Here is a 72089-nt window from a genome sequence, read left to right on the forward strand (position 1 = left end):
GTGATAATAATACATTTCCTGTACTGTTGACTGATTGTGTTGCATGATATGTTTGTGAAAACTTCAGGCTATGTATGTCTGACATGGTTTAGTGGTAAATCACTTTGTATATGAAGTGCAGGGTCCTGGGTTTGAGCCCTGGACAGGCAGTTTATTTTGTTGCTGAATTGAACAAGGGGCATTGGCTACAGAATGATTAAGGCACTTTTAAGCAGTTGTAAGCGGGTTTGCGCGAGGGTAAGCACTGCCAACCTCTGCTTATGTTTTCTTACAGTCAGTTAGCTTAGAATTTCTCAACCTGTGTATGCATAACGTACCCCCGAGCACACCTGCACAAACCCGCTTACCACTGCTAATAGTGCTTACTGCTGCTTACCCCCACGCTAATTCCTTTAAAAGAAAAGAAAAAGGGGTTGATAGGACAGTGGTGAAAAACGGGGCACAAAGAGGGAAAGACAATAGGGAAAATAGCTAGGCATGTGCAGAAAGGGTATAGGAAAGGTCCATAGCTGCCCATTTCTCATAGAGCAACAGCTGTGCATATACACTATATTTGCAGGTACATTTGGACCCTCAAACCCCTGGGAGAGGGGTGAGGACAAGATATATTCATTGTGATGCCAATTATACCAGCTTACATGTGTCCAGTGGACATGTGTGCAAAATGGACAGCTATGTATGGAGCAAGATTTTTTTGTGGGAACAGATTGCCCCTTTTTTTTCAGGTGAGAGTGGGATGTTGGGGAGGGGTAGTAGGTATATTTGGGGGGTAGGTTGTGTAGGTTAACAGACAAGACACACAAGATGCATACAGGGCCAGTATATGACACATGTGGGGGGTAAACACCTTGGACAGGGAGGAGTGTTTGGAAGTCGCAAGCCCATGAGCCCCCAACTGGAAACAGTGGGACTGAGGTCCCCACCCATGGGCAGTCACCACTGCACCTTCACGGCCCCAAAGGTGGCTGTGCTGGGGGCTGTGTAGGAGGGGCAGGCTCACCCTCTAATAGCGCCACTCAGCCCTCAAGCTGGCGTAGCAGCTCTCGATACTCCAGATCGAGGTCCTTAAGCACCACAGCCCGGACCTGTTGATGGGTGACAGGTTCCCCTTCACGCCCGCTCCGAGGGGGGGGTGAGCCCCATCCCCTGCAGTGGTTCCACCCGAAGGTGGCGCAGGGCCCACGGAGGAGGAGATCCCAGGCTGGGCCCCAGATGTGATGGTGCCCGGTACCATGGCCAGCTGAGGTGGGACAGGTGGGTCCGCTGGGACCGGCCTTCCCATACGAGCTGTGTTGTCACAAGTTTATGACAGATATGGGTTAGTAACAGTCAACAGAATTCAGGATTAGTTATAACAGCATGCATAAGTATTCCCATTAACCTAACACACCAGATTTAACACAGTTGCAGAGCAAGCAGAACACATGCATATATGGAACAACAGTAACCATTACAGCAGCATGCAGGATTCATTGATGGCAACAGGGCACCAGTATGGGTGTATTTTCACATGGCACATGCATAGAAACAAATGTGAATATTTATAAACCATTAGGACATATGTCCCAACAAAAGTTTGGAGTGTACACATACCAGTTGAGGAGTGTCATTGGGTTATTATGCACATATGGCAGGGGTGAGAGAGAGAGTTCAGTTAGCAACTAATATATCCTTGTAGTTTTCACAACATTCTTAGTCACTGCAGTGGTCTTTCCCTTACATGTATTATTACACTACACAATGGCCTTATATTGTACACTGGTATGTTTATAAATTATTATATAAGTGACCTGTATCTTACATACAGGTGTGATAGGCTGCAGGTGTTAATGCAACATATGTTGAGAGTTGCTGTCATACACTTTGGGTGAGGTGCTAGAATGACAGGTTTGTTTCCATATACATTCTCTGACTATGTACACATTTGAATATCAGTTACGTGTCATAGACAGCTGCTACAATTCTTGGAACATCACACTGGATTTTCAGGGGAACAGGGTACCAAGTTGGTGATATGGGCCATTTATCTGGACATGCTGGACAGATTAGAACAGTCGTGGGGTATGATTACGCATACAACTTACATTTTGAACATTCTAGCAAATTCTGTATTGTTGTTGGGTGTAAATATGCATACTGCTTTCTATCTGAACATTGTATCAAAATCTGTACAGTTGTGGGGTATGATTATGCATACAACTTAGTAGCACTCCCAGGATTCAAACCCCTACTGTGTGTGACAAAATATTATAGATGACATCACAGTACACTGTGCTATCAGGGAACTGATGTAAAGCTTTCAACTGTTTTCTAAGTCTCCCTAACTTGTACAATATAATTGACCTCTTGGCACTTCCAACATTGTTATGCAGGACTTCATGCCCATTTTATCTGCATACCATGGTGTGGGTGACACTGCTTAAGATACAACATTACTATTTATAGTATGGAACAAATCGCCAACATATGAGAGAAGAGTAAACAGAAGCACTCCAGGGGTTATACCTTTATTCACAGACTATTACACATTTATTTCTACTGGTACAACACTTTCTAAGGATTTTATATTTATTTGTTATGACAGTACATGCAGACTGATTACTAACCTGCCTCGTGACACAGCCTTTGCAGCCTAGCATCATGGGCTTGCTGGTTCGCAGCCTGCTCATCTGCAGCTGTCAGAGAAATGCAGTGATATTTAGCCATACCTATCCATAGTAAACACAAGCTAGGCAATTATTTACTACTTAGTAGAATGAGTACTTACTCAGTCCTGGGGCACTGGGCATCTGCCGAGACTCCTGGATCCACTGTTCCAGTACATCCCTCCTCTGCCATTTCAGGTCAGCATGGTGGTGCCTGACCAGCTCACCAGTCCGCAGGATACCTGTGGCACTGGTAAGGTCACTGGCAAGACTGTCCCTGGCCTTCATTTTATACTGCAAGCCCTAGTACTGGCCCTGCAGTAGTCTCTGATCATGGTGTTTTACCAGGAGCCATACCATGATTTCTGACTCATGGATTCCCCAGCGCTGCACTCTAAATTGAGTGCCTTCACCCACACCGGCCATTCTACCTGCAGTAGAAAGCTGCAACCAGTTATGAGTAGTATTCCTGCCTGTGGGGTTTAAATACGGCCATTTTCCCACACTTCCCCATGATTGGCAAGTTTTGAATAGGCTAAGCTATGGGCTGACATGCTTACATGAGGTTGGCACTGCTTAAAGAGGTATGCCAATAGGCAGATTGAATTGGCTCACCTACACATTGCTTACACTTACTAACCTGGGGGCTTCTACACTTTATTACAATAACACCTCAAATCTATGCTTACTGCAGTACTCCAGTTCACATATTTATGTTCTGTGGCAGGTTATCCAACATCACACTGTACATAGATTCAGTTCACGTGTTTGGTTTGACTTTCCTGTGGTGAGAATTAGTTTGCTGATACCTCATTCATATCTATTGCTATGATGGCTTTGTGGTTAACTACTGTGACTATAGTGTGCAGGATCCTGAGTTTGAGCTTTGCAGAGGAAGTTTATTTTTTTGCTAGGCAGAACAAGGGCCGTTGGATACAGTGTGATTAAGATACTTTTGAGCAGTTGTAAGCGGGCTTGCACAGGGGGTAAGCACTGCCTACACAGGTGAAGGAATTTAGAGGCTTACTAGGTGTAGGACACTGTAACCGGAAATTAGCAGTGCTTACTTTCACGCAAATCTGCGCACACATGGCCTTATACTCGCTTACTAGTGCTGACATATGCTTACTACTGCTTCTTGTTGCTTAACCTGACTACTGCTTTATGCATAATGATACTGACACCTCACATGTGCATTTCCTGCAGTACTCTAGGTCATATATGTGTGTGTATATATATATATATATATATATATATATATATATATATATATATATGTGTGTGTGTTCTTTCGTGGCAGCTGTACTCCAGTTCATATATATATATATATATATATATGTTATTCTATGGGTTATGCAACATACATATTACTCATACTGTGCTTTGCCATGGGAAATTGTATGTCACAGTTACCTTCCTGTTCTCCCCCTCCTTTCTCACTTACATCCATGGGCTGGTCCCATTAGAATGTGTCCGTCCAACCCCGTCATGCCTCGGCCCATAATGTCTTACCCATCATTCCCTCCACCCCCTCCCTCCTCCACATCAATCATCCTTCCTACAGGTTCCATCCGAATCTCACCACACCGCTACACATTGCCCACTCTCCACTTCTCTCGACCCATCATGTATGTTGTCTCACCCCATGGATCTTCAGGGTTCCCACACATTCAGTCCGTGAACAAAAATATCCTTCTTTGCTTACCTGTAAGGCATGGTATGTTAACCCAAGGACTCTTTTTAGCAGAATTTCTGGGGTCGTCCTGCTAGGGATGAACATGCGTTTGTTTAAGATTAGACTTTGCAGGTTGATACCGTTTCTTCCACTGGTAGTATCCTGCCAGTAGTCTGGGTAGCAGTGCTGTGCAATGCTTAATAGTGCTTAATATTTGATTTGCATGATATTTGCCTTTTGGCATTGATGTCTTCTTCATTACACATTATATATGTGTCTTGTATCCTTGATTCATGTGTACGTATGCTGTATGGGGTCCTGGGAACTTCAACACTTTATTGCAATAACACCTCACATCTGGCCTTACTGCAGTACTCCAGTTCACATATTTATGTTATGTAGCAGGTTATACCACTTCACACTGTACATAGATTCAGTTCACATGTTTGGTTTGATTTTCCTGTGGTGAGAATTAGTTTGCTGATACCTCATACATATCTATTGCTGTGATGGCTTAGTGGTTAACTACTGTGACTATAGTGTACAGGGTCCTTAGTTTTAGCTTTGCAGAGGCAGTTTAGTTTGTTGCTGGGCAGAACATGGGCCGTTGGATCCAGAGTGATTAAAGAACTTTAAAGCAGTTGTAAGCGGATATTTGTGGGTTTGCACGACAGTAAGTACTGCTAACTTCCAGTTACAGTTTCTTACACTCAGTTAGCTTCTACTTTGCTTAATCTGTGCAGGCAATGCTTACCCCCATGCAAATGCGCTTAAACACGCTTACTAGTAGTTATATATGCTTACTACTGCTTATTTGTGCTTAAACCTGCTTACTAGTGCCTTATTCATTATGACACTGACACTTCACATGTGCATTTAATGCAGTACTCCAGTTCACATTTAATTGTTATTTAGTAGGTTATATAGCAAAAAGATGTAAAAATATGTTCATATACAGATTTCACATGGAAAATGGTATGTGCATGCTCTAACCACTACACAATTGCTATGCTGCTTCATTTGCATATATATTCCTTGTTATCCTCTTCAGCCTTTTAAGCTGCTTTAACCGTAGCTAAGTGATGGGCAAACCCGCGCACCTATAGTTAGCTGTACTTGGGGAGTTAAAAAAAATAAATACAAGGGTTTCTTCATTTTATTTCACTGTACTGTTGTTGTTGATCACATGGGGACTATTGGTGGGGATATGCGGACACCTATGAACAGTATCGCTCATTTATGTACACTTTCTTCTGTTCTACTTTGCAGGGGCATGTTTATTCTGAGAGCTCTGCTCTCAGACATGCCTCCTGCACTCATCCATGCTCAGTGTAGGATTTGGAGCTCAGGCAGTGCGTCTTCATTAATATGCATGGCGCGCTGCCATCCTCCTCTTAAACTGCCGCTTACGTGCAGGACTAGTTTAGTCCTGCATGCCAGATTAGTAAATCTGGGAGAAGGACTTCCAAGATGCCTACACACTGAATAATAGCTTAATTCTGGGTCTCCCAGTCTGAAAACAGAAACTTAGCAGAGAAAGCCAGTGAACCTAGATTTCTGGGTACATTTCAGTAACTGACTAGTAAGTGCACTGCCTAGATGCCAGAAAAAAGATATATACAGGACCTGGATGGAAATTACCTACAAAAGGTGAAGAAAAAACACAGACTGGGAAAAGTACTGCAGTTGTTCAGAAAGAAGCAGTGCAAATTCCAGATATGACTTCCAGTACCCTAGAGGAAAGTACAAAGCTTCTGCACACAGACCTGGTTAAATTGAATGAAATACTGATGGAATATATCAACGCAAACAATAAAAAGCTGAAGAAAATGGAAGAAGCTGTGACAAAAGGAGGTACTTACAGCACAGCTACGTGGAATTTTGTAAATAATTATATGTCATTGGTGAATCTTGAAATGATTTATATAAGTTGCTTGTGTTACAAACGTATTTATTTCATGTGTATATCAAACTGCTTTGTACAGATGTTTGTGTTGAAAAGGTATTTGTAAAGTGCTGTGTTTGAAATGCAACCACAGTGTGACTACTGCAATGAATAGAAATGTACATACACTATTGTAACAGTTTAAATGTGTCTGCTTTAACAGAGGAAACTGGAGGGTTAACGTCAGTCCAGCAAACTTTAGAAAAAAATATCTGAAATTAAATCACTTTGTAGGCTAGGCCATAAAGATGCTATCTCACAGGTTCAAGGCAGCCAGAGACATGAATTCTGTACTATGAAGCTTTCTGTATTGTCTTTGGGGTGAATTAATTGTCACTCAGTAAGAGTTGAAGTGTTCAGTTGTTTTACAATCTTCAGACGTTCCACAAATCTGAGCAAAAGCCCTTGTGTGTGTATTTTTACAGGTAGGTGCTAAATACTGCCAGCTGCCAGCAATGGGGGGGGGGGTTGCCTGGGAACTAGAATCAGATGGCAAGAACTGATGTCATTCTGCAAGCTATCCCAGCAGTAATATTTTAGGTATTATTTTGAGAAGTCTTTTAGAGAGACAAAGCATTCTCTATTCTGTCTTGGACCTGACAACAAGAAGAACCATTCACCACATCATCTGCCTTGCTCCATTAGTGAGTTACTAGGGAATAGTATAATTCTCTTAGATTTGGTCAGGAATATAGTGAAGTTTAGTTTAGATATTATTTTTCTTTATTTGTTTGAGACTGTCCTTCAATGTTGTTTTAAATATTTCCTGTGATTCTGAACTCTGATATCACTGGTATATATATTTAGAATTGTCTTGTTCTTTTATTACTTATTATTAAATATATTTAAGCCTTTCATTGTAGAGATATTTAAGTTTTAGGAGTACTTGCATATTTATTTGGTGACATTGTGTGGGCCACTCCTAACAACCTTGCTCTTGGTCAAACTACCATTTGTATAAATATTAATATTACACAGTAAGATTGGACACCCTTTGTTAAGGGCCTTAAAGTAGCTGCCAAGGGGTTCTGATGACAGTGGTAACTACCTTATAGTCTGGGCAAATGGGGGCATAGCTAGTAAACGTGTGTGTGTATGTGTGTGTGTGTGTGTGTGTGTGTGTGTGTGTGTGTGTGTGTGTGTGTGTGTGTGTGTGTGTGTGTGTGTGTGTGTGTGTGTGTGTGTGTGTGTGTGTGTGTGTGTGTGTGTGTGTGTGTGCAAATCAAATCTCAAAGATTGTGTGTGTCATCTACTTGGGCAGGAATACAAAGCACTGGTTGGACAGAGAGAGTGTTGGAGGACTTGGCTTGGAACCCTGGCTAAGGACTCAACTCTACAGCTGTACCAGTGGGGAGTCTTATTGCGGATCTGGAGAAAGAGAGAGGAATTTGTCCTGGACTGACTGTGGTCTCTGTGTGCTCTTAAGGGAAATTGCACTTGATGCAGAAAGCTGCTTCTGGAAATACTGTGTGTGTACCTGTTATCATCCCAGTGAGCATCTCCTACTTTTGCCAGTGGTGAGGATCGAGGCTCCTTGATTACTGGCGCAGAGGTGGGATATCCACATTGCATATTGTTTGGCAGTGGTAGGTCGTCACAGAAGTTTTGAACAGATATTCAGATAAGGTGACAGAACTGCAAAACTCAGAGGTTGAAATAAAGGAAAGACTGGCTGAACATGAGACTGCACAAGAAGAGATGTGTTAAAAATAATAGAATTAGAGGACAGAATACATTGCCAAAAAAGCTGGAAGGAACAGACTATATTCATTTTATGAAAGTACAATTAAGCAACTGGACTGGTATTCCACAACAAGAATTGTTAATTGAAAGGGAACATAATGTGTATGCTCCAAACCTGGCTATGAGAAAATAACCCAGACCTTTAATAGCGAAAAATGCAATATTACCAGCAGAAGGAGTTGATTCTGACAAAATTGTGGCAGAAGGACAAAGTACTAAAAGTGGTAGACAGCAGAGTATCTGTGGAGAATGACTACACATTGCACACCAGGCAGAAGAGGAGTACATTTATTCTACTGTATAGGGCATGCCGAGAAGCAGGCATGAGATTCAAACTGCTGTACCCAGTTATCCTCAAAATATTTTTCCCTGGAGGAACAAAAAGCATTTTTTGATGAAGTACAAGAACAAAAATGAACTGTGAAACAGAAAGAGATTCTACTTCTTGTTCTTCTGGTAATAAATACCACATTGAAACTGTGCCAGTGAAACCTTTTTTGAGTGTTTCAATGGAAAATGATTGAGAGAGAGAGAAAAAAGTACAGAAGTTGACTAAAAGAATCAAGAGTGCACTGGAGATGAAGCAGAGACAGGGTTTGAGAGATAGAGATATGCAAGAATAGAACAAAAGTGTCTGGAAATATTGCACTTTATTGGACTTTGTTAAACTTGTAGGGGACTCTAAAGCATATGCCCTACTTCATGAGATTAACATTTGGAGACTAAAATCAGTAACCTGGAAACTGACAAATGTGGGATTACAAAGCAATAATTATATTTGTGAAACAGGACAGAACAAAAAAATCTGGAAATATTAGACTTGTTTGGACTTTGTTAAACTTGTAAGGGACTCTAAACCATCCATACTTCATATCATTATTGTTCAGAAAAATAATCAGGAGAATTGAAGATGAGGGAGAGAGTTAACTAAGTAAAACTAAAATTTTTCTTAACAGATTTACTTAAGTGGTACATGATTTTCTCTGCATGTTATAAAGTATTTTTTTTCAGTTATTTTTAAGTGTAATTGAGATATTAATGTAAATAGGTGCTTCTGTTTTTTTTTTGCTTCTTTCTACCTTCTTCTCTTTTTTTCCTTGTTTTGTTTTAAGAAATGTAGGCATTGTAATGTAAAAAAAGGAGGGGGGATCTGGTTAAAAGAGCACGACAAAAGAAAAATTAGTGTGTTTTTTCTCATTCTTGCATAGGGGAATGAATGTGTTAGCTTTATATAGTAGCACATTTTGACAGAAAGCAAGTAAATGAAAAAGAATATTATAAGGTCTTTTTTCCTAGTAAACAGTCCTGTATCTGGTTTTCATGTAACTAGCAGACGATCTGATAAAGAGGAATGACTTGGAGAACATTTATTTTTAAAGCATTCAGGTGTTTCCCAGCTGGGAGAACTATAAAGATAAGGCAAAACCAGACAGCATTTAATAAAATCACAGGCTCTACCCCACCTCTTAGCATGGATAAGCTTTCTTTCTGATTGGCTCAAGTCTATGTGTGTGTGGCTGCCAGTTTAGAACTTATGTTCCTATTAAGTGGGTAAAATTTCAATATTTGAAGATGTACATAGTTCTGTGTGTTATTGTTAAGTTAGTAGGTTTTAGGGGGTATTTTGTGTGTCTGTGTGTGTGTGTGTGTGTGTGTGTGTGTGTGTGTGTGTGTGTGTGTGTGTGTGTGTGTGTGTGTGTTATTTGAAGGTTTTCAGTAAAACAAAAAGTTCTGCAAGATGAGACATAGGCTCAGATGAGAAACAGTTGTATAAAAGATTAACCTCCCAGATAGTGCATGCATGTAACACAAAAGCTGGAACTAGACACTTAACAAGAAAGCTGTTGTACATAAAAGGTGGGAATTATAATCCCTCAAGAATATGATTCCTCCTATAATGTCTTTAAACATTAGTGGTCTCACAGATAAATCCAGAAAAAAGAAAGAGTAGTGAACTATATTAAAATTTGTAGAGTGCAAATAGCTATGCTACAGGAGACACAATTGGAAAGAACTGAACATGTGAATTTGATAAAGAAAAGTTTTCAGGATGGTTATTCAGCAGAATACCTCAGGCAAAGGAAGAGAAGAGTACTTATATTAATTGCAAGAGGAGATCCAATAGTAATGAAGAGGAAAAACGAATGTTAGATTTGTAGTACTAAGGGGCTACTGGCAAGGGAGAAGGATTACACTAGCATATATTCATATTCTACCAAAAACTGCTATAATAGAGTTAAAGAAAATTCTGAGAGAAATAATCAGCTTTCAGCAAGAAATATTACTTATAGGTGGGGACTGAAATTTGAGTTGCAACAGTGAAGATGTGTCTGGGGGTCCAAAAAGGGAAATATAACAAAGGATGGTGGATTTTTAAAGAAGTTTATGAAAATATTTGGCATGGAAGATGTGAATTCAGTACTAGGAATTCAGAGTGAATTTACATAGTATTTCCCAAGATAGAAAAACAGGGCTACCTTAGACAGAACTTACATTTCATAAGAACATGTGCATTTAATTGAAGGTATTGATACACACCCAGTAACTATTTCAGATCATGTGCCAATAATAACTAAAATAAAAAGACAGGGTAATGAAATAAAAATGAGACACTGGCTCTTTCCCACTTATCTGTTGAAAAGAGAGGAATTTAAGGAATAGGTAGTGGAAATTATTCAGGAGCTATTAGAGAAGACAAACTTTTTCTGAAAATATAGCTAGGGAGTGGGATAAAATTAAAATTGAATTTAAAAATAGGGTGGAAATAAAAGAAATGGAGATATGGTTAAGCTGTAACAATAATTATTTAGAGAAATTGTAATTATTTAGAGGAATGTTAGTATTGTAAAATAGAGGGAATTTCACAGAACAAGAGGAGCAACTACAGAATGCTAAACAGAAAATAAGGGACTACCTTGATGATATGCATGATGCCATTAGCATCTATTTTTTGATAATATTCATTATACTCCAGCACAATAGCTAAAACCTGGAATACAGTTCCAAAAATATACTTAGCACTAGCAACTCTGCCAAATTCAAACTGCTGCTCAGAGAACACCTAAACAACACCTGGCTCTGCTCTTGCTGCAAACCAGGCCAATCATGCTCCCTGTAAAATCTGCTATCCACTATATGCCCCATTCTCCCCTCTCTTGTCTCAACTTCCCTTACCCCCCCCCCCCATTTCCCTAAGCATTTTCTTTCTTCCCACATCTGGTCTATCTGCCACCTGCCTGCTACTCACTAATTTCCATAAACTATATTTCTCAGACCTCATCATTCATATGTTTGTATTGCTAATTGATCCATACTTTTGTTTTGTCTTGTCTATGTAAGAAATTATCTGCTATTATTTAAATTTTTGTCATTTGTATTACTTATTCTTATAACTGCACCTAAATTAACTGTTGAATTTTTGTCTTAGCCTTTGTAAGAAACTATCATCATCCTCGGTATAAATATTGTTAAATGCATTAATCATCTTGTAACTTCCTCTTGAATTATGTTTGGAGCTTTTCTCCTCAGGCCTCCACTGAAAACAGGCTTTTCAGCCCAGTTGGACTTACCCGGTAAACAAATGCAAATACATAAGTAACTCTAGAGCACAAAAACTTTTAGCACAATGACTCAGACAACTGAATGTAAAAAGGGCTATCACCAAGCTTAGGGAGCCTATTACAAGGAAGACAACTAGGGATCCTGTAGAAGTATTGGAAATATTTTGGAAATTCCCTGAAAGCCTATATAAAGCAGAGAAATATGGAAATCAAGAAAAGGTACACACGGAAATGTTTATGGAGGAATTACATATGCCAAGGCTAGAGGGAGAGGAGGCTCAATTACTAACAGGATAGCAGGAGATGAGATAAAAATGGTCATGTATAACCAATCTACAGGAAAGTCCCCAGTGTTAGATGGTATTCCTGTGGAAGTTTGGAAGCTAGGAAGGAAGAACTGATGAAGATCTGGAAGGTTTTGTTTAACAGTATTTTAAGATGAGAAGTACCAACATCCTGGAAGAAAGTGGTAGTAGCTGCACTACCTAAAGAAGGTAAAGCTCCATTAGATACAGTTTTATACAGGCCCATTTCAATACTAAATCATGATTATAAAGTGTTTATATCTATAACAGTTAAAAGAATGGCAAAAGTGAAGCCAGAATTGACAGAAAGAGATCAATGTGGTTTTGTGGAGGGGAGGCAAACATTTGACAATATAAACAGAACAGTGATGACCCAGAGGGAAGCAGATTGTAAGAAAATACCACTGTTGCTGGTGGGTCTTGATGCAGAGAAAGCATTTGGCAGAGTAAGTTGGGGTTTTATGAGCAGAGCAATGGAAGCATTTGCATTCCCTGATAAAATTATAAGGTTGATTAGGAGGATATATGAAGGATCAGAGGCAAAGTTTAAAGTGGGTGGGGTCCTCTCTGACAATATCTGCTTGAACTGAGGAACCAGGCAGGGGTGTTCTCTCTCCCATTTGTTATTTGCATTATATTTAGAACCAGTGGCAAAGAAAATAAGGGACTCAGAAATTCAAGGATATAATTGGTATGGTAGTCAAGAAGGCTGGCTCTTACAATCTTGTGGAACATATTGAGACAGTTTCAAACATTTCCAGGATAAAAAATTAATGAAGTAAAAACAAATGCAATAGAGGTAAATTATGTACCCACATACAAACTAGTTCATCAGTATCCATATTTATGGGAACATGATAAAATTAAGCAGTTAGGAGTATGGATTAAAACTGATACTGGTGTGGCAGCTAAGGATATGTGGGAAGAGACTAAACAAAAGATAATTCAAAAACTGAGAAAATGGAAGTTCTGTTTTGCGGATATTGATAGTAAGATACAAGCAGATAAAGAGGAGAAGTTGAGGACAGCAATTAATAAAGAGCTGAAGGATTTTATCTGGGAGGGGAAGATGGTAAGACCAAGTGGGATAAGCTTATACTTCCAATAGAAGAGGGCAGATAGGGATTACTTGAGTTGAAGGGGTATTTTCAGAGCAACACAGTTAAGGCTTCTATTCATAGTGGAAAGAGATGATGATGGAAAGGGGGGGGCTGAAGTAACAGGGAGATACTGGGATTTTGGATGCAGATCTTTAAGGAGAACAACAATAAGCATACAGAATATTATATTCGTAAAGTAGCAAAAGGTCTTCTAAAAACTAAGCCAACACGGGAATGGATAAAGAAGATTCTGCTGATAGGGATGACTGCAATTAGTGATACAGACAATAGGCAAGAGGGGACAGGAATGTACTGGAGGAAACTGGCAAGTGAAGCAAGGTACTGGGAGCAAATAACTAGAGAGGGAAAGGTAATAGATTGGGAAGATGCCAAGAACTTATTTGGACTGCAGGCTAAAGATTGTCTTCCATATCAAGGATTGATATCAGAGTATAGCCAAAGAGAAAGAAATAGGGAAATCCTAAATGAAAGACCAGCATTGGTAGATTTTTTTAGTAGAATCTAGAACAGAAGTTACCATTAAGAAAGGAATACGTACATCATATATACTTCATACTTCATGATCCAGCTACTAGAACTTTGTACCAATATTTAAGGTTTAAAGACTCTGCTGCATTAGGCAAGCTTCCCACTCAAGATAGCCAGCAGCCAACAACCCCTCCCCATTTATCTTATTTCTGTTCTTTTTAGCTAACCCTTTTATCCAGCCTACTCTCTCTTTTTTTAATAAGTAGCCTAACCCCCTCTCTCCTGTAGCCTGCCACCCTTGTATGTGAACATTTGCTGCAATTAAGTGACTGGCCACTTGGTGGCACTGTACCATAAGCTTTCTGCATCTCAATTCCTACACTTATTTCTTTACTATAGTTTACTCGATAGTCCACTCTCTTGTCACTACCCGATCCGTTCGCCCTTCGGGCTCACTCCGCTCCCCTACCCTGCCCCCAATTCCCACCCACCCCCAGTGGTCCTACATTTATTCATCCATAGACACACCCCCTACAAACCTACTCCAATCATACTAATCTTATCTTTACCACACCCAGTCTTTATCTCTTAAATCACACCCACTGATACTTTATCTTTCATCCCCTTTGGCAATATACACCACCTACTGCCACATGTCCTAACCTACCTATAAATCCTATCTCAACTTTAAATTCCCACCTCTATATAAATATTACAGTCTCCTCAATTATGCCATACCAATTACAACTATTAATAGAAGTCTCTCTCCTACCTGTTGTAACTACAACCTACCTCTTAACCTCCTATAAACAACCCCTCTACTCTACCCTCCTCTTCCCGTCCAAACACACTTTATCACCTACACTAGCCATATCTCCAAACTTCATTAATTTCACTTGCAAACCCAGCTACTTACTAGCTAAATATCACCGATTAGTACACATCAAATATAGCAACCTAAAAAATAAAAAATTGTTCGACTTCCATTGTAAGCCTCTCCAGTCTAAGCACTTTACATTCCTCCACTCCTTAACAGATAGGGACATTCATCCTAACCCTGGACCAAACTCTACCCATATCACCACAAACTGTAACCTATACAAAACAAGCCCCCTAACATCGAACAAACCCTCCAATTCACTCTCTATAGCTCATCTAAATAAACGTAGTTTCTGCAGTAAAATAGCTCAAGTTCATGCTCTTCTAGATGTCCACCAGTTTGACATTCTTTGTTTATCAGAAACATGGCTTAAACCCACAATAAAAGACAATGAAATTACCCCCCCCCCAGGTTATAGCATCATTCGACTTGACCGCACAATCAAAAAAGGTGGAGGGGTAGCAATTCTCTACAAAGCAGAATTACAAGTTAGCACTGTAAATCTTACCCTACCATTAGATAATAGTGCCGAAATAATTATCTCTAAACTCCAACTTAACACACACAAAGCCATAAACATCATCTGCTCCTATCTTCCCCCAGGAAATAACAATAGTATACTTGAATACATTCTAAACTGGCTTTCTACTAACCTCCCTCAAGAAACCATAGTCCTAGGAGACTTTAATATAGATTGGAATTCATGTAGCAGCACTAACCCCACCACCCTTATTAACCTGTATGGTTTTTCACAAGCTATAAACTCCCCCACCAGAATAAATAAACTTAACAATAAAGAAAGTACCTTGGAATGGATACTCACTTACAGTCCACATCAAACTTATACAACAGGAACCCTTCCAGATGACCTAAGTGACCATTCACGGATATATATTATCAGACATAAAACTAGCCTAACCATCCCTAGCACTATCAGATCAGTCCGCACCAAAAAACGTTTTAACCCCGAGCTGTTCCAAACATAACTTAAACAATGCAATTGGGCACCTCTAAAAACTCTCCCTATAAATAAAGCAGTTAAATACTTTAACACCACTTTCTTAACAATCCTAAACCATCACACCCCAACATGCTCTATTAGAATTAAAACTAAACCAGCCCCTTGGCTCTGAAATAATACTAGAAAACTAATCCTTTGCAGAAACAAATCCTGGGCTAAATGGCGTACTACAAAGAATACTACTGATCACCAAACCTTTAGACAACATAGAAATATTACAAAAAAAGCCATCCTACTAGATAAAAATAACTATTATCTCCAACTACAACAATCCTCCCTCAAGGAACCACAAAAACTTTGGACTAGTATTAACAAACTTCTATACCCAAGTGAAACTATCACCCCTAACCCTCTAGGCTCCAACCCTGACTATCCAATACAAACAGCCAACGCCTTCAACTCTTTCTTCACTGATACTATCCAAAATCTTGCAAACCATCTGTCCCCTGACACCTCTAATCTGCCTACTCCCACTGCCATCCCTCCCCCCATTATTCCATTTAGAACCAGTACCCACATCCTGCATCTGCTCCCTAATCCAAAAGCTAAAACCAACCACTCCCTCAGCTGACAAACTCCCAGCAGAATTCCTGCAAAGAGGAGCTAAAGCTATTGCTTATCCCATCTCCATACTGATAAATAGAACCATAAAGGAAGGTACTATCCCATCTATCTGGAAAATTTCTCATATCATCCCACTACATAAAGATTGACTTTTCCAACTTTCGTCCCATAGCTCTACTCTCCCCACTTGCAAAAATAATGGAGAAGTGTATTCACAAACTACTTAACCACCTTCTCCATCACAATCTACTAGCTAACTGTCAACATGGTTTCCGACCATTCCATAGTACCACCACTGCCTTGTTATCCTTCACTAACTGTATCAACAAAAACTGCAACAATAATATTCTTTCTTCTGCATTCTTTGTTGATTTATCTAAAGCCTTCGACATGGTTAATCACCAACTCCTTCTACACATACTGAAGTCCCTTTCACTTGACCCTCTATCTATGAATTGGTTTACATCTTACCTTGAAAACAGACAACAGGCTGTACTCTGGAAAAATAAACTATCAAATCACCTTCCTATCTCACTAGGTGTTCACAGGGCTCCATACTAGGCCCACTCCTGTTTTACATTTATATCAATGACCTTCATCTAGCCATTCCACTCTCTACCTGCATTCAATATACAGATGACTCTACTATAATCTGTTCAGCCTTATCCCAGGCCGAACTTCAGTCTCTTACACAAAAAGCTTTCAACACTGTAGAACAATGGTTCTCTAACCACTGTCTCCTTCTCAACCCCCAAAAAGCTAAACTTTTACTCTTCACACCTATCCAAAAGTCCACCCCTCTACATATCACTCTCACATCCAACAATGGTACTGTTATTTCTCCTGCCCCTACCCCCAAACTCTTAGGAATTACAATTGACAATAACCTAAACTTTGATACTCACATAAATACCACAATAAAATCAGTTAACAGAAAACTAGGATCCCTCTACAAAATCAAACCTTTTCTTACACCAGCAGCTAGGACCACTATAGCCAGAACCCACTTAATCTCAACCCTATTCTATGCTTCTCCCATATACACCAACCTCTCTAAAAATAACCTCAGCAAACTAGCTATATCATATAATAATATTGCTAGGTTTGCTACAAGCTCTCCTTTCAGAACTCACCACTGTATGAATCTAAAACAGCTAGGCTGGTTGGAATTTCTTAACCAACTTCGATTTCACCAACTTACAATAGCCCATAAAACCCTGTATCAACCCAACAACGCTCCAATACTCTCTACCCTCATTATACCATATAATAACCTCAAGCTTCTACGCTCCTCAAACAAAATGTTGATTAATACTACCAAATCAAAAAACTCAGCAGGCGACTCCTTGTTCTCTAACTCTGTTGGAAAAGTATGGAATTAACTAGCACATGACCTTACATCTCAGACCTCTCTCCCACTTTTTAAAAGGAATCTAAAACTATATCTCAATAACCACTGGTTATGCTCCTGTACCAACCCTGACTAACTTTCATCCTTAACTCTCTTTTACAGACTACATCCACTACAATCCTCCCTACAATGCCTCTATATACTATGTTCTGCATATAAATCTATGTTACTTAAATATTATTATTGTCACTTGGAGTAGTATAATTATGCACATCTTTTGGAAAGAAATATATATTTTTGAGTTTTTAATTCATTTTTGAAACAATTGCTACTTTTTTTTTTTTTGTTACTTTTTTAATTTCTGCATGTTTTCCTGGAGCTTTTCTCCCCGGGCCTCTAATGAAAATGAACATGTATCCAGTTAAACTAGCCCGGTCAACAAATGTAAAATAAAATAAAAATAAATATAAAATATTGCATAATAACTAAAAGAATCAATCAGTGGAGGTTAGAAAGGACTGGGAAGAGAGATTAGATAAACAATTCACAAAGAAACAGTGGGGGGATATATGTATGTCTTCCAAATATGGAACAAAATCTAGAAGATTTGGAATCTTTGCCCGGAAGTTCTTACATAGGTACTTTTATATCCCAAGCATACTTCAAAGAATTTTTCCTCAGGTAGACAGCAAATGTTGGAGGTATATTGGGGCAGAAACAGGTAACTGGGAACATATTTTCTGGGAATGCCATGAGTTGGTAGACTTTAAAGATTCCCTGCAGACTGCTCTGTTGGATATGCAGGGTGAGAAAGTTGGAGTGACTAGGGAAATAATTTTTTTGAGCGATGATACAAACTCAGAATTGCCTAGACATAGTAAGGCATGCTGAGTCTAATTATGGTGGCTGCCAAAAAACAATTACTAGAAAATGGAAATCAAAGTCTAAACCAACTTTACTAGAAGTAGTGAAGATAGTAACAGAGTTAAAACAACTAGAACTGGGATCTTTAGAAAAGGCTAGGAGCAAAATGTATAGGAAAAAGTGGGAACTGTGGGATCAATACATGCAGAAGAGGAATGAGATTTAAAAGAAGGCAGGATTTGAATGAGCTATGTAATGGTTGACTAACAATGACTGTATATGATAAAAGTGGTATATAAAGTTTGCAGCTGCAGTTGTGTTGCACGATTTGGAATGTGTAATGTTTGCAACTGAGATTGTATCTCTATGGTTTATTGTCATTTATATAAAAGTCACATGGCCAATTTGGGCCTTGGGCTGACAACCTGAGCCCATAAAACCCATAACTGCTACAGAAACAGCTAGCGCTGAAAGATGCTCATTGCCAATATTCCACATGGTATGTAAATGGGAAAGAGAGAGAGGGAGCGAACATGGCCTATGTCATACATGATAATTTAATAAAGATGTTTCTTGTATTAACTCATTCACTCCGGAGCAGCTCAGAAAATGCTGCCTGCTTACTTCACCATAGGAACAACAGTGTAGCCTGAGCTCATTTTCAGATAATCCATTTGTAATACCATAAAGAAAACAAATGTTCATAACTCTTTAACCATAAGAGCTAGACTAAAAATGTAAATGCGAAAGTTGTTCAGCAAACACTGACCTTTCCAACAGTGTAAATGTTGATAGTGTGTATGTAAGTCATTATTAAATATTTGCCAAGGAATGCTGACATTGTGCATATTTTTTACCTTTTTGGTACAACAGATTGCAATATCTTAGTGAATGTACCATGTAGACCCATACAATTTGTAATTTGTTTGTATGAATGCCAGCTTTAAAATTATGCCTTAACCATTGCTGTGTGATGGTCTGCTATGGAGATATTCACAGAAATATGATTAATATTATAGTTCTCATAATTGATAAATAAACAAAGCATAATATCTCATCAATTGTAACAGACAGAGACTACATATCAGTGTACAAGTTGTGTGGCTCAATGTCAGCTTCAAAATGATGCATCATTCGTGTTGGCACCATGGTCCCTTGCAAAGATATGGGCATAATAATGAAAATATTGCAAATGTATAATTTTCATAATCCTACAAGTCTAAACAAACTGTGATATATGTATGTACAGCATACAGACACAGTTCTTTTACCATGTTGTAAGGAGTAATACTATCTTCAAAATGAGGTATTACTTGGGACATTGACATGCTCCCTTGCAAAGTTATTTATCAAAATAAGTTAAAAAAATCATAATTTCCATAAGCTAAGTCCTAAACAAACTTTGATATCTGTACATGTGTACAGCATACAGACACAGTTCTTTTACCATGTTGTAACTATTAATACTGTCATTAAAATGAGGTATTACTTAGCACATTGACATGCTCCCTTACAAAGTTATTTACCAAAATATGAAATAAATTCATAATTTCCATAACCCAGGTCCTAAACAAACTGTAATATTTGTACATGTGTACAGCATACAGACACAGTTATTTTATCATGTTGTAAGGACTAACACTGTCTTCAGAATGAGGTATCACTTGCACAGTCACATGCTCCCTAGCAAAGTTATTTACCGAAATATGAAAAAAAGCATAATTTCCATAACCTAAGTCCTAAATAAACTGTGATATCTGTACATGTGTACACCATACAGACACAGTTCTTTTATCGTGTTGTAAGGACAAACGCTGTCTTTAAAGTGAGGTTTCACTTGGCACAATTACATGCTCCCTAGCAATGTTATTTACCGAAATATGAAAAAAAGCATAATTTCCATAACCTAAGTCCTAAACAAACTGTTATCTCTGTACACGTGTACAGTATACAGACACAGTTCTTTTATCATGTTGTAAGGATTAACACTGTCTTCATAATGAGGTATCACTTGGCACAATTACATGTTCCATAGCAAAGTTATTTTCCAAAATATGAAAAAAATCATAATTTCCATAACTGACATCCTAAACAAAATATGATAGCTGTACATTTGTCCAGCATATAGACACAGTTCTTTTTCCATCCTGTAACTACTAATACTGCCATCAAAATGATGCATTACTTAGCCTGCTGACATGTTCCCTGATAAAGTTATTTAGCAAAATATGAAAAAAATATAATAATTCTCATAACCATGGTCCCAAACAAATGGTGATATCTGGACATGTGAATGGCATATAGATACAGTTCTTTTTATATCTTGCAAGTACTAATACTGTCTTCAAAATGAGCTACTACTTAGCATGCTGCCATGTATCCTGACAACCACATATGAAACAATATCATAGTTCTCAAAACCGAAGTCTTAAACAAAATGTGATATCTGTACATTTGCTCAGCATACAGACACAGTTCTTTTTCCATCCTGTAACTACTAATACTGCCTTCAAAATGAGGTATTACTTACCCTGATGTTCCCCGACAACTTTATTAAGCAAAATAGGAAAATAAATCATAACTCTCATAACCATAATCGTAACCAAACTGTGATATGTGTACACCATACAAAGTTCTTTTTCCATCTTGTAAGTACTAAAACTGTCTTCAAGATGGCAAGTTCCAGACTTTTACAACTAAATATGAAAAATATCTGCAGCACTCAAAAACATATGGAGTGTCCCACACCTGTGCTTGCAATGTGATGACTTTTACTAATGTGAATAACAGTGACAGCTGCCAATGATTTTACCTTGACAAGTGCTAATGACTCAGTGTTATACTGTAACTGCACAAATAATGTGATAATCACCTGTATGTCTTGACTGCAAGATTCTGCATGCTCTTACAAAGCTGATAATTGCTCCACATATATTTTTGAGCAAACATTCATTACATTCATGGTGCAAAGATTCTGTAAGACTGAGTCATTACTATCTGTCAGGAAATGCCAGGAGGAGTGCTGCAAACGTTTTATAACAGTTATGTATTTCTTAACCCTTCCTGTCATCTAAATTCTACATGACTGATAAAAGCAAAAAAGAAATGATTGCAGGATGGTTATTCACATATTCTCTTGTACATGGTAGCACTCTTCTCAAACAGTTGTTCTTACTCAGCATGTTCACCAGCTCTCTACCACAGTTATTTGCCCAACTCAGAAAAATATCATAATTTACATAAAACAATTCATAATCAAATGGTTATCTGGACAGCATACAGATAGTTATTTTACAATCTGAAAAATGAAGTGTTACTCAGCATGTGCACAAGTTCCCTAGCAGTTCTTTTCCTGTGTTGTAAGTAGTGAGAACGGTGTTCATAAAATATAAATATAACAATAGAGTTTTACTTAGCATACTGGTTCTACTTGGTCATGGCTGTTTTCCATTCATTCTCACTAGCTGCATGTTACCAATTTATCATGCATAGCTGTCATCACGCCATTGTGCAGGTCAGTCAAGAAAAATGCAATGCCATCCTCAGTTAGGTGAATGCCATCGCTTCTGAAAAGGTGACCCTGTGCATCAAGCCATGCATGAACCCATTCTGTAAACATCTGGCCTTGTGCACTACCCATTGACTGCTGTTTTCCATATCTGGCGAGGAATTATGTTTGGCCTGGACCACCCCATTCAATTTTTGTGTTGCACATGTTTACATCTGGTGGACATGGCACTAAAGCTTTTGTTCCGTTGTGCTGTCTCCTGCTTGTGCCAGTGGAATATCATCATCTATGTCATAATTTTCATCTTCACTCTGGCTTGCTTTATGTCATGGTTCAAGGTTCAGTTCCATTTTGGACCTACTGCTACCACTTTCAGAATCAGTATCCTCACCCAAGTAAATGTTGGTTGACTTCTGAGCAGATGGCATCTTCACTGAGGGGTGTGATGCCTTACACGTGAATGCAGAGCTGAAAAACACAAAAATTAAACATTCCCCACAATGACCCCTTCAATAGTATGTCCAAGTATACACAAGCACTAAAATGAAACATTTGCCTCATGACCCACAACTGAAGACCAGAAGTGATGTTGGGATTCTAAAGCTAGAATCACCGCCATAATTTCCCTGATATTTATGCGGGCCTGCCCTTTTTGACCATACACTCTGCACTGGTCTGAAAAATCTGATTCTAGAAGTTGATAGGTAGGGAGTTGGAGGGTAGGTAGTTGAGGAAGAATGAGAAAAAATGGACAACCCAGATGGAATATTATGGCAAGTAGATAACTTCTTTATCTGACGTTGTCAATTTTCATTCTATCCTCAACCTGTAGGAAACAGTCCCCAGCTACCTTAGACCCTGGTAGCTCATGGAAGGATGTTCCTCAACAGAACTGAACCAAAAGATGCTCTTCTCCTGGAGGCCAGATCCAATTTTTAATGAGTAACAAAGGTATGGTGGGTAGCCCAAGTTGCGGCTGCACATATGTCATCCATGGACACTATAGAATGAAAAACTGCAGAGGTTGCCTTGGCTCTAGTTGAATGGGCTCACAATGGTTTAGATAATTTAATGCATACATACACATATACAACTGCTGAGTAGAAGCACAAACAGAAATAACAGAGTCAGAACAATCTAAATTATGTAGATGATCCATGTAAGACTTACGCCAAGCTTAGAAATTCATTTCATCTCACCTAACCATCCCTGTGGTGAGAATAAGACACAGAAGTGATGAAGCCAGAAATATTGCCCAAAATAACTTGTTGAGCAAGGCCAAAAACCAACAATAAATATATCTCACTAATCCTCTCATTCCACCCAAACATGTTTTGACTACATGCTGTTTCTTGACCTGAATGTTGTACGATACGCTTGTCTATAAATTAATATTTTTATCATATCCTTGTATCTGAAAATGTTTTTTTCATGTCTTGTAAACATGTATTATGTGATCCTATTCACCTGGGCTGTGCCTGCAAATGGTCCATTGAGATCAATGCAGTAGCCCAGTAAACATAAAGTCAATAAATAAGTGAAGTGGACCAATGTATTGTCCAATTATGAAAAGGCTTTTCACTGACACAGTAATGAATTATTTTCCCCAGTAACCCCGTAAGTAGTTTGTGTTGTGTATGCGCAAACACCAAAATGACACAATCAACTATTTTGCCCAGTGGTCACTTCAGCAGTCTAACCATGTATGCACAAGCACTTCCCAGATACACAATGAAGTATTTCCCCAAGCAACATCTTTATTAGTATGTCCAGGTATACACATGCACGAACATGAGACATTCACCTAAGCAACCCCTTCAGTAAAATATTGAGGTATGCACAATCACCAAAATGAGACATTTCACCAAACAACCCTTCAGTAATATTTCCTAGAACGTGCAACCACCAAAATGAAGCCTTCACCCAAGTGACCCCTTCAATAAAATGCTGATGTATGCACAAGTACCAGAATGAAATATTTCATCAAATGACCCTTCAGTAACATTTCCTGGTATGCACATGCACCAAAATGAAACATTAACCCAAAATATAGGTGCAGAACCTTTGGATATATTTATCGACACTGTTACTGTTATCCAGCATTGTAGCATTATGACAGAGTGGTACAACATGAAGAAATAGGGGCTCTGGATGAAACACTGATGCATCTGCCACATACAGAAAACCCATACCAGGTTACTGACTTTCTGAATAAATTCAAAATGAATGCATACATGCAATTATGTATCTGCAGAAATAAAGTAATCAACACAAACTTTGAAACAGGGTTTGCCCCCGCACCATTTCATTCATTGTCTCTGAGAAGTTAGCCGAAGGTAAAACTATAGCAGAGCACTTTTCTAGTCCCTTAGGGCAGCAGGTATGCAGCACAAGATAATGCAAAAGGACACATGTAGACTAAATCTTCTTTTGAGTTGTCATCTGATTTCAAATACACATGAATATCAAACTCCAATATAAAAAGCAGTATGTATAGCTTTGCTGTCAATAATACTACTCTAAAAGCCATGGACAAAGGCTCATTCCTTTAAAGCTTTTGATTTACCAGATTAAACATTGCTTCTGTATGAACTCTACACTACTGGCCTACGGAAGACTAAACTGAGTTGTTTCACTAGCTACATAAATTAGAACTGTAATGATGCATTTATTTAGATTAATCAGTGCCTCCTTCGGAAGAAATACCACAAAGAACAAAAGGAAATTGTTATGAAACAGCCTTTTATCCCGGTCAAAGGTCATATTGTGAGCTTTTTAATTTTGTTAGCTTCAGTTACACTACACCTTGCTAGATGAATACAAGTGCCTCTTGTATGTCCTAGTTATAATAAACATTAAAGCTGCAAATTAAAATGTCTTATTTTCAAACAGGTTGCTTGGCTATCACAGCACTCTAATTTGCATGCAGCACATTATTACGAAGCAAAAGGACTAAAGGAAATGCTAATGTACCATTGCCAGGTGACCATTTTAACAGTAAAGATGTACAACAGGAAACTGTTACTATCAAAAACAGCTCAAACATATTATACATATATATTACACATACATTTTTGATATAACTATCACATCACATTTGTCCCACACTCTGCATAAATACATTTGCTTTGCCATCTTTCATCTTGGTAGTGTGTATTTCTTTCTTTTTATCAAGGTGATTCTGTGTGTTTGTTGTACACCATTTTGTACAGCAATTAGCCTTGTGTAGCCTCATTCCCCAAATGTACTCTTTCTGGTCAAAACATATTCCTGTATTAGCTTGCTTATGCAAGAACTAAGGCATTCTGGGAAAAATATAATTTAACAAAACATACTCCTTAACAAAACTATTGTAAATGAGCCAGGAAATTTAATTTAAATTGTAGCACACATCTCTGCATAGATTGATATAGTGTGTGCCATAGTGTGCTTTCCCTTAGTTTTATCTCTAGTAAACAGATTGAAGCTTGAGCTAGAATAAATCAATTAGTGGAAGCATCCAGTCAGTCAAGCAAACAATAAAAACATTTTCGGGGGCCAGCTACTCCTACATCCCCAGACTGAGGGGCTTTGTACCAATACTCTTTTTGGGGTCTATATTAAAATCTCGAAGTCTGACAATATCGAATATGATATTGTCGACACGAGAATACCGAAAGCGCACTACATCAAACGTTTAAACGGAAAATCTCCGTAGGGGGAGATGTCCGTTTACTTCAATGTAGTGCATTCTTGGAGTTGGTATATTTAAGAAGGGGGGGGGGGGCTTGCCCCCTGCCTACACACTATTTCGTTTTTTTTTTTAATTTAGTATTTTTTTTTTTGGTTTTGATGGTTTAAGACTTCGATCACTAAAGTTCGATCTTTAGTGATTCGAAGTTTTAAACCTTTGAGATTATAATATAGACCCCCCCCTTTTTGTACCATACACACACTGATGAGTAGACAAATTCATACTTCTCAAATGTCCAGCATTTTGCAGTATGTATAGATTTCTGTCCCATATTTTTGGTCTGTAACATTTGTTTACCGGGAAAGTCAGACATGGAGCAAGTCAACTTACGGCACAGCCATGGGAAGAAATGTTACAGAAGCATACTCATAGTGTGTGGGTCTGTTAGTGGGCCTTCAGATTGGGAAAAACTGAGTTACCACTGACGTGTAGCATGCTATCTTGGTGGCAGAAAACTGGTAGTAGCACAGTTACGTGGGAAACATCAACCCAAGCATGATGCCATCTAGAGATACATAAACTAAAGGTACTACTCTGCAAAACATAAATTTTGTTTTCTGCCCGAGGATGGCACTTACCCCATTTACCATTCTGGGCATGCAGGCTCATTGACACTCTGGCTTAAAAAGTAGAATCATTTCACAACCTGATGACTTTAAAAAGCATATTTGGAATATAATTAATCAAATGACTATATATATAAAACAGCTCAGAGGACCACGTGATCACCAGCGATTGCAACTCCCAGGACCAACCACAATTACGAGAACTGGGTTAAGCGAGACATGTTTTGTAGAAATGTGAGAATATGCAGAACAATACATACCCATGGTCACTGAAAGGGACAAAGCTTCACTTTTTGCCAAAATAAAAACTTGACTGTTCCTACTAGAACACCGAAACCAAAGCAAAGCAAACAAACAAAAACAATCATAGTAAAAGATCTAGCAGCCTGCCACCTCCACCAACCCGGATCCATCTATACCACTGGAATCTCTTCTCTTAGTGCCCTCAAGGCACCCCCACTCTGTGCGCACCCCGCCTCACTCTTATGCTCGCAAGCTCTGACTGATGAAGTTAGTGTGCAGGCAATTTTCCAAGTTATAGAAGGGAACTCAAACAAGGCCTTTTAGCACATACACATCTATGTAATAAACCCCGACAAGTTTTCCTACTTAAAGCAGTTAACCACATGGATGATTTGAGCGTGAACACAAACAACACTCTGCTATCAAGTACAAAGCTAAAGGTGCAAGTATTAAGGCACAAACATCTTAGCCAGTTCTGTAGTACGACATGAAAGCCTTGCAGATTTTAGCCGACCATAACCCTTCTAAGGGCAACTGATTACTAAAAAAAAAAAAAAAAAGAGGAGAGTAAAGACTCCATTGCAAGCCGATTTTGTTGGAAAGCTCAAATATGAATACCACGTAACTCCATGCTGAAATTTAAGCTGACAAAGTAACTGACAATGTTCAGTTACTTTTTCAGCTTAATTTTCAACAGTGGAGCTAAAATAAGACAGCAAAGTTAATCATGCTGGTAGAAGGCAGTCGAGTGTAACAACATGTAATTACTATGCTCGGAGTTAAGCACAGTAGTCGGAGTTAATGAGTTAAAAAAAGACAAAAAAACCCCAAGATGATGTTCTCACATACTTTATTTTTTCAGGCAATTGCTTAAGTTGACCAGCTTATTTACATTAGTTGGTTCAAGGGATGCTGTTTTTTTTTTTATATTGACAACATATCCAGACACCAAAAACAAGCATTCACCAGTAGTGGCTGGAGGCAATAAATATTTTCTGGCTAACTTAGCAAGGACTGGGTAACTGCCCTTGTGTAGCTTCCACCACTACAATGGATTGGCTACAATGCCAATTTGTTTTTCACGTCTGTATCGCTCAACAACTGCTTTCACAGAGGAGGAGAGAGGCATCAGTGGCTCATCTTCAGAGTCCGATGAAAGTTCATGCATTCGCATTCTCCTTGTGGATGGTTCTTCCAGTTGGTGATTACCATGTTGATCAGAATATTCCTCAAGAATTGCTAGCTCTTGACAAACCTTGTGTCTTTTTTCCTTTTGCAATCATTTAAGATTTTTTGAAATGTGGGTCCAGTGCAGTTACAATTTCTATCCACTAAAGGTTGAAGTCCAGTTTGCGTTGTTCCAGATCCATCAAAAATGCTTTTTGAAACGTATGATGCTAGCAGGGTCATCATCAAATACTACCATTTTGACTTCAAGGTGGCAGAGGGCTGGAAGTATCATTGAACAGGAAACATAGTGCTCACCAGACAGTATTTCTGTAGCATAGCAACAGGGATTGAGAACCTTTTGTACCAGATACAGTTTCTCTCACTCTGTCTCCATTAGCAGAGTAAGCCTGTGTTTGTGGTCTGGCTGCACTACAGTTTTCAGCACATCTTTGTTGTTTAGAAGTCATGTGATCATCTGAAGAAATTAATTATAATGTGTAGGAACATCCTGAATTAACTTCTCCTGTCACTGATACAGTTCCACCTGCTGCATTGTCAGCTCAGCACTGTTTGCAGGACTGTGTTTAAAGTGTCCCACAACTTTGCGGCATTTAGCTAGGAGGCCTTCAATTCCAGACACTGCAATTGCTTTATTTATAGATAACTGAAGGCTGTGTGCTGCACAGAGCATCTTCTGAAATGACAGTCTTCCTAGAGCAGCTGTCACATTACGTGCATTGTCCATGCCAAAAGTAGTCACTTTCTCATAAAATCCCCATGATCTCGCCACTGATGAAGTGTTCTGCATGGTTTTCTGAATAGTGTCATTCTTCAGTTTGCTTAACACACAGTGCAAAGAAGTGAGAAACCCAAACTTTTTCAGTGAAATGACAAGTAACGTCAAGGTAGCTGTAATCAGCCATGGATGACCAATAGTCGCCCATTAAAGTTACCCATTAAGGCTACAAATTCAACTCCTGCCATAACCTGACTTATTTTCTCTCTCTCTCTTGCTCATACAAAGCATCAATTCGATTGCTAATAACAGATCTGGAAGGCAAAGTATATGACAGATTTCCACTGGCGTCACGAATAATGTCCTGGAGACCTTCATCAGTGACAATGTTAATCGGTCTACTATTCTCAGCAATCCATCTTGCAATGGCATTAGTAATGTTGTTGTATTTCCCTTGATCCATTGGTTTTGCCATCTCTTGAAGTTCAGCTAATGTAGTCTGGCAACATGCTGATTCAACTTTAGTTGATGATGCAGCCAATGCTGATGGCTCATTGTGAGCAATAAATGCATGCTTGGTTCACAGGTGATAATTCAGCAATGAATTGCTACAATGATATTTAAACTCTTTCCTGCAATATTTGCAAACCACAGTATCACTAGCTTTAAAAACAAGCTTTCCATTCAAAATCATTCTTTCCATCTTTGATTCCATTTTGAACCAATTCAAAAGTAGTCACATTCCCATAATTTCCCCATGATCTGACACTGATTAATAGTGTCTTTCCATTTGAACCAACTTCCATTTATTGCTCATGAAAAGAAGACGCTGACCTGGTGCTGCTTACTTAACAACGTGTGAATTAAATAATGCACATAGCTGTTGTGTTAAAAATTTTAATCGCTAATAATTTGTCCGTATTAATCACACGTTAAATATATACAAAATTACATTTTTTTCCCCTTTCTTTTCCATAGCATAGTTAGGCCAGTTAGGCCGACTTCAAAAAATGCATAACCTGTGGGCATAAAATACCAAACCTGGATGCCCACAGGGAATGTATATACTGTGTATGAGCTGCATATTTAGATGTGAACTGCTCCATTTGCACTGGTTTCAACTCCAGGGCTCTCACAGATATGAGGAGTTTTGAAGGGCCTTCTCCCCTCCACTTTTTCTTCTGCTTCAGCTGGGACTCAAACCCTCTTGAAGAAAACATATAAGAGAAAGCCTGACTTGGCTTCTAGAGATAAAAACTCTCGTAAGAGGTCACCAGATCCCACATCTTTTTGGCACCTTTCTCAGAGCGTCTTGCTAAAATGTCAAAAAAGTTGAATCCAACCACCTCAGATATGTCTACTTTGAAATTAAAATCACCTTGTATCCAGTCACCTCTACTCCTACCAGATCCGGTCACATCTCAGCTCCCTTCACCTTTCTTAGAAGTTCCCCCACATTCTAGACCTTAGTCCTCTACCTCTTTTCTCCAGTCTTCCAGCAGTTTATCTGAAGCTGATGTGAATAAGATGATAAAGAAATTCCTCAGAGGTCAGATCCATATGGGGTTGCTCCTGGCTCCATTTCCCATCAGATCCATGATCCAAGCTATGACTACTTCTCTTTGATCTCTCCTTCTCCGATCTGATATACTGTTTTGGAGCCCTTGGATCTGAGACCCCTGGGGGGGACTTCACTGGATCTGAAGTTGATCTGTTCTTCGACTCTGGTGATTTTCCTGAGTTGTTCTGCTCCAAGCCTGTCCGAGCCAGAGGACTGTTGCTGGCAGATCCAGGACACAAGTATCAACTCTGAACATATTGGAGTCATCTCTGCTCCTTGAGGCTTTGGCGCTGGACAGCTCCGGTCTGAATCCATCCTCAGGAGGAGTGCGTGCGGGGTTGCAGGAGCCTACAGTTTGGGAAATATCGGCTTCTTTATCATCAACTTTGTTTTCCTCCAGGTGCTCTACCTTTGAGATGGTGGAGAGGGCCTTCTCATTACCTAGAGAAAGGACATCTCTATGCCCCTCAGATCAGACAACTTTACTTCCTTCAGTTCCTTGCTCTGAGCCTCATTTTTCTATTCATTTGGGACAGTCATCCCAGTCAAGTCTCCAGTCAGTCCATCAGGATGCCCCCATCTCTTCCGATGCCTCTCCAGACCAGCTCACTGATGAGGTCCCTCAGAAGGGAATGTGTAAAAGGAGAAACCAAGATTCCTCTCAGGAATCTCTCACAGACGACACTGATTTCGTTGAAGGGGAAGGGTCCCTCAGATGTTCACCTGAGGATGTCTCTTTTGGAGCCATTCTAGAGCTCTTAAGACAGAAAGGTGGTTGGTCTTCCGGTACCCTTTCCAAGAGGAGTCAGTGTTACTGGAAGCTTTTGGGTCTGGCCCGGCTACATCTTGGGTGACTCTCCCTGGCAAATGAACTTACAGATCTTGTTTCACGCCGGGCATGGCTGGAACCAGATACTGTGGAGCCAATCCTTAAACATCCAGACAAAATTTTAGCCCTTCCCAAGGACAAGACACACTGGAACAAGGAGGTCCCAGCTGATGCTATGTTTGTGATGGCAGCCACCAAAAAAGAGTTTGCAGAGCAGAGCTCTGCTGTCCATCCGCCTAGTAGGGAGTCCAAGGTCTTGGACAGATTCAGTGAGCATGTGTATACTTCAATGACCTTTTCCCTGAGGTTGATTAATTACCTGGCACATTTTACTAGTTTACTAAGAGATCTGACTAAAGAACTCATCAAGTCTCTTTTTGGGTCTATGTCTTCTGAGGACCAAAATAGAGTCTCCTCACAACTGGCCACCCTTCAATCGATATCTAATGCGTCCATAAGGCTTATCTCTTGTGCCGCAGAAGATACCTCATGGGCGGCGGGTTCAGACATAGCCATTAGGAGACATGCCTGGATGTGACTATGTCACTTTGCGGAGCCCATTAAGTCTTCATTCGTCACTGCTCCCTTTGATGAATCTTCCATATTTGGCCCTAAAGTGAAGGCCATGATCTTCAGGTGTAAGCAAGAACGAAAGACCATGTCTGCTGTAAGGATACATTTTTCTACCCCTCAAAGACCTTTTTCCTTGAATCAACAAGGAGGTAGAAAAATGTGGTTCCATAAATCCCAGGGTCATTTTCAAGACTCACAAGGTGATAGTTCCCCTAGGGGCAGAAATGGGAACTCAAATGGAAGATATCACTCCCACAGCCGAGGTGACCCAAAAATCAGGGCCTCCAGGACTCCTCCTTGGATAAATCCTACCAGTGTTCCTGAAAAGGGGCCAGACTACTGCCCTCCCCTCTGGAGGCAGTTGGGGGGTGTTTGTCTTTGCACCAAAGAGCCTGTCTTTCCCTAACAAAAGATTTCCTGGTGCAGTGAATTATATCCAGAGGTTATATCTTACCATTTTCCTTAATTTCGCCTAAAAATAATTAAAAGAATCCCCAATGTTCCACCCAATCAGAGGGATGCAGCAGCATTAGAAAAAGAAAAGCTGCTTGAAGAAAGATCCATCCCATCCAGAAGGTCCCCCTAGACCAGAGAAAGAATCTGGGACCTATTTAAGATTCTTCTTAATGCCAAGGAAGACATTGAACTTGAGGTCCATCCTGGATCTCAGCACGTTAAACCAGTATTTGAAATATCCTTCCTGTAATGTGAAAGGACAATTGGATGTTCTCATTAGATCTTCAGGATGCATACTATCACATCAAAGTGAACAGGTTCTCCGGAAGATATCTGTGCTTCCAGCTGGGAGCCAGTCATTACCAGTTCAGAGCACTACCCTTTGATCTCACCACAGTCCCCAGGGTGTTCACCAAATGCATGGTGGTGGTAGCAGCTCACTTGAGGTTGTTGGGATTCCAAGTGTTTCCTTACCTAGATGACTGGCTCCTGACTACCCCAACCTGGTATCTGTTTCTGCAGGCAAGGGACTACTTGCTCCATTTGTGCTCCACCTTGGCATCACAGTCAGTTACAGCAAATCATAACTCCCACCTACATGGAGTCTGAAGTTCGTAGCTGCTCATCTGGACGCAGTCAGTCAGATAGCCCGTCTTCCTCCAGGCCAAATCCAGACACTCAGCTCTCAGTTCAGGAAAGTAATACAACATTCTACTCTTCCAGCATGACTAATTTTACAAGTCTTGGGATTCATAGCAGCTGCTATCTCCCTCGTCCCTCTACCTAGGTTTCACATGTGAATTCTTCAATGGACACTGTCAGTCCAGTGGTCCATCCTTCAGCATCCTTTAATTGCCCCAGTCAAGATCACACAAGCATGCAAAAAGCATCATCTTTGGTGGATTCATTCAAATGAACTTTCTGAAGGCTGTCCATTTGTTCTTCCCCTGCCCATGGCCATGGTGACCATGAACACCTCCCATCTGGCATGGGTGGACACTACTTGGGAAGGACAGTCCAAGGTATGTGGTCTCCCAAAGAGGCCAAGACACATATCAATGTCCTGAAAAAGAGAGCAGTCATCCTAGTATTGCAGGCCTTTCAAGACTTTCTCCCCCCTGGGACATTTGCTATTCAGACAGACAATATGTCAGTGGTCTGGTACATCAACAAACAGGGAGGAGCTAAGTCTTTTCCGCTTTGTCGAGAAGCAGTGAGAATGTGGCAGTGGGTGATATCTTCTGGTCACTTTCTAATAGTAATGCATATACCAAGGAAAGCCAAAGTGAGAGCGGATAAACTAAGCAGGTCCATTCTGATGCCTCACAAGTGATCTCTTAATGTCAAAGTAGTGGAGAGAATTTTCCATCGATGGAGCCAGCCATACTGTGACCCATTTGTTTCTCCCCTCAACAACAAGTGCAGCAGGTTCTTTGCTCTGATCCCTCCAATAGAGGAGTCACCAAGATGCTCTAGTCCACGATTGGCCCTTCGGTCTCCTTCATGTGTATCCACCGTTACCTCTCATCCTCAAATTTCTACAGAAAACTTTCCAGTTGAAGAGCACGGTTATCCTCCTTACCCCCTTTTGGCCTCATCAGATTTGGTTCCCTTTCCTCTGGCCTCATCTTCTACATCCTCCTTAGATACTGGATCCCACTCCAGTCCAGACCTTCTGTCCCACCGGCAGGTATGAGTCATGCAGACATAACAGGCCTCAAATTAACCACATGGTTTCTCCAATTTCATTGATTGCTAAACAGCCCAGGGTCTGTTCCCCAGTCCATCATATGTTATCTTCTCAAAAAGCTTCTACTGGAAAGATTTACAAACGTAAATAGAAGATATTTGTATTCTGGGCCCTTAACAGGGATCTAGACCCCCTTCCTGTCTCTGTACCGGCTATACTTGTATTTATAGCTTCAATTTTCAATGAAGGGACTAGCTTCTCTACTATTAAGGTCCAGTTGGCTGCCATTTCAAATTTTCATTTAGGTGAAAATAACTCTACCTTAGCTTTTTCTAAACTATGCAAAGCCTTTCTTAAAGTGGCCTTTTTACTTAGACCACCATTAAAGTATCTTACTTCTCCTTGGGATTTAACTATTACGCTGCTGACCCAAACTCCCTTTGAACCTTCAGCCATGTCAGAACTAAACTTTTTGTCTTGGAAAAACATTTTTCTAGTCACTATCACATCAGCTAGATGAGTATCTGAACTCCAGACTCTGTCCTACAAACCTCCTTATCTGGTCTTCCATGAAGGCAAAGTGTCCTTGCAGACCAACCCTTTTTTTTTTTTTTTTTTTTGCCTAAGATAACTTCTGAGGCCAACATTAACCAGGCCATTAATCTCCCAGTTTTCTTTCTAAACTTTTCCAATAAGGGAGAGTGCATGCTCCATCTTCTGGATGTGCATAGACAACTTCACTTTTATCTCTATAGAACTAAGGGTTTCAGGAATACTGACCAGTTGTTTGTCTGTTTCTCTCCTAACAGATTGGGCAAGCCAGTTTCCAAAGTTATGCTGGCCAAATGATTAACCAATTGTATCTTGTCTATAGTAAAAGAGAATTATCCTTGCCTAAGCCTCCTACAGCTCATTCCACAAGGACTATGGCGGTCTCCTCAGCCTTTTGGTCAAGGGCTTCCATAGATGACATTTGTCAAGCTGCCACTTGGACTAATGCAATTACCTTTATTGCTCATTAGAAATTGGATTTGGTTTCCAGGAACATAATTGCCTTTGGATCTGCAGTACTCCAGAATATCCTTCCATGAGGGCCACCCAAGGTTTAACTAGCTGGAGACTCTCTCCCATCAGATAAGGAATGAATAAAAATGAAAACTTCAGAAAAAAAAGATACATATTCACTGTAACATTCCATCTGTGTTGTCCATTTTCATTCTTCTTCAACTTCCCACCCACCTGCCCCTTTTCTTTGTTCTTGGATTGACCTAAGAGTTTTTTTTTTCCTTGGGAACTGTAATTTTTACCCTGATCTCCGTACAATCTGATTTCCACTTCTATCCTTCCCTGGGAGTGTGCACACAGAATAGCCCTACTAACCCCCTCATCTGTAAAACGGCAATGTTGACTGTGGATATACCTGAAATGTAACTACATTACCCAAAACAACTTGGCCAAAGTGGGGGGGGGGGGACAACAGACAAAAACAAAACACCAATAGAAACCCTACTAGCCCATCTGTAAAATGGCAAGGCAGACTGTAGATATACCTGAATTGTAACTACTTCACCCAAAATACTTGGCCAAAACAGAAAATAAAAAAAACAACAGACAAAAACTAAACACCAGTAGAAAGCGTGTATTAATTGTTTTCTAAACTGTGGCTTTATACAGTTTGGTGGTTGGTATCTACAGTTGTAAGCTAACTTATTTTTGTTTGTAGAGTGTAGAGTGTGCACCCCCCAGTATTCTAGTGCAGCTATCTACCTCCCGGCTTTAACTTATTCTTACTCACACTAGTTGTCTATTTCCTGTGTGCCAGCAAGATAAGAACTATATAATAATGCAGCTAATCTAAACAGTGTGTGCATAATCTTTATATGACCTTTTACTAGGGTCCCTACACTCTATCTGTCCTATAATCAAGCATTGTATTTTATAGCTACTACTGCCTTTCTGATTGTTTTTTTTTTTTTGGAAAACATGGTCTTCAATGTTTCAACCCACTCTGTTCACCCTTACTATGCTCGGGCTTACTCCGCTCCCCTACTTTGACTCACCCCCACTACACCTACATTTATTCTACATGCACCACTCCCTCAATCTGCATTCAACCAATCAAACACCTCTACTTCTCACTATCATTTCTAACAACTACCCCATCCCTATCTCTTGCTAATTAACCCACCTTCATTTCCTAGTCCCTTCAAATCTAAATCTCTTACCTATTATATACTCTTACCAGCTAGTTAAGCATTTCGCTTACCTATTACACACACACTAACCAACAATAACTCTCAGTTTCTATTTCTCTCTACAGCTCACTTTTCTTCTATTATACAGACACACTCTTAGAACAAGATGTTCCTATTATATACAGTAACATTACTACTTCTCTCACTAGCTGCTCAGCTAATATCTTATTATTCCCAGCTATACTTTATATTCTCCTCTCATACTATTCCTTTCCCTCGTCCATTTCAAATAAAGCCCCCAAACTTTGGGATATCATCAGCACTTTACAACACTGCAAACCTCGATCAAGCAACCTATACGATTCTCCATCCACAAACTGCACCTCCCATCTCCCTTAAATAGAACAGTTACATAGCTAAATTCCTCAATGCACTCACTGACTTGGCTTCTTGTCTTCAACTCTGTTGTGACATCCATCCAAACCCAGGCCCCAAAACTAATTTGTATCAGCCCTGTACTACATCTACTCTACACCCCCATAGCATATTCAGCTTACCCCGTAAAGGATCTGATCTTTTACTTCTAAATATGAATCTCAGAAGTGTAGTTAACAAAATGCAAGAACTCCGTGCCACCCTCACACTTTACTCTCCAGATATTGCTATATTAACTGAAATTTGGTACACATTAAGGACAATGAGAGTATTCCCCCAGGATATAATATTCATAAACTATACAGAAAGGGAAAAAGGGGAGGAGTATTAGCAATATTATATAAAAATAGCCTCATATTAGAACCTCTAGATCTAATCATCCCAGACTTCAGTAATGCTACAAAAACTATTTACCAAACTCAAACTTAATTCCAACAAACAGTTAATAGTTGCTGCAGCCTACACCCCCCCCCCCCCGGCAAACCTTGCTACTGTTGAGCATATCCTACAGTGGACATCAACATCCCTGCCTTATAAAACTGTTATCATGGGAGACTTTAATACTGATCGGCTCACCTGTAATACAGATAATCCTGTCAACCACATCAACCTACATGGTTTCACCCAGATTATCCATGCTCCAACCCAAATACATAAAAAGATAAATAGATAAACTACCCTTGACTGGATACTAACTAACAAACCCATCCACTTTCCTCTTTCTGGCTGTCTTCCTGATGCACTCAGTGACCACCTTCCAACCTACCTTATTAGGCAACGTATTAACCATCTTAAACAAATGGTACATTGCCAAATTCTAAACAAAAGAAAATTTCAGTCCCCAAACCTTTACATCCACCATCAAAATGTGTAATTAAACTCATCTAAAAACATTAGCCCTAGATGCAGCCATTGATTATTTTATCTCCACTTTCCTTAACAAACTGAACAAATTAGCACCAATCAGAACAATAAGAATAAAAGCTAACCTTGCTCCATGGCTAACTAAGGAAATAAGATTTCTACTTAAACTAAGAGATAAAGCCTGGGAAGGGAACTATGGCACACAAACAGATCTCAAACAAACCGACTATCATATCAGCAGCTCAGAAACAGCTAAAAATCAGATTAAACTAAACAAAAAGAACTACTACTGTAGTATCCAAAGAAAACACCTGACCTGACCTGAATAACCCACAAAAATTCCGGTCGACTATTAATAAACCTCCTTCAAACTGGTCAAGTTTCAACTCCGACCACCTCAACCTCTAACAATCTAGATAGCATTGCAACACAATTTAACCAGTACTTCACTGAATCCATACTCTCACTCACCCAAAATAAATGTTTTACTCCTCCAACTGTGCCCTTAACATCACACCACAATAACAATGCCTTTTCCTGTCAGCCTGTCCCAACAGATACCATCAAAAACTAAAAAAAACTTAAACCAACTACCTTAGAAGCCGATAAGTTACCAGCCGAATACCTGAAACTTTCTGCTGAAGCCATCTCCTACCCCACCTCCATTCTTATCAACTGGTACATCTCAGAAAACCAAGTTCCTTCTATCTGGAGAGTGTCATACATGCTCCCCTTACCCAAAGGAGGTGACTCAACCAAAGTTTCTAATTATAGGCCTGTAGCTATTTTATCCCCACTATAAAAATATTAGAAAAATGCATAAACTCACACCTCTTGAACTATCTCTTAACTAATAATTTACTAGCCAACACACAACATGGTGTTCCTCTCAACCACAGCATTGTAACTGCCCTTATGAGCTTCATCAACACCATCAGTCAAGATAGGAACAAAGAGAAACTAGTCTTAGCTATTTTTCTTAGATCTCTCTAAGGCATTTGATACTGTTTCACACCAAAAACTACTATCTGTACTCTCTGACCTAAAACTTAGCCACTCAGCGCTTACTTGGTTCCAAGCCTACACGTCTGATCACCAGCAAACTGTAAAATGGCAGAATGACCTCTTCCCCCTGCTCCCTGTTACCCTGGGAGTACCTCAAAACTCTATACTAGGTCCTCTTCTCTTCATTGTCTTCACTAACAATCTGCACACTGCCACTAACCATGCCTCCATTGTCCAATATGCAGATGATTCTAACCTCATATGTGCTGCCATACACTTCAACAATTGCAAGACATAACACAACAAACCTTTTTCACAGTAGAATCCTGGCTATCTCAAGCTCAATTCATCCTCAACCCAAACAAAACCAAACATGTGCTATCCTAACCCACTAGAGCCATAGACCCCTCTCCTGCCTTCTATATCACTTCTTTAGGAAATACCATGATTTCTGCCATACACCAAACAAAATTCCTAGGAGTGCTAATCAACAATAAAATGAAATTCAACATTCATATATCACAAACAGTAAAAAAGTACACAAAAAGCTAGGCATGCTATGTAAAAGCAAACAATTCCTAAGCAATGACACTAAGATTGCTATTGTTAGAACCCACTTGCTCTCTACACTCCTCTATGCCTCACCCATATTCATCAATTTAAAAAAAAAAACAGATCCGAGTAAACTAGAAGCCTAATATAATAAAATAGCAAAATTCAAAACAGATTCTACTTACAGATCTCACCACTGCCTAGCCCTAAAACAACTCCCCTGGTTTGAACTACCCAATCACTTAAACTATACCCAACTCATAATGGCCATAGAATACTACAACAGCCTGAAAATACCCCTGCCGTACAAAACATATTGCAGCTGTATTCCAATAATCATCTATTGTGTTCCACCGATAAATCATTGCTTCAAATATCTAAAGTCAATAATACTGAAGGAGACTAACTTTACTCATATCACATAGCCAAAATCTGGAATATTCTCCCACTTACTATCAGTTCTACAACAAACACTGTGCACTCCAAAATAATACTCAAAAGCCACTTATACAATAATTGGTTATGCCCATGCTCCAGACCTGACTAGCTACCCTTCTCTTACCCCTGACCCTTCTGCTCTTTTTTCCCTTCTTCTGCTTATTACTCCCATTATCTTATTTTTTCCCTAACTTCATCTTACTGACTTAGCCAGCCTCATTCTGCTCCCCCTGGTAATCTTTAGTTAACTAACCCTGCATCAACTCTACCCTAATTTCTCTCTACATCAGTTCCATCTTTCTAAACTCTCTCATGTAACATGTTATATTAAGTTAATTAATCACTAATTAATTAATTAATTAATTAATTAATTAATTAATACGTTCTGTTAAGTTCATGAACTGTGAATTTTTTTTCCACCATGGTATTTTCAGCTCTCTGCTTATAATTGTATCATTAATAGATATGCAAGATTTGATATTGTTTTGTATTTTCTTTTGCACCTGCCCAGTTTTTCTGTATTATTTGTGGTATTTTCAGCTCTCTGCTTATGATTGCATCATTACTAGCTATGTTAAGATTTGATATTGTTTTGTATTTTCTTTTGCATCTAATTTGTCTTGTATTACTTATGGAGCTTTTCTCCCTGGGCCTCCTCTGAAAATGGGTCTCGCACGCAGTCGGACTTTCCCGATAAACAAATGTCAAATAAATAAACTGTTGTTTCTTGTTTGAGCTCCAGCTCTTTTTTCTTATTCTATCTTTTATTGTTTCCTTTAAGGTATTGTACTTTTATTTATTAGGGTATCAAGCTCAATCTGATGTATGTAAGGCTGGCAGGGCATTATGGGTAAAGGGAAGAGCTCAAAAATTTGGATCCAAGGATCTGGTAGAAGAGGTTGAATTGGATCCGAGACTAATCAGGTGAGGAAGAATAAAAATGGACAATACAGATGGAACGTTATGGTGAGTATATAACTTTTTTTTACTAAGGCACGGATTATTCATTATTAATGTAGCTGAACAGTGACAGATTTATCATGAAATATATAATAAATACTTGAGAACAACACTTACAGAACAGTTTTATCTGAGGTTAACAATTTATTGAGTACAGATGAAAGTCCTTTATAGCATATTATTCTTATGATTAGTGATGTTATCTGTAGTGCATGTCTTAGTGATGTTATGTGTAGTGATAAAGTACAGCTGTGTACTAATATTAATAGCAGATCTTCAAGGTATAGGTCCCTGTTACAGCAGTTATGGCATTTGGACTTTTACTCCCCAGTGTCATTTGTGACCTGGCTTGCAGTTTTATGCAGTCATACAAATTCCTGCATGTACTATGCCAACATCACGCAGCACTATAATAGCACAAAAGTAGGACTGTGGGTACTATCTTTGAGTCTTCTAACAAGAAATTCCTAGAAAAGATGGCTAACAAGTAACCATGAGTATAATTAATATCACACTATAAACACAAATCAGCTACATTCAAGTGTGAAACCTACAGTTTATTGAAAAGCCCTCCAGTTTTTGAGGACAAATGCAGAATCACCTGTAACACTGCAGATAAAGGCTGCCAGGGCAAAAAAAAGAGAGGTGGAGAATAAGCACTATGAAAATAAATGGAGGATTAAAACTGTTTCACAGCAGAAGAGAGTCCTGAAATAAAGGACATGATATAGATGCATAAGATAATGAGAGGGAATGTAACGACTGAGCTTAAGTAGGAAAGACAAGGGGAGGCAGAAGGTGGCAGCATTTTCAGACTGAAGGCAGGAAATTTGGTTTACATATTAGAAAGTACTTTTTATTTGACGCCAAAATAGAAAGCTGGGATAGGCCACTGGACAGAAATGTAAACTATTAAGATTACAGATTTCTTCAAGATTGCCTTGAGGTGGGCTATAAGGAAAGGGGTGAGTAGGGACATTGCATAGTGCTAGCAGCAGAAACAAGGGCAGACCATATGAACAATCTTTTCATATCTGAAGTTATGCACTGCAGTATAAATTTCTGGTTAAAGCTTGCACTTTCTGTAGAATGGAGACATGAAGTAGAAGTGGTTTGCAAATGTATGTACATTTGCCCAAGTTGCAATTCCACTGTTCTGAAATGAAACGGTTCTAAAATAAGCAGCAGATATGACAACAGCCCTTGTGATATAGGACCATTAAGCCTTACTCTGTTACCATACCAAAATGTGATTTAAATGGCAGTCACTTTAGGCAACGTGTTTTGTAACATTTAGTCCTTGCTCTTATTTCATAAAAGAAACAAAATTTTATCATTTCCTCTCATGTCTTTTGTCCTTCGCAAGCAGTATACTAGTTTTCTGCATACCTATGCCCCTAGTAGACAGTAGCAGGCTGTGAATGCTTGATGTGTACAAGCCTATATTGTAACGATGAAGTTCCTTGTGGTATTGACACACGTGTCAGCAATGTTATGGTAAATTTGGGGTAAGCTTGGCTAGGCTTAAAATGTTTTTGGGCCAATAGCCTAGTAACCATCTATGACCCTATACTTTTCAATTATCCACAATTTTGCAGCAAGTCCAGATTTTTAACCTCATATTTTTGGTCTGTTCCTCATAAATCTGTATGGAACAGACACCTTTCGTTAATATTAAACTGCGGGGGGAAAAAGAATGGGAGCTGTAGGGACCAGGAAAAAAAAGAGTTAAAGTCAATTAGACTGGCTTTAAAAACACAGAAGAGATAAAATATTTTCAGAAATGGTTTGTGTGTTTTGATTGACGCTCGCATGATGAAAAACTGTGTAGGATTTCTTTCACCTCAAGACTTGCAGCTCACTTGCTATCTTAGAAATCCTTCTGCCTGAAGTTATTGACATAAGAAAGAGGACTTCATGGGCAAAGTATTTAAATTTACTGAATCATCTGGTTCAAAGGTGATCCAAATAAAGTTTCTCTAATATAAAGTCCAAATCCAGCCTAGTGAATGGGTGCACTATTAAGGTCTAAGATAAAATACTCTTCTGAGGGATTATTTAACAACAGTGTTCAGATGAGATAAGAAGAAAGCCTGACACAATCTGGTACAGCATACAAATAGAACATAAACCTTTTTCTACAAGTGGTATAAGCAGTCGAGCACGTTAGGTAATGGACAAGATTTTGGACCATTTACTTGCTTCTGAGACCAGGAGGAGAATATTTTTCACCCGGCAAGGTGTGATTCCCTAGCAAAAATTCTCCTAAATTCATTTAACATGTGAGTAACTTTTGCTGACAGTGTTACACTCTTATGAAATTAATTCCAAAACCCACATACTTAAAGGTTGAGGAACTTGAGAGTAGGATTTATGACAGTCTCTTGTTACTGATACAATAGTATTCTCTGGAAGGCAGTTACAGAAATGGATGTCAATATAACTGTAAATGTAAGATGACCTACAACTATCTAAGTCAGTTGGGTGTTACCAAGCATAGCTTTGTTCTGTTTTTGTATTGAGTAGCATATTTCACAGAAGTGGTAGAAAGCATAAATACATATTTAACATGTAAGATGTATAGCTCCTGTGTTTGAGGATGCTGCCATAAAGAGCAAATGCCCGGGAATGAGTATTGTCTTTTGTTGCAAACAATTGTGTTATTTCGGTCCTCAACTAAGCAGTTATTGCTAGAAAGGCTTTCCCTCCCTGTTTACTTTACATTTGCCAGCTCTGTGCCAGAGAAACGTCTGCATGGGCAGTCTGTCAGAAAATTCAGTTATCTCAAGAACTTTGCTTTTCTTAGGCCTACTGTGTGATCAATGACCCATTCTCCACTGTTCATTATCTCCTTGCACTTTTGACGTAAACATGTGTCTCCTTACTTGTTCAAGTACTACATCAGTGGCAGTCTTGATCAGCTGGTCCCCCTAACAATCTGTGATTACCCTGTAACCCAACTGAAACAAGCAGGTGAGTGGTACACACTAGATGTAGCTCATCAAGTATTAAAGCACTTGCCAGAAGTAAATGGAGTTGATTATCATTAAAAAACAGAATGACAGTTTAGGGCTTCCTCATATAAAGATTGATGAAAAGTTTCCTAAGTAGTCTGCCTGGAGGGAGAAGGCCATATGTTCATTTGCTAATATACCTCTACAAAATTCTGTGACATTAAAATAATTTAAAATGTTGAGGGATGTTTCTAGACTTCCTAGAAAGAAAATGTAGAGATATTAACATGAGACATGCTGCCATGGTCTGGGAGGACACAGTTTTTTTAATATTTAGTACCAGAGTCACTGTAGGTATCTCTTGAAGGAGTGAGGAGAAGCAGGATATGGACTTCCCCCAAATTTTGAAAGCCAAAAATATATGTAGGCTGTGGTTCAAGAGTCTCATTAAACAAAGGTCCAAGTCTAACATCTGGGAATGAGGTGCTGGATTCTCAGAAAAGCACAGGAACTTTTTTACAAAATGCAAGGGCTATCATGATACTTGCATCAATTCCAGGATGCCATATTTGGCAGCATAGTATTGCATCCATCGACACCTGCTGAATTACTTTAGCATAAGTCAGGGCAATGTTCTTCTGTATGGCATATTCTGCTGTCAAAGCAGAAACTGTATGTTTGTACCACATTTCATGCCATATGGGAAGAGCTTGCTAGAGAATAGGCATTCCCAGAACCTGGAAACAACCATGTAATTTGGATTCTAAGCATCTCACTCTGAACATGTACTTAAGCAAGCCTTTTTAACTGTACTAATACAGGTGATAGCCACAAAGTGCATACCACAAACCACAATATCCTGCCTGTCAAGTATGACTTGGCATTATATATATAAATTGCTGCTAGCACCACATTAGTCTTACAGGAAAGTGTCTCTAAATTTTGGAAAACGTTAAATGGTCTCTATCTTCTTCGTCCCCCCAAGGGGTGGAAGATATGGGCATAGGTCAGCAGATGCATAAAGGCCAGGGGAGACTGTAATGTAAGACTGGGAATAGGAAGCAGATGTGGGAAAGATGTCACTGGGGCAGGATGCTTGGGGTGGGATTGATGGAAGGACACATTGTGTCAGCAATCATGTCCTCCTGTGGGATGGGTAGTAAGCCACTAAGTGCCTGTCTTCTAGCATTACTTTACTGTTGCATGGGGCAGGCCTCAAAGACTTCCATAACATGGAGAATGTTCTATTTTGTGACTTCAGCTTAGAATTTGCAGGGCATATAACCTCCTTAGAGAGGGATGGTGTGCTACTATGTGACATGCATCCAGATGATGTTCTCTGATGAGGGGGACCACTCATCATAGAGATAGGTAGTTGCAATCACCCACAGCAAGACTGCACCAGGGCTTCTAACAGCAAATTGAGACATGGCTGTTGAGCATGCCCCTTCAATGTTCCAAGTACATGACCATGCCATGTCCATATTCTTCCCTGGTAGGGCCACCTTTATCATTTTGGGCAGACACAATGGCACTGGCTGATGCTCATTGTGTCATTGTGCACCACTGTAGACCTCACCAAAAACATCACTTCAAGTTTTCTGGTTTCCTTGTTCTCAAGGTTAGTGAATAGCATTATCATAAAGGCTGTGCAACACAGCTACCATGTCTATTAAGGACTGTGTGGCAGCAGCCTGTCCCAGAATCACACTCTTGCACATTTGGTGATCAGTACCTATTGCCACATGCATCTCAAGTGGCAACTACGATGGTTAATAGCACTGAATACCCCAGTGTTGTTTGTTGGTTTATGGTGGGTATACCCACAGAGGAAATGGTGAGCACTTCCAAAGTTAGAGTTTTGGCCACAGCTGCATCAATTTTGGGGCTGTCAGCTACAGGAGATTCCTAAAAAACAGAGGATAGTGTATATTCTGTATATCCACAGGAGGCCCATTGTCTTCAGCTTTGTATACACCTTCTGTTGAGGGTTAATTCCCATCCACAAATTGGAGAATGGGACAGGCAGTATTGTTATTGTGTCCCCTGACACTTTGCAGGTTTCTGCACGTCAGTAGCTTGTCCAACCTCAGCTATTTCCACATGTTGCCCATCACTTCTTCTACTTCAGTGTGCATAGCATACCAAACACAATAGTGAACTTCTTATAATATACTACACAAGTGCCCTTGTGACATGCAGGACAGAGTTCTATATGCAACCAATTCCTTCTTATGTGACCTTACCTTCTTTGGTGGTCACAACCTGTTGTACTCCTGATGTGCATATGAAAAGAAATATGCATCATGCCTGCTTGGTGACGTTGTCAGAGTACACATCCTACTTTAACAATTGTATGTGAAACCATCGCTATATGGTACTAACTTTGTGTACCACTCACTGAGACATGGGTTAAATGGGTCAGGCCAACATCAATATCCACTCCATTGGCAGGGATAAATCCTGTTTTATCCCCTTCAACCCAGTGAAACAGGAACCATTGTACATTTATCATTTGGCAGCCCACTCAATGTGGTAGATCTTCTTACAGTCGTCTGTGCCTTCTGCCTGGAGTGGTGGAGCACATCATTCAAGGGACCGTGAACCTGGCTCATTGTATATTAGTGCTCTCTGACCCTATGTATGTCCTGTAAAACTGAAAAATGACTCCGTTTATGTGCTGCAAAACGGAGTACAACACCTGGTTTCAGAATTGCTGGTTTGCAGTCCTCTTATCTGTTATCCACAGGTCATATACCCTGAGTTGCCTGTACTAGAATGTTGTTTACAATATTGCTAAAATTATTTGTATGTCTGCCTTGTCCTCTGGATATGCTGAATCCTGTTTGGAATGATAAAAAATGAAAGAAAATATATTTTCTAAGAATATTTGTACAAGTACTGAGATGGTAAGTTTTCCATGTGTAAACCCCTCCCCTGAAAAGTATATTCACAGTATGCAGACCTTATATAATGTGATGCAGTACCATCTAGTACTTCTCTGCAGTGGGTATGGAGAATAGTCTTCTGATACTGCAAGGGTAAATAGACCGCTAGACAGCATATTCATAGTATGCAGGCACATTGTGCTGTGTTACCGTGAAAGTCTTCCCCATAGTGGCATCTATCAGATAGTCTGCTGATATGGCATATGTAACCCCTAAACAGCATATTCATATTATGCTCTCTTGCCACATTTTGTTGTTGTAACATGCAGCACTTCCCCACAATAAGCTGTCTGTAAAACAGTCATTTTTTAAGCTTATTGTCTTTTTTAACCCTTTTTACCCCTGCCCCTGTTGTTATGACCATCAGGCTTCCCCTTCACTCAGTCTGTTAACCCATTCATTCCTCCATTCCTCTGGGAGATGAGAGATGTTCAGCTTCTTCCTTCATCCCACTGGGCAAAAGACAACCTTGGCATAATTAAGTCTTTTATAAATATTTCAATTTGTGCTTTCTCAGTTTCCGCATTCCTCTACTTTCTACAAATTTTCATAACATTTCTGAAATACCTCTAATACTTCTATAGGATCTCTGGTTATTTTTCTTGTCATATGTTCCCCAAGTTTGGCAATAACATTTGCACTTTCTGTTGCCTAAGTTATTTATTATGGTAAAAGTTTTTATGCTGTGGAGTTCTTACCAAAAATATTTGCCTAACAACAATCTTTCTAAACTCATGCATATTATTCAAATACTCCCTTATTTTCTCCTTAGCATTCTGCATTTGCAACTCTTCTTCTTTTCTGAGATTGCCTAACTGTTTGTCAGCCCCTCTAAATAATTTCTATCACTTCTTAACCATGTCTCTTTCTCCTTTATTTCTACCCTATTTTAAATTCCATTTTCACTTTATCCCACTCAGTAGCTATCCCCTCTGAGGAAATGTCAATCTTTCCCAATAATTACCAGATAGTTTCCACTGCCCATTCCTTAAATTCCCCCCTCTTTTTAACAGGTAGGTGTCAAAGTGCCAGTGTCTCATTTTTACTTCATTACCCTGCATTCTTATCTTAGTTTTTATTGGAGCGTGATCTGAAATACTTATTAGATGTGTGTCAAAGTTTTCATTTAAATGCATATGTTCCTATGAAATATAATTACTATTGAGTCTAGCTCAGTAATTGTGCCTTGGGGAATAATATGTAAATTCTGTCTAAGTTCCTACTATTGAATTCATGTCTTCCATGCCAAATATTTTCATAAATGTCTTCAGAAGTCTATCCTTTCCTATTTTGTCATATTTTCCCTTCTAGGTCCCTCAGATGCATCCTTAGTATTGCAAATCAAGTTCCAGTACCCACCTATAAGTAATATTCCTTGCTGAAAGCTGATTATTTATTCCAAAATTTTCTTAAGCTCCGTTATAGCATTTTTTGATGGAATATAAACTCATTCCAGTGAAGTTATCCTCTCTTGCCAATCGTCCTTTACTACCATAAATCTTTTATTATAGTCATTGTTTCCTCTTCTGTCACTATTGGAGTCCTTCTATGAATCAGTATTATTACTCCTTTTCCTTTGTCCCTGATGTTCTGCTGAATATCCATCTTGTAATCCTTTCTTTGTCATATTCACATGCTCATTTATTTTGAAATGTGTCTCCTGCAGCATTGCTAATTGCAATCTGCATTTCTTAATATAATTCAACACTCTTTCCTTTTTGTCTGTATCTCTAAGGCCATTTATATTCCAAGATAATAATATGGATAGAGTAGCCTTTATGATAAAAAGCTATACAGCCTATTATACAAGACATTTTTTTGAATGTGTATTTCAGAGTTTTTGTCATACATGTCATAGGCTAATGTTCTCATCTTCAGCTGAATCATCACATTTTCAAGACTTTTTTTTCTTTAATGAAAACCCTCAAACAAAAACCTAAACATATTTTCAGAACACTCCATCCCCTGTTAACTTAGAAAAATCATACCAAACTATGCACATTTTCAACAAATGAAGTTTAGACCTCCAGATAGGACCAATTGCCTCAAATCAACCGCTACGCCCACAGGCATTACCTAATCCAAAATTAAGGTTATCCATGGTAAAGCACATGTTACAGCCTGTGGACCCACTTACACTGATTGCTGTGTGCAGCCCTAAGAAAAAGTTCACTGATTACATTTAAATAAAACTGTATTGTACAGTGGTCTATCAAATGCAATAAATTATTAAGGCTGCCAGGGAGAATACTATCTCCTATTCACCTCCTATGATTTCAAACTTAATTTTTACTGCTCACCACTGTACCTTTATATTTTGCATTTCCCTCTAGAGAGTGTTGAGAGTGTTCAGAACTCTCAATATTAGTTGTTTGCTTCTACAAGCAGTGTCTTCATGTAAAAATAGTCAGCAATGAGAAAAAAAAACAGCTAACAGCTTTGTAGATGTATGAAAGAATCTGTAAATTTCACTCAAAATGAAATGTTCAGAATTCCCCTGGCCAGCTGCGTTTAGTTGCAGACTTCTTGCCACCCAGGTAGAGCATTGGCTAATGGAAAAAAAAGCAAATATCTTTGTGGATGCATGAAACTTCACATTTTTGTGGTTTTATCCTTTTGTCTTATTTTTTCACCCTATTTGCTTTCCAAAAAAGTGTTTATAGCTTAAGCAAAGGACATTGACCTTGACCGCCACCCTTGTAAAAACAAGGGAAATTGTTATCTTAATTCTGCACATAATATAATCAGTACACTTTTACACACCATGGCATGCCCTAGCAGCAAATATTACACAATTTATTAACTTAAACTTACTTTTGTCCAGCCTTTCTTGTCTTGTTACAGAGTAAAGCCTATATTTCTTCCAACTAAAAAGTACTTGTTTAATATCTTTAACGCACAAAACAGTCACTGAAAATACCCCCCCCCCCCACACACACACACAAACACATTTAAAATATCCCGGACTGAACACTATACAAAACTGCTGACAACTAAGAAAATGCACTTGTATATGTTAAAGATATTAAAGTAAGCAACAGTCACTGTAAAAACCACCACCATTTAAAATACCCATGACTGCACACTATACAAAACTGCTTTACAGTGTAATATGCAGTTTATATCATGAAATGTTTCATACAGATACTAAGAAAAAGAAAAATTATTTTACTTAGTTACTTCTCTTTTTTTCCTTTGATGTCTTCTTAAACATTAATGACATAAAGTGGGATAAATTGTATACAGTCCACCTACAAGTTTAACAAAGTCAACAAAATTCCAGTCTTTTTCAGCTACCTTTTTTAGCAAAGTCATATTTCATAAATGCAATTGATGTTTTATAGTCTCACATCATTCACTAATTTCAGTGTTGCTGGTCTTTTACCAGATTATCTCCATCTCCCAACACCAGACACTGGTTAAAGTCCAAGGTACTCCTGATTCTTCTAGTGAATTCCTACTTTTTTCTGTCTCTCAAGAGTTTTCCTTCAGAATATTGGGAAAGGTTTCACTAGCAAAGTCTCTCTCTCTCTCTATGAGCTGTACTGTCAGAGAATGAGAAGTAGAGTCCTCTTCTATTTGCTTACTCACTTTTTGTTGGATAAACCTTTTTATTTCTACCTTAGCCTGTTCTGCATCCAAAATGTCTTTGATGTTTTTGATCCTCCAGGGAAAAAATATTATAAAGACATCTAGATACAGCAACTTGAATCTCTCACCTACCTCTCAACATTCTCTAATTGCTGGGATAAATGTGCTTTCTCTTCTGCCAGACGTACAGTGAATAGTCATTTTTCACAACACTGTACTTTCTCCAATTTTTAATATTTTTCCCTTCTACTCAGTTTTGTCAGGAGCAACTCTTTCTGCTGGTATGATTGCATCTTTACTAATACAGCTCTTGGCTACTTTTTCATGGCCAGGTTTGGAGCATACACTCGGTGTGCTCTTTTAATCAGTAAATCCTACTGTGGAACATCAGTCCAGTTGCTTATTTGTGCTTTCATAAAATCGATGCAACCTCTTCTGTCCAGTTTCTCTGTTACAGTAGAAAATCTCAGGTTTTCGCATTCTTTCTTCTAATTCTGCAATTTTTGAAATAGCTCTTTATGAGAAGCCTCATATTCAGCCAGCTTTTCTTCATTTCAACCTGTGATTTTTGCAGTTTTATCAGTTTATCTCAATATCCAGTTAAAGCTTATTCTTTTTTCCCAGCCTTTTGTTATTTGAGGTGATATATTCATTCAATGTTTCATTTATTTTAATCACCACTGAGAACATTTGACATTTGTTCCCAATAAATTACTGAAAGACATCTCCTGTACCAAAGTAGAAGCCTGAATTGCTTTTTACTGAAGAGCTGCAGGATTCTTCCCAGTCAATGTTTTCTCTTCACCTTTTCTGGTTCTCCAAATTTCTTCTTTGCTGTTATTCAGGCAGTGTACTTACTTCTCAGTAGCTGAGGTTTACCCAAGCTGACAATTTCACTGGCCCTTTTTTCTCAGTTTCTGTTTTCACACGGGGGTGGGGGGGTGGGGGGGGCTGAAATTAAGCTGTCGATCAGTGTGCAGCCATCCTGGAAGTATTTGGCCGATTGTCATTAAACATAAAACCTTGCATGATACACTAAGATAAACAGAGGTTATCTTCAATCATGACTCTGTTATCACTTGAAAATTTGGTGGAACTGAAGTGTGACTCATTTGTTATTAATGACGTTAATGTTTAGGAGTGTGGTTTTTAGTATCAGTCTGAGATGAATATAATATATTGCCTAGTTACATACAGCTGAATATTTGTGATGTTCACCTGTCTAATACCAAAAGATATGGGCCATAGTTAAGCTTGACATCACTTGATTCAGAAATTTTAATTTAGAATGAAATAACATAGGGTTCAGAAACTTTGATTTATAAAGAAATAACATAGGGATAATTTTTTTATATTTTTTATAACTTTACTTGTGTGTTCAAACTGATGGAGTAGTACAACTCTTGTAAATAACTACGATAGCTTACAGAAATTGAGATAAACAACCTTTATAAAAAGACGCTGTCCAGTTCAATTCTCAGCTAGAGTGTCTTCTGCGTGGAGACATGCGTGAATGGGCGTACCTTCGTTGAAGGTTGCGCGTCAGGGCTGGTAACTCGGCACGTAAAAATCAATTACCAATCATTAGCGGACCAGAGTTCCGCTGTGGCGACCCCTAACCAGGAAAAGCCGAAAGACACAAACAAACATTTATAAAAATAGTACACTTTGTTGTATGCAAATGAAAATAAGATATGTTCTTCCAAGCAAAACAAAATCATGTAGTTTAAATGCACAAGTACCTTTAATTCAGGCTTGCACTGCTAGGAAACAGACTGTGTTGATAATTAATTGGTTCTTTATTCCTCTCAGGAACAATTTCAAGCTTTTTATCCAAGGTCTGCCTTTACTGTGGCTGATTCTCACTCTCACTGCTGCCACTCTGAACACCCAGTCTCCTTTCACAAAGGGCAATACTGACTGACTGGTCTTCTCTCAGCCTTATTTTATACTAAATTCAATACGTCATTAATCAAACCCACTTTTACTGATAAAGCCAGGTATCTTTCTGTTTTTAAAATGACAGATGCAATTTAGCAAAAATGCTTACATCATTTAAGGAAGTTTACAGTGGATTGTTTAGAACACTGATATAAAAATTATTTACACCACTATTCAAACATTTGGGTCACTTGTATTTTTTCTGTTTAGTGAAAACCAGAACACTATGCAACAAATGACAGCCCTGGTTTGAGACCATCATTTCCAGCCCTATTGTAAGAATTGTGTCCCTGAGACAGGCCATCCACAGGGTGATGAATTGTTGACACTGGCCTATGTTGGATTTTGAACTTAAATGGTATAGTAAGTAATAAGTCTCACCTGCTGAGCTTTGTGCTTCTGTCCTGTGATTGGTATTACCATACTGGAAGGGGGGAGTGGCATGCGCCATTAATAAAGTGAATTATTTCACTAACAGAACTTTATAGAACCAAGTGCCCACTTGATAGCTAGGCATTCTTTTTGTAAGACAAAATAGTTAGCCTCTGCTTTGCTTAGCATTTGTCTGATGAAATAGATTGAATAATATTTTCTAATTAAAAGTTTGTGACAGCATTGCTTGTAACCCCTACCTCCAATGCTTCTTTTTAGACTATAAAAGGTTTTTTAAAGTTAGTTGATGGTAATACATGTTCTGCATAATGTTTCCTTAAGTTTCTAAAACAGTTTATGTCTCTGCTGACCACTTTATTTCGAGGGCCATCATGCCCTTGGTTAGGTCAGTAAGGGAGCATGCTATTGTTGCAGAATAGGGCAAAATTTTCTGTTAATTCCTTGCTTGACCCAAAAATGCCCTTGGTTAGGTCAGTAAGGGAACATGCTATTGTTGCAGAATAGGGCAAACATTTCTGTTAATTCCTTGCTTGCCCCAAAAATGCCCTCACCTGTTTATTAGTTTCTAGGATATGCCATTTTTTTGCAGCTTCTATTTTTTTCTTTTTGGGATTTAACCATTTCTTTTCCTATGACATGCCTGAGATATTTAGCCTGTTGTCCAGGGGCAGCTCATGCTATAGGACTGCGGGACTGCAGCCCTCCCATCTGTAAAATGGGTCCTCCCACCGTAGAACATATAAAAATAAAAAATAGCTCCCGGAGACTCCGCGCATGCATGCTTAGTTAAGCAGACCAGAACTCCAAGCACGCATGCTAAGGGATTCCTGAGCTCCAGACTGCTCAGTTAGGCAGTCCGGATAGGGAAGGCAGGAAACTGCCCTTCCAACCCAGAGATGTGTGCGGTGAACACACAAACCGGAAGGTCACCTGCAGGCTGGACCAATAGCAGGAGGCTCCAGCCTCCTCATGGGCACAGGATCACAGAGACCACTGGAAACAGGCGATCGCTGCGGAGGAGTGTGTTGCAGGCCGTTCTGGAGACAGGTAGGTGGTGATCACTGGTGTGTGTGTAGAGACAGGTAGGTGGTGATCACTGGTGTGTGTGTGTAAAATGCCCCAGTTGCTTGGTAGAGAATAAGGCTTGAACCCTGTACCTTGGGCCCAAGTGACAAGAGCCTGAATTCCCTACCCACCACCATTTCTAAAACATTTGCAGATTTTTGCCTCATATCTGTTCTGTTCCTCATAAAATCTGTGTTTTTTCTGTATTTTTGTTACTTAAAATAGACAGTAGTGCAGTGGTGCAGTGGTAGCAGTGTTACCTGACAGCTATGGGTTTTCTGGTTTGATTCTTGGCTGGGGTGCCTTCTGTGTGGAGTCTGCATGTCCTCCCTGTGTTTGTGTGGGTTTGCTCTGGTGTCCACAGTGGATATTTGTCCCTATTTTTTGGACTGTATTCCCCCATTTTTGGCTTTGTCCAGGTTTTTTGTGCCAAGGTTGAGAGCTATGGTGATAACTGAACTCACTGAACATGTTTGGGGGCTGTATTCCCCCATTATTGGCTTTGTTCAGGTGTTTTGTGCTAAGATGTTGACAGCTATGGTGAGAACTGAATCCACTAAATGGTAGCCATTTAAGTTTCAGTCTTCCTTTCTTTTATAAAAATAGATGATTTGGCATAGTGGTATGTTGCGCTGGCTGTTTTGCACAGGGACCTGGATTCAATACTTGGCAGTGAAATGTATGGTGGTAACACAGCATTTTATTCTAGCAACTTTTCAACATTATACAAGCAATGTTTAAAATGTGTCCCTGGTTTTTGGGCTTTTGTCCCCCCCCCAAATAAATTTTGGCTTTGTCCATATTTCTTGTGCTGCAAAGTTCAGAGATACAGCTGAATGTCGAGTAGATTTTACAAGGAGCTGAGAGCTGCAGGGGAACAAAAGTTTAGTGCTGCTTATGGCGAGTCTGCTTACATTGTAAATAGCACAACAGGTAGTGTACTTGCTTTTGATGCAGAAGGCTGTGGGTTCTACTCCCACAGTAGGTAGATCCATTGCTGATACTGTACTCTGTTGTAAAGGGGATGGATACTACAGTCCTCTTTGGTGAAGATACCTAGTAACTATGAACCTGTTATCAGTTTGCCACCCATTCCCTATTGCGATATTATTAGCATTATAATTTTTTTAATGCAACATAAGCAATTTATTCTTCAAGGGCAACAGGCAATTTATTTATAGATGAAACAATGGCATATAAAGTTGTTTGCTAGCAGTAACCTCTTCATTAGTTAACAGATTTCTTTAATGTGGAATTATTTAGATGACTTTTACTTCATCAGAGATCATGCATATTTACTGATACTGGTGGACTGTTGAAGTTTGAGTAGACTTTTATGATGGAAATGTTCTGAATTGGGCAGTGTTGTCATTATTGGTGCATGCATTTTTTTCATTGTTTACTGGAAAAATGTTCAGAACAATAAATTTAAAATGCCATCTAACAACTGTACTGTATTGTACAAGGAATATAATTTAACAGGGAGGGGGGTTGGCATAATGGTTAAGGTGTTTACCTTACAGACACAAGGTGCAGGGTTTGATTCTCACTTGGGGTAATTGGCTAGGTTTAAAAATGGCCCACAAGGCCAATTAGCCTAGTATGAAACTATGAGCTATGAATACAGTCAGGAAGGTGTATCAAAGAGCATGTGTATGTTTCGTGTTCAAGGGGCCTATGATTTGACAACAGCCCAAAAATTAATCTTTATCTGCCACTGGCAAAATGTATTTTCTTTGAATGTGGGTTTCAATGCTGTTTCAATGAATGTGAGTTTCAAGGGCAGAGAATTTTTAATGCTAAGTCTATTTTCATTGTGAGACTGCATTGCTTTGTTTAGCAGATATCTGTTAGGGTTTATGCTGTAAAATATAAAATAAAACTTTCAAATGAAATCCATATCATCGCAGAAGTAAAGCAGTATGCACATTACAGCATTTATGGCAAGTGGGGTGAAATAACCAAGGAATGGGACATTGGAATGGCTGCAGGGGGGAAGCTCCATTCGACCATGCTTTTGTGGGGGGGGGGGCAGCAAACTCAGACAGCCCCGACTGAACTATACCTCTCAACTGTCCAGAATTTTGCAGAATGAATAGATTTTTGCTTATTTTTGGTTTGTTCCTCATAAAATTTGTGGTTTTCTGCCAAATCATTTAGGAATGAAGTCACTAAATAATGACAGACATTGAGTTTCAGACGTCATAACCTTCAGAAAAATGCATACTAAAGCATGACCTGTTATTCTATCAACTGTCTTAAGTTTATACAAGAGCAATTTTTAGTACTATTTGCATGTTCCCCCAATATATTTGGCCTTGTCCAGATTTCCTGCATTAAGAGGTTGAGAGGTACGTGCAAATAAATCGCTTTATAAAATTAGGAATGTCCAAACCTCTCAACTGTCCCCAATTTTGGCTCAAAATGTTGCTCTCCTCCTAATAATCCCTCCGCAAAATGGCAATTTTGGAAGAAAACGTGGAGGGTTTACAATTATAAATAACTGTAATGATCAGAGTTATATATTACTTTTATTTCAGAAATGCATGTAGATGATCTTATTTTGTCAGCTGCTCAAGTTAACAGTACTAATTTTAAAAAGGTGTCCCCTCTTTGACAGGTTCACAGCTGTATTGTGTGGCAATTTTATATTTTTGCATAACATTTTTGGTCTGTTTTTCATAAAATTGTGGTTTTCTGGCAAATTAGTAGCAAATCATTAAAGACTGAAGTTAGAAAATAATGGCAGACATTTGAGTTTTAGATTTCATACCTTCAAAAATTCATACTAATACAAGACCTACTACTATTCTATTATCTTTCTAAGTTTATAAGAGCAATATTTAAACATTGTGTTTATTTTTGGGCCTGTGTCCCACTTCTATGTATGGCTTTGTCCAGATTTCTTGCTCTGAGGTTGAGAGGTATGAGTGTCAGAGCCATCACCGTCAGCCAGAGACATTTCAAACTGTGACCTACTTATTGCACCCCACTCCCCATTGTAGTGGCTCTGGATGTGTCCAAGCAAGGCAAGGAGCAGTTATGCAGTGTAAGTGTACAGAGATTCCCCCATCCAAGGTAGACCACAAGTACAACCGTGGCTTTTCACCTGTCCTTGATTTTGCAGAATGTTCTGGTTTTCTGTCATATTTTTATACTGTTGATTTATGCTTCTTATTATTCAGAAAATGCATGCTGTTGCAGTGCCCTGTTGCTCTGTATTAAAGTAACAATGCTTTATTGACCATCAGGTAAGCTTGTCAGAGATTGTAAGATGCAAGTAAGTTTTAATAAGCATACTGTTAAAGAATTACCAACATTGAAAGCCTTTTCATTGTTGCCATGCAGAGAATATTTACATAACTATATAACGTATAAACCTTAGGTATTGAAATGCATATGACAGTATTTGAAATAAAGGACAGGATTACAGTATTTTCAGAAGCTCATTACATTTGTTGGAGACATGCAGTTATCTTTGCAGGCTTTACCCGTAAACTAAACAGAATGCCAATCTATCATGTGTGGTCCATAACTTGTGCAGTAATCCATTAAGCAATTTATCTTGAGCTTGTTTCTTGTTTGGTGCTAATTTTTTATTTTGATCATGTGTTCCCCATGAAACAAGTAGATAGTTGTTGTCAGGCAGCAGGTCTTTTTTGGATAAGAAACATTTTTACAAGTGGGGATATCACAGAGACTGCTACTTTCATTTCAGCATGTTACTTGGTAATTTTATAAAGCTGAATATAAATTATAATTAGAACTGCAGTGCAGGGAGAAGTAGTTTGAGCTGAGTGCTGCTTGTTTTATTTTATACTTGATTTTGACTGGTATTCCAGTAATGTATTTAAAAACAAATTTATTTTTTCATGCCTCACAACCTTTGTGTTTCCATCTAGATATTAAGTAAGTTGTCATGGAGCCAATGCATTGAAATATTTTTTTCTTCTACATTTTATTTTGCCTTGATTGGACTCTCATAATGATGGTTTGGCACCCAGGGCAGCGTATTTAATTAAAGTTCCAGTTGTGGTTTTAAGCATAGTTCCACCCCTTTCTAGTTGGTCACACCCCTTCCAATTGGCCCCACCCATTCAGCTGTCTCCTGCAGCCCCCCTTTAATTTGAAGTCACCAGCCGCCACTGCTGTTGCCATGCCTACTTTGCTGTTTTTTAACACCTTTATTAAATTATCACTTAAGACATAGGCAAACATACATTAATAGAAAAGAAAACCAAACCATATTAACATTTTTTTTCATTTGCATACATTATACATTACATATATGATTTATTTCTTTATAACAACTGTCATTTAGTTCAACATTACACAAGTTGCTGAATTCCTGCTTCACTTTAAACCTTACTCCTTGTACTGAACAGTATTGTGAATGCATTGTTTAAATAAAAACCATTAATTGTTATCTAATTTGCTCCTTCTGTTTTCTAATGATTCTACTTCCATTTCTTTTATCTCTTACAGTATATACTACTTCAGGTATAGTAGGTTTAGATATTGATTGCCATTTTCTAGTAATTGTCTTTTTTGGCAGCCGATAGAATTAAACTTAATAAGGCCTTACTCTGTCTAAGCAGCTCAGATTGCATGCTCCAGCTCAAAAGAATAATTTCCTTAGTTACAGCCATTTACTCTCCCAATATTTCTGAGAAGGTTCTGTAGGGAATTCTACCAACTCATTACACTCCCAAAAAACATGTTCCTAATTACCTCATGCTTACCCACAATATCTCCAACATTTTCTATCTGCCCAATGAAAAATTCTCTGAAGTCTGCTTGGGGTATAAAAATACCTCTTTGTGGACTTCCAAGCAAAAATCCTTAAACTTTCTGGACTTTTGTTGAATATTTGGGAGCCATCCATATGTCCTCTAGTTGTTCACTTATAAATTACTTTTCCAGTCTCTCTTATCGGTCTTTTCTAACTCCTTCTGATTGATACTGTGATGTCCCTGCTCTGCGCCAATAATCCTCAGTCCTCACCACTGGCACTGATGAGGGACGTTCATTTGGAACAAAAATAGATACACACAGTATTTCCAGATGCAGCTATCTGCACCAAGCACAATTTCCCTTAACAGGACACAGGAAGCACACTCAGTCCTGGGAATGGGTTTCCCTATGTCCCTGTAGGCCCCCAAATAAGACTCCCCACTGACAAACCTGTAGAGTTGAGTCCTTAGCCAATCATTCCAAGACATTTTCTCCACCACCCTCTCTGTGAAACCAGTGCTCTGTGTCCCTGCTCCAAGTAGATGATACACGCACACTCTTTGAGATTTGATTTTCACACACACACACACGCACACACACACACACACACACACACACACACACACACACACACACACACACACATATATATACACACACACACACACACACACACACACACACACACACACACACACACACACACACACACCTGGGAAAGGCTGCCATAGATCTACCAACTATGCCCCCTTTGCCCAGACTATTAGGTTGATACTGCCACCAGAACACTCCAAAGCCAACTACTCTAAGGCTGTTACAAGTGTACCCAATTATACTGAGTAAAATTAATACTATTACAGATGGTAATGTTTAACCAATACAGCAAGGCTTTCAGGAGTGGCCACAGTGTTGCCATATAGATAAAGGTACTTTCGAAGGTTAAAATATTCTCTAAAAGACTAGCCACAATGAAAGGTTTAAATATATTTAATAATAAATAATAAATGGACATGAAAATACTAAATATCTATGTACAATAAACACCAGAGTTTCAGTCACAGGAAATATTAAAAAGAGCACAGATGGATAGATTCACACAAATATAGAAAAACAGTACTTAACCAATCTCACTGTATTTTCCTGACTGATCTGAAGAATTACTGTCCCCTAGTTCACTTAGAGCAAGGCAAGATGAAGTGGGTGAGTGGTTTTCTTTCTTGTCAGGCTTCACAGATTGCCCTGAGACTTCTGTTTCATATAGTGTTAAAACATCATTTCAGTGCTGGATTACAGAATGATATCACATACAACTGATCATCTGACTTCTGCTTCCCACACTACCCCTTTTACTAGAAAGTGAGCCAAATTCTAGCACATATGTGTAGGCACATATGTGGGCATCTCTGATCAGTATTAGCAAGAAACTTTGATCCCTCATAAAATCATCAAAGGCCAGTTTCAAAAGAAAAATTGCCCTAAATACTAAAGATAATCACAAGGCCTTCTTTAGTTATGTCAGGAACATGGGCGGAAACTCCCAGATATGATCTGAATTGTTGCATAACGGTACAAAATATACTGAACCTACAGACATAGCCAACATCCTGGCAGACAGATTCAGCGCAAACTTCTCCCCCCTCCCCCCCCAAAGGAAGAAATGCCTATCCCAACTGAATGTAACCTCCCTGACATCACAGATGCACAGGTGAAAGCTGCCCTCTCCAAAGCAAAAAACACAGCATCTATGGGACCAGACAGTGTCCCAGGCTGTGCATTACACGAGCTCCAAGAAGAACTGAACCCTCACATTAAATCACTGTTCAAATTTAGCCTTACTACAGGATATGTACCCAAAGAATGGCATACAGCTACAGTGGTCCCACTCCACAAAGGTGGTGCCACAACGGACCCCGGAAACTATCGCCCCATAAGCCTGACTAGACTGGTCTGTAAAGCTATGGAGCGTATTATCATGGAACTCATAAACAAAGACATTGGGAGCCTCCAGACACTGGACCCTACACAATTCGGCTTTGTTAAGGGCAGATCTTGCCTCTTAAACCTAGTTGATTTCTTTGAAACAGTTACCAAAGCCATAGATGAGGGCAAGGTAGTCCACACAGCCTACCTGGACCTTGCATAAGCCTTTGACACAATACCCTACTCGGGCATCATAAATAAGCTTACCAGCTTAAATATCAACCCCTATATCACAAGATGGGTTGCAAACTGGCTCAGAGATTGAACCCACATGGTCAGAATTGCAGGTGCCATGTCCGAATCCAAACCAGTTAGAAGTGGCGTCCCACAGGGCTCAGTTCTGGAACCTCTCTTGTTCAGTATATACTTCTCTGAGTTTCAGGCTAACACGGGGGGATTATGGCTGACAAAGTTTGCAGATGACTGCAAACTGGGGGCCATAATCGAATCTCCAGCTGACACAAGCATCCTCCAAAAGGGTCTCACAGAGACGGATGCTTAATACCAGAGCCACGGCCTCAAGCTAAATGCTAAAAAGTGCATAGTCATCCCCTTTGGGAAAAACAAGGTGCCCACAAATTACCACATAGGTGGTAATCCATTAAGTACAGAAGAAGTAATTAGAGATTTGGGGACCAACGTAGATAGTAATCTCTCCTTTGATAATCACGTTGCCTAAGTGGTTAGAAAGACCTTCTATATAGCCTACCTTATCATGAAAGGGTTCGCATCTAGATCAAGAGAGGTCATTGTGCCCCTCTACTCGTCACTCATCAGGCCCATAATTGAATACAATGCCCCTTTTGGGATGTACCTTACCCAACACCTGCAGCAACTGGAGAGACCTCAAAAGTACCTCACCAAGAGGATCATGGGCTACAAACAGATGTCCTATGCAGCTCGACTAAAGAAACTCCAGCTCTACTCAATTGCTTACCGCCTACTCAGAGGCGATCTATGCCTGACGTACAAAGCCGTGTCAAACCCAGAATTAATGGACATGCTCCACCTCAAAAAATCCAAGTCCCTTAGAGCTACATGCTCCAGGGACCTAAACCTCAGCACAAAAATAAATAGGACATGCTGGAGGGACAGATTCATTTTCCAGAGGCTCCTCTCACTCTGGAATAGAATCCCAATTCATGTTAGACATAGCCCCTCGCTGACCCTCTTCAAGCGAAATCTGGACGTGTGGATGGGAAATCGCAAATTCACCCCTGGGATCTCTTCTGTGTCCCTGCTAGACAGAGGCACAGTAAACTAATCTTAAAAGGGTACCTTTTGTGACCTACTTTACAGAGGCACAGTAGGCTAATCTAATAGGGAGGCGGAAGCCAAATACACTCTGGCTAGGCTTATAAATGCCCTAGGGCAGATAGCCTAGTATCTACCTATGAACCTATGAACCATACACACACATAGAGCTTTGCTAAGATGTGTTATAGCATCTGGAAGCTATAAAACCATTTCAAAAACTTCCACCCTTCCAGGATAGCAATTAGTTCATCCCTAATGACAATACAGTAGGATTCCTAGTCCCGGTCTTCATATATATTTTGTCTCTGGCTGCAGTCAGAACTGTAAGATACAATCTTTATGGCCTAAACCAGGTAATTTAATTTCAGACTGTTTTTCAAAATTAGCTGGACTGAGATTAACCTCTTCTTTTCCAGTATCCTCTGTTACAATATATTCATTTCAACAGTTACAATACAGTCTGACATACAGGTGTATTATTTTCTGTCCAGCAGGACCTGCTGTTGGCACATTTGTTTAACACAAGCAACTTTACAAATACATTTTCAACACAAGCACCTGTACAAATCAGTTTGATATACAAATGACATATAATTCTTTACAAAACTCCATCTAGCTATGCTGGCATATGTTACACATCCACTGCCCTACTTCTACACATCCACTGCCCTACTTCTACTGGCAAAGCTGGCAATCACAGCTTTGTCCCATGCTGACAGACTAGTACCCAAGAAGACTGAGTGTTGTAATTAAATCAAAAGGTGCTTCAACAAAGTATTAGTTTAAGGGTGTGCACACTTATGCAACCAGTTTAATGTACGTTTTTTATTTTTTATATTTTTCCCCTAACAGATTTGTTTGTTATTCAATTGAATTGTACAGGTTATAGGTCACATTAAAGGTGGGAAAAGTTTTGAAATTATTTATTGTGGTCTCATTTTTTATATCAGAAAAAGCTGGTATTTTAACAGGGGTGTGTACACTTTTTATATCCACTGTATGTTCATTAAATTATTATTTTTGACATAAGCAATCATACATTTATATAAATTAAAATTAACCATACTGATTTATTTTAGTTGCAGACATAATACATCAGTTAAAATCTGTCCAGTCATTGTCAGTCACACATTACTCATTCAAATCCTGTCTTCTTATAAACCTCATTTCTCCTCCAAAACATTATTCTGCATAAATTGTTCCCATAATTCCCATTTTCTATGTAATTTGCTCCTACCTTTTTCTAAAGATCCCATTTCCAGTTGTTTTATCTCTCTTACTATATTCACTATGTCTAGTACAGTTTGTTTAGACTTTGATTTACATTTTCGAATTGCTTTTTTGGCAGCCACCATAATTAGACTCAGCAAGGCCTTGCTATGTCTAAGTAATACCAATTCTCTATCATAGCTCATCATTTCCTGGGGATTCAAGATGGTGGCTGACCTGTAAACACCATTTTCACACAGCTCCATAGTTTTAACCTAAGTTGATACAGTAATGTTCATGTCAGAAGTTATTTGACTATAAAATCCAAACTCTCAGTCTTTTATCTACCATAACATGTTTCCTTCAAGTAAAACCACTCTGAAGAAAGTTTTAAATATGGATTTCACTCTTGTTACTTAACTTTGTGTAGTAGCTTGGTCTCTGTCCAAAGGCCTACAGAAATGAAAAATAAAAACAAGCATAAAATACTGGTCATTTTAACTCCAATGCATAAAGCAGTTTGTGTTATTCGACAATAAAGAAGAAATTATTCCAAGTTAAGCTACTAAATGTTCTGTAACCTTTTTATCCATGTCAGAAAATGTTGTCGGAACAATAACAAATTGAGTTGCAGACCACTAAAGCCAAATTATCCAAGCATGTTAGAACCACTAAACAGCAAAAAGAGAGGAGATCTTTCACTAATTCAAACCAGATCAACTTTTAGCTCTTGAGGATCTAAAATAATCACTTCAATCTCTCCAAGTGGCAATTCAATAACTTGCAGAACAAGTAAAGTCTTTAAGTCTTACAATCAGCCAAATAGTCAGTAGATTAGATATAACACAGTCAAAAATAATGCAAAAAGGAAATTAAAACTGAAAGTCTTCAAATATATCTGCCAGTCTAATACTCAAGACATTTAGGATATCCAAAACAAATTACTGGACTTAGAAGCAATGAGCAGACAAAATAATATACTTGTCTGAGGTTTGTCTGAGAAATATGAACAAGTTAATCAGTTGGAAACAGTGCATCAAGTATTTGGAGCTTTTCTAAATAACCAAACAGTATCTAATCAAATCGTTATCGAAAGATCACATTGGGCAGTATGGACAGCTCCCATAATGGATAGACCATGACAAATATATGTGAAATTACTAAAGTACCAAGATATACATAAGATTTTAGCTGAAGCAAAATAATAATAATAATTTAATTTAGAACAACAATAAAATAACATTTGCGCAGGATTTACCTCTTCAAATCAGACAAGAATGTCAGAAAATGGCATCCTTCTGTTGATATCTAATTTCCAAGAAAATAAAGTTTCAAATGAAGTACCCATTGACATTGATGTTTCAACATAATGGTAACAAATACACTATTAACTCATCTAAAGAAGCTAAGCAGATATTCAATAACATCTTTAATTATTCCCCAACTTGAAAAAATTAAATGTGTGAGGTTTGGTAATCCACTTTATGCTCCAGCAGGTAAATGCCATTTTGTTTTAGTTCAGTAACTTTCTAACTGTTAGGCAGAAAATATCGGATGGGTTTAAGATGACCTTTAATTGATGTATATTCTGGTGATAGCTTAAGTTTGAATTTAAGAATCTTTGGATCATATCAGCTATGTGTTTTTACATTGTTGCAAGGTGACTTTATAATGTTTATAAGTCTGACATTAAAGGGCATATCATACAGCTGATAAAAAGAAAAAATGCTTAATTAGTATATAAAATTGAATCTGAATGGATATACACTGGTGCTTGTGTTTGTTTTATCATGGTCTGTGCACAGAAAATGCTTTTTTGATTGGAAAAGTGTTATTCCATTTCCATCTGTAGTGTAGTCTCTGAGGTCCCTCTGGCTGTCTATAGTTAAAGAAAGCTACAAATTACTGGCTAGGGTACAAGCTTTCCTTGTAGGCCATTATGAAGTAATTTTAGATATGACAAGCTCTCTGCTGACAAGAAAAATATTATATATTGGGAAAGTCAAAGGATTTAAAAAAAATCTATAAATAGCTGGAATAGGTTTGCAAAATATGATACACCTTCTTTGATGATTTTGGTTATTCTTCAGTTAATGTCCTTAGATTGGCAGATATGGTTCTAATGTTTGCTTGCTTGTTGAGCCAATACTTGCATCTCTGTTGGGTCTGATGCTCTATAGCCTCCAACAGAATGAAGTTTGAATGTTTTGATAAATTTTTGGAGGAACCTTAATTATTTTTCCTTCTTCTTGCAAGTGGATGTGTTCTGGAATATGTCTGGGTTCAAGGTTGCTGAGTCACACATGGCCTGTTTCTCTTATGTCTGAACAGAACAATCAATTTTTTCCCATCGTAGGAACTTTGGAATCAGTCGGTTTGAAGGTGTTTGATCTGTAGACTGGAAATTTGAATCAGTTCCATTCATTCCTTGTTAACTGTGCAGACTTGGTCTTATTGAGAATCAATGACTAACATAATGGGACTTAAAATACTTTTGTCAAAATCCTTGATGCTCTTCTTGTGGTTGTACAAGGTTATATTTTCCACTAACATTTGTATCAAAATTAATATTATTTTGCAATCTTTATCTGCAGAACGGTTATTTGATTGGGTTTTGTCTAGCCCTTACTGATCACCAAGATATGAAACTAGGATAAATATGCAAATACTGAGTAAGGGCATTATTGCATAAATCTGTGTAAAAAATTGTTATATTCTTGAAAAATTCTGATTATATACATATGCAGTTTGATATGCATCATGATTAGAAGTTAAAGAAGCATAAATCTGGTTATATAATGCTCTCACTCATTAAAAAGTTAATATCTACCATGATTCATGAGATGCTAAGTTTGGAGCCATTATGTACTTACAGAATTATTCTTAAGGCTCAGTGATAACCTTATGACTGTTCTTATTCTAATATCAAGACGTGTTATAGTTATCATAAGCTTGGCAAAATCTATAATTTGCTTATAACAGAATTACATATGTAATTATACTTTTTTCTATTGATATTGTAATATTATAGTTATTGCAAAAATGCCAGATTTATTAATACCATGTGTAGTTAGTAAGGTTAAATGGTAACTTCATAAGGGCAACTCCCTATTATATATTACAGTTTCAAGCCTTATGTAAAATTCTATTATGGTAGTTATGTGATGAGGCCATTAGTGTTTTAGGACAGTTTATTACTTACTCCCAAATGGAGAAATGTTTATTAATTCTTTTGTAATTTTTACATATTGTCGTAAGGAGTATATAACTAAATTTTGTTCCAAATTATTGTGCTTTCAGCACTCCTTACTTGAATTCTCTTCCTGGAGTTTGATTGTGTTGGTAAGGCATAGGTTTGTGACAAGAAGTGTCAAATGCCATTTGCCAATACTTTTTTTTTTGTTTTTATTTTCCTTCAAGATTTTTATGTTATATGTCAAGGTAATCTCAGTCATATTTCAGATTAGAATTTATGATTACTTCATATGTGGATAATAGAATCATGGGATGTGAAAGGTCTTCAATTAACTAAAAAGAGGAATTTATTATTGCACTTGTTCTATAAATCTAAAGCTGAAATTATACTTATACAAGAGACACACATGACATCAAGTCAATGGTCCCAAATCTCTAAGAAAAGAAGGATTAATACTATTATTGAATCAGGTTACAAAACAAATAGTTCTGGCATTGCTATTATAATTAAAAATATTTTAAAGATTCAATAACTCATTATAACTCTGACTTGGAGGGTGGATGGTGTTACTTAATCATTAAAAGCAAGTTTTTGGATAAACCAGTATTATTATCAAACATTTATGCTCCTTGTAATGGACAACAGTCTATACTATGCCTTTTTCCTAATCATTACTATGTTATTGGCAGAGATTGGAATGCAGTGGCAGATCCAAATGTAGACAGAACAAATAAGAATAAATTGTATAAAGATCAACCCGCCAAAGCCACTGCAGAGCTAAAATCAGATTTTAATCTTTTTGACCCTTTTAATTTTCAAAGGAATAATAGGATAACTCAAAATATACAGATTATTCTTCATGTCACAAATCTTGGTCTAGAATTGATTTCTTTTTGATAAGAGAATCCTTCTTATATGTTGATTATACTTTTCAAATTAAACTCAGATTCTTCTCAGACCATTCTAAAATTTATCTTGGTATTAATATGTCCAGCTTTTTTCAGAATAGAAACAGAGTTAATAATTGGTCATTAAATCCTGATTTACTCAAAAAAGATTATGTAAAAGTAGAAATTTCTTATCTATTAGAAAATTTCCTTCAAAATAAATCAGATTCATAAATTCCACTAGATATTCAATGGGCAGCTCTTAAGTCCCAAATTAGAGGCATATTTATAAGTAAAGCTACTTATTATAAAAAACAAACAAACAAAAAAAAAACATAATCTTAAAGAATCAAAATTAAAAGTGAAAATTAATAGACTACACCAAGATTTACAAACTAACTTTAAGGATGAAACTGTTAAACATATTGCTGACCTTCAAAAAAACTTTATAAGTCAAATATTAAACAACAATCATTTTATGAAAACATTAGCAAGATGTTCTGAATTGCCCAAAAAGCCTTCTAAATTCTTATCAAGAAAAATAAAAATATATATCTCTCTACCCCTGATAACTGAGATCATATATCAGAATAAATATTATAAAAATAGAGAAGAAATCATGGAAACTTTTGTGCAAATTTATTCTAATGTCTATGGGGAACATAAGCTATTTTCTTCTAACAAAGATCTAGAAAGTATCTTAAGTAATTCATATTTTCCTAAAATTAATAAGACCCAACGAGATAAAATAGTTGTACCCATTAACCAACAAGAAATCTTAGATATTACTAAAAACTTTAAATTGGGTAAAGCTCCATGGATAGATGTTTCAATAGCTGATTTTTATAAAACTTTTGCCCAGCTCGTTTCTAAAAAATTAATATTTGTTTTTAATTATATATATAGAAATGGTATATCCAACTTACATAGGAATACATCTAATTCAATTATCCTTAAACCAAATCAGGATCACAGAGATCCCACAAACTATAAACCAATATAAATTATAAATGCTGATATTAAGATTTTTGCTCAAATTCTAGCAAACAGGCTAAAACCTATATTGCCACAAATAATATATTCTTTTCAACCAAGCTTCACGCAAGCCAAACTTGAACTCATACATTAACATTAGATACACTAATTATTCTTGCTAAACATTGCAATTCATTGATGTTTTCAAAAGCAATTCAGATAAAATTTAGATTTTCTCTTTGCAGTTCTTCCATGATTTGATTTCCCTTCTCCTTTTATTGATCTTATAAAAATACTTTATTCAAATGGATATACCTCTCCATATATTAATAAGATTTTCTTGACTCCAATTAAGATAATAAAAGGTACAAGACAAGGTTGTCATCTTTCGCCATATCTTTTTAATATTTATATGGAACCTCTATTCTTAATGATAATTCAGAATATGTATCACTTAATTCCAAAGATTTGTAGAATTTCAGCACCTCTTACTGTTTTTGCAGATGACCTAAATTTATACTTTGCAATTTATCTAAACATTTTCATAGTATTGATATTTTTTCTAAATTCTCCAACAGTAAAATAAATTTACTGAAATCCTCCATTTTTCCTGTAAAGTCTAACTATAGTTTGCTTGATATTATTCCTGACTCTTCAATCAAAATATATACCTTACCCAAGTACTCGGGTATAATATTTCTCTCAACCCCACCTCACTTTTTAAAAATAACTTGACCAACATCTGGTCAGATGTTGAAAATGATATAAATTGGAATAAACTAAATTTATCTCTACTCTCTAAGGTAGCTATCATCAAGATTAATATATTGTCAAATGTTTATTCCAAGTTAACTCAATTAATCTAAGAGTTAATAATTTTTTTGGCAATATATGTTCCAAACTTGCTAAGTTTATATGGTTCCCAAAATCAGTTAGAATAGGCTATACATTTTAATCTATCCTAATAGCCTTGGTGGATTGAGTCTTTCAGATTTCAAACTATCTTTACGATGTAATAAATAATAGTAAAATATTTCAAACAGCAGAATCCTAAATCATCTTTATGGAGTCCTTCATGAGTTAAAATATGGAATAACTTTGTGTGTAATTCAGACTGCAACCGAAAAGCACTATCTTTTTATTAAAAAAGAGCACTCAAAAGTCCTAAAGTACAAAATTTTCTAATACATAAAATAAAAATTCTTCAAAATCTTTTAGAGTTAGTTAACTTAAATAATTAATTTATGCTATTACAACCAATTCACATAAATCCTACCCTAAAGATCAATAAAAGTTATAAATCTTTCTAATTTCCCACTCTTCAAATTAAAATTAATATTGGGTTTTTATTTAAACATACATCTTTCAATTAGTGATTTTAGACAATCCTTTAATTGTCCTCACCTTTGTACTATTATACACAGAAATATAAGTGAGCTAATATCACTGTATCTGATTGATCCAGATATAAATGAAACTAATATAACTTTATGTAACCAATAATGGAAGGCCTTCACTTTGAAAACATTTTTTTCAAATACATATAAACTATTTAATTCATTAAGATTTCATGAATCCATTATATTTGCAAATTACTGGACCAATATAAACCCGGAAATGTTATATAATCAACAACTCAAATCAATTAGTATAACTTCAAAACCTTTCCATATTAAATAAAACTCTTCTATATGTAGTTAATGATAAACAACAATGCATATATGACCAGTGCTATTCTTAAAAAAATTTACCCTAACCTGTCAGCAGATTGCTTTATTTGTAAATTTCATATTTTATTGAGTTGTAAACCATCATATAAACTCTGGTGCTCCCTAAAAGTCAAATCAGAAAAAACGGATTATGAAACAGCTACACTTTCCTGGGAATTTGCTCTATTACATATCCCTCCAAGGGACTTAGCTCAAAAAGATATTCAGATACTAATCACACGGTTCTTATTAGTTAAACTCTTCATTACTCAGAATTGGATGGATAGAGCTAAAATTAATTGGGATAGTTTGAAACAAATGGCTACTAAGTATATTCTAACCCATAAAATTTTCATCTCCAATCCTTCTAAACACACCTATTACATTAATTACTGGGAGAAATTAAAACACCAACAAGCAAATGCAAAACCTGGACAAGGAACCAGACCACAGCATGGAAAGAATACTTTAATAGACAACAATTAAGCACTTTTGTCAGGTTGTACTGGGAGAAATTGTTTAATTGCATTCTAACAATATAAATTACAAGTATAAATTTCTCAATGGTTGTCTGTTGTTTTTTTTCAAATGACTAAGATTTCTGGGGTTTTATTCCAGTGTTATTTAAGAAGTGGTTTTACATTCATATCATGTTTGAAAGTAAATAAGATATATAATTATTATATTTAACTATCATTATAATCCTCTTTTATTTTTTTCCTGTGGCAATTTAGATTGTGTTCTTATCTACTTGGCTTATGGTATGGTGTTGTATATAGTGTATATATTGTTAAATACTCTAGTTTGTCATTACAGTTTTATATATTTTATATAAATAAGTCATTGGCGACTCTGTATGTATTATTCATAATCTCCAGGTTAACCACTAAATTTCTAGACAATGTTTTGTTTCTGTCTGTTAAGAATTTTAATAGCATATAAAAGTATAAATAAAGATTTTTTGAAAAAAAAATTCCTTAGTTATACCAATTTGCTCACCCAGTATTTCTGACAGAGTAGTCTGCAGGTAATTGTTAAAGTCTGCTAAGTCATTGCACTCCCAAACATATGTTCTCAGTTACCTCTTTCTTCCCCATCACACCTCCAACATTTGGTATCTACCTAAGGAAAATTCTTTGGAGTCTACTTTGGATATAAAAGTATCTATGTAAACACTTCCAAGCAAAGATCTTAAATCTTCTAGACTTTGTTGCACATTTGGGAGCCATACATATATCCCTGCATTGTTTCTTTGTGAATTGCTTATCCAATCTCTCTTCTCAATCCTTCCTAATCTTCTCTGATTGACTCCTATAGTTATCATGCAGTATTGTAGATGTTCTACTAATTATCACCTTTGTAACAGCAGCTTCTATTCTAGATTCTACTAAAAACTGTACCAGTACTGGTCCTTTGCTTACGACCCCCCCTATTTCTCTCTGTATGCCTATACTCTGATATCAATCTTTGATAGGAAAGGCAATCTCTAGCTTGTGGTCCAAATAAATTATTGGCATCTTCCCACTCTATTACCTTTCCCTCTGTAATTATTTGCTCCCAATACCTAGGTTCCTTTTCCAGTTTTCTCCAGTAAATTCAAGCTCCCTCTTACCTACTGCCTGTATCCTAATTGCAGTCATCAGTATCAGCAGAATTTCCTTTCTCCATTCTTGTGTTGGCTTAGTTCTTAAAATACTTTCTGCTACTTTATGAATATAATATTCTGTATGGTTATTGTTATTCTCCTTAAGGATCGTCATCCAAAACATGAATCTCTCCTTGTTTCTTGAGCTTCCCCCTGTTTCACCATCATCTCTTTCTATGTTTGCTATATATAGCAGCCTTAACTGTGTAGCTTGAAATGCTTCTTCAAATCAGGTAATCTTGTTCTGTTGGAAGGATCAGCTTATACCACTTGACTCTTGCTTTCTTCCCCTCTTGGATAAAATTCTTCAACTCTTTATTAGTTGCTATCCACAACTTCTCCTCTGGTTGGTATAAATAAGCCTGACCTGTGTATAAGACTAAGGGGACTGAAAATGTTTTGACTACTTGTAACTTGCTATCTATAGCCATAAAACAGAGCTTCTACTTTCTCAGTTTTTGTATTATCTTTTTAGTCTATTCCCACATACCCTTAGCTGCCATAAGAGAATCATTTTTAATCCATCTACCTAAGTACTTAATTTTATCATGTCTTCATAAATATGGCTATTGCTGAACCAGTTTGTGTGTACATAGTTTACAGCCATTGCCTTTGTTTTATCTTTATTAATTTTGTACTCCAAAATACTTGAAATTGTCTCAAAATATTCCGCAACACTAAAATGTCCTTTTGTGGTTTTATCAGGTATAAAATACTATCACCTGCAAATAAAGCCAGGTTTTCTTGAGTACCAAACCAATCATATCCTTGAATTTCTGAGGCCCTTTATTTTCTTTGCCAGTGGTTGTAAATATAATGCAAATAACAAAGGGGAAATAGGACACCCCTGCTTGGTTTCTCTGCTCAAACAGAACTTATCAGAGATGAATCAACCCACTTTAATGTTTGCCTCCAATCCCTCATATATCATTCCAATCAACCTAGTAATTTTATCAGAGAATGCAAACGCTTCCATTACCCTACTCATAAAATCCCAGCTTACTCTGTTGAATGCTTTCTCTGCATGAATACCCACCAAGTAAGTAAATTGTGATGAATACATACTTGAGTATAAATATGTACAGTATTTAAACAGCACTATTCACCAGTGGACAATCTTAAAGACACTTAAAGCAGGACACATGTCATTTAAAGGTTGAGTCAAGCAAAGACAGATTAACACTTGTGAAGAAGTGTTGTGCAGGGTGAGGTTTGTCACCAACACTGGTAAAAGGCTGTGCCTTTCCCTCCATGGATCATAGGGAATTGTCAGTTTTTTGGGCCAAATAGCAAGGAACGTTTGAAGGATGAGTATGTAAAGGATGCTTAACATCCTCAGCAAAAGGTGTAGCCTGGAGACATGACTGCCGGTGCATTATAGTGCAAGGTCCTGTAGATCTTGCCACTCTGGCAGAGCAGTATGGTGTACAGTATGCTACTCATATCAATTTGCCAGTTGTGGAGGCATTAGAGTCTTGGGCTTTAATTCTTCATTTATTTGCCACTGTTAGCATATCCTTTATGGAATGCTGTATCTCCTCCAGAAGTGAATCATTTGCATAAAGTATTTAATGCCTTTACAGAAAACATGAAGGACACAGTTATGTCTTTCTCCTGTCTTTTCTGTTCTGTTCTGGAAAGTACATAGCTGGTGACTGAGATGCAGTGTTCTTTTTGAGGGCTGCTGCTGCTAGTACAGTGAAATAAGTCTTGGGAGTCTAAGCCCATGGCAAACACTCCTTAGGGGCTGTCTTATCCACCTTCCTGATAACAAGGACTATGGTAATGAACTCAGGCTGTCACTCCTAAAGAATAAGTTTCAGTTCTCCACATTATTTTTAACTGAGCCGGTTGATGAAAAGTCAGCTCTGTTCAGCCTTGCTATGATTGATTTTGCTTGTCTCCTCTATCCTACTATATCTTCATTCACACTCACGCCTACATCATTT

Source organism: Protopterus annectens, chromosome 2.part0, assembly GCF_019279795.1.
Source record: "Protopterus annectens isolate FY-2018-M chromosome 2.part0, PAN1.0, whole genome shotgun sequence".
NCBI lineage: Eukaryota > Metazoa > Chordata > Ceratodontiformes > Protopteridae > Protopterus > Protopterus annectens.